The 72,089-nt window shown below is 35.8% G+C and overlaps 1 protein-coding gene across 1 annotated transcript; it reads left to right on the forward strand.

Moving 5' to 3' along the window:
* Positions 1-8,570: 8,570 nt before the first annotated feature.
* On the forward strand, positions 8,571-40,318 carry LOC143245233 (uncharacterized). Its single transcript, XM_076491351.1, has 3 exons — positions 8,571-8,669; positions 17,508-17,585; positions 33,273-40,318. The coding sequence occupies exon 3, from the start codon at positions 33,273-33,275 to the stop codon at positions 34,455-34,457; it is 1,185 nt and encodes a 394-aa protein (XP_076347466.1). The 5' UTR covers positions 8,571-8,669; positions 17,508-17,585; the 3' UTR covers positions 34,458-40,318.
* Positions 40,319-72,089: the final 31,771 nt, after the last annotated feature.

The raw sequence follows: 72,089 nt of genomic DNA on the forward strand, positions 1-72,089 counted from the left end.
ATGCCAAAAACGTTGCAATGGTTTGTTAAGACAGGGAATAACCAGTAACGATAAGATATTAGAAGCGAGAGAAAATTTTCTTTCAACCTAACATAACAATTTTTTTCTTCACTTCCTAAATAATTTTTATATATTTTCATTGTACGTGGAATTATTAAATATTAGAGTGAAAGAAAACCATATGGGTTAAAGATTTCGATTAGTCTAACTTTTTTGTTTGTTTTTGCAATATAAAATGTGATTATCTTATTACGAAAAGGTTTATGTTTGAATCATGTGTAATTCTCAGCTTTCTCAAGAAATTCTGAGGATTCATAACAGTAAAAACTTGGTTTCGACATTTCCGGTAGACTCATTGTGTAGCTTTGTACTTAACTACAAAGAAATAAATTGCAACATTAAGTTACGTTAAACGATTAAACAGCGAGACTTAAGTCAATAAATCCTCTCACTTACGTATATAATTTGCACAGAAACGCAGACTGAAGAGATAAACATCTTGTAAGTGATGTAGAAATTTAGTATAGCAGAGTCATCTATCGGGAAAGTTTAATAAAAGAAATTTAGCTAATAAATATACGGCATCTTTCAGCAGTAGTGACTTTTTCTGTTTATGAGATAAAACACCTTTATCAGGATTTTAGATTAAATTAAGTATATTAGATATTTTATTGGGGTTTTAGGTAAAAAAGATATTTCAAATATTTTATTAGTATGTTAAATAATAGGCAGTATTTTAGATATTTAATTATAATGTTGAACAGGAAGATTTTCAGATGTTTTTTGTGGATATTAGATAACAGGAAGTATGACAAACGTTAAAACTAAATTTTCTTTGAAAGGAAATAACACTCATAATTTCGACTGTTTTCTTATTCATCTTTAATGAGGTAGTGTTAAAGAATTATGGTTGTTTTCATTGTTTTGTCAGTAAACTTCTAATTACGTAATGCTAAATAAAGTATGAGGGTGACTTTCATGATTGTGCGAGTAATTACTAATCATTCAACATTAAATGGTCTTATGGTTTGTCTACATCAAAATAAAATCTTGGGAACTTCTGTTCCTGGTGGTGTTTCTTCTCTAAGTATTGAATAGACAGTTGGTTATTAATTGCAAGGAATAAAAACCAGGAATTGTTGTTTCTTATATATCTGAGCAAAGACGAAATATCACTAAAGAATAGCAGATCGGTGCACATACCTATCGTGGTCTACTCTCTAGCTATGTATATTGAGCTTCGTATATAAAAACATAAAAACATACTTATACAAATATATAAAAATATTTCTAATAAAGATTTGTTTGTCAAAATGGAGTCTACTTTGTTACTAGGCTTAGTGATTTCATGTTGTAATTAAAAAAAACACTTGTTCATTCCCAAAATATTATGTACGTAATCTCTAAAAGCCCCTAAATATATTTCAGATGTTTGTTTTCAGTAAGACTTTATATTTTTATGTTATTTTATAAACTCTAACTGTGATGGGTCTGTGATAGTCAGTTCTATCTATATAAATAAGTACTACAACTGGTTATTTGGTTATTTCTACTCACATAAAAAGCACTAATAACACTAGTCACTTCTACTTACATAAAATTTACTAACACCACTGGTCATTTTTAGTTATATAAAAATCACTAATACCACTGGTTATTTCTAGTTATATAAAAATCATTTATACCACTGGTCATTTTAGTTATATAAAATCACTAATACCACTGGTCATTTTTAGTTATATAAAAATCATTAATACCACTGGTCATTTCTACTTATATAAAAATCATTAATATCATTGGTCATTTTTAGTTATATAAAAATCACTGATACCACTGGTTATTTCTAGTTATATAAAATCATTAATACCACTGGTCATTTTTAGTTATATAAAATCATTAATACCATTGGTAATTTTTAGTTGTATAAAAATCACTGATACCACTGGTCATTTCTACTTACATAAAAAAAATAATTACCACTGGTCATTTTTAGTTATATAAAAATCATTAATACCACTGGTCATTTCTAGTTATATAAAAATCACTAATACCACTAGTCATTTGTGTAAAAAATATTAAAACGTTTTCTGTGTTTAATGTCTGAAAGACGTAAAAAGATGAGACTTTAATATTAGGAATGATGTCTTTGATCAATAGCTGTCTTTTTGAAAATGTTTCTACAATTCAGGTGATTTAACCGAATGGAAACTACAGCCTCGCTGTCAATTACAGATTAACCATCACATCACAGTGATTTAAGACTTGATTGTTTCGGTAATATGTTGTGTTCTTCAAACAATTCTAGCGTCAGAACGAAAAGAATCACCCGATAAGCATGTTGGTTGACAGTCGCGGTTTAAATTGTACACTTCACTTATTTAGAGATAAAGATATAGTCGCATGCACTATATCGGCCTCAAAACTGTCTTAAAGTAATTACATTCTGTAACCTCACGTCTACTGAGAGAATCATAAAGCAATTTTGTTATGTACAAAAAGTACTATTAGGCTGAATCATCTGTCTTCCATGTAAGAACAACTTGTTAACTCAGAAGAAAACAGATTAAAATGTGAACTGTTTAATACACTATAAACAAAATGTGAACTATCTAATACACTATAAACAAAGTGTGAACTAATACACTATAAACAAAATGTGAACTATATCATACACTATAAACAAAATGTGAACTATCTCATACACTATAAAAAAATGTGAACTATCTAATACACTGTAAGCAAAATGTGTACTATCTAATACACTATAAACAAAATGTGTACTATTTAATACACTATAAACAAAATGTGAACTAATACACTGTAAGCAAAATGTGAACTATCTAGTACACTATAAGCAAAATGTGAACTATCTAATACACTATAAACAAAATGTGAACTAATACACTATAAACAAAATGTGTACTATTTAATACACTATAAACAAATTGTGAACTATCTGATACACTGTAAGCAAAATGTGAACTATCTAATACACTATAAGCAAAATGTGAACTATCTAATACACTATAAACAAAATGTGAACTATCTAATACACTATAAACAAATTGTGTACTATTTAATACACTATAAACAAAATGTGAACTATTTAATACACTATAAACAAAATGTGAACTATCTAATACACTATAAACAAAATGTGTACTATTTAATACACTATAAACAAAATGTGAACTATCTAATACACTATAAACAAAATGTGTACTATTTAATACACTATAAACAAAATGTGAACTATCTAATACACTATAAACAAAATGTGTACTATTTAATACACTATAAACAAAATGTGAACTATCTAATACACTATAAGCAAAATGTGAACTATCTAATACACTATAAACAAAATGTGAACTATCTCATACACTATAAACAAAATGTGAACTAATACACTATAAACAAAATGTGAACTAATACACTATAAACAAAATGTGAACTATTTAATACACTATAAACAAAATGTGAACTATCTAATACACTATAAACAAAGTGTGAACTATCTAATACACTATAAACAAAATGTGAACTATCTAATACACTATAAACAAAATGTGAACTATCTGATACACTGTAAGCAAAATGTGAACTATCTAATACACTATAAACAAAATGTGAACTATCTAATACACTATAAGCAAAATGTGAACTATCTAATACACTATAAACAAAATGTGAACTATCTAATACACTATAAACAAAATGTGAACTATCTCATACACTATAAACAAAATGTGAACTATCTAATACACTATAAGCAAAATGTGAACTATCTAATACACTATAAACAAAATGTGAACTATCTAATGCACTATAAACAAAATGTGAACTATCTCATACACTATAAACAAAATGTGAACCAATACACTATAAACAAAATGTGAACTATCTAATACACTATAAACAAAGTGTGAACTATCTAATACACTATAAGCAAAATGTGAACTATCTAATACACTATAAACAAAATGTGAACTATCTCATACACTATAAACAAAATGTGAACTATCTCATACACTATAAACAAAACGTGAACTATCTAATACACTATAAGCAAAATGTGAACTATCTAATACACTATAAACAAAATGTGAACTATCTAATACACTATAAACAAAATGTGAACTATCTCATACACTATAAACAAAATGTGAACTATCTCATACACTATAAACAAAATGTGAACTATCTCATACACTATAAACAAAATGTGAACTAATACACTATAAACAAAATGTGAACTATCTAATACACTATAAACAAAATGTGAACTATCTAATACACTATAAACAAAGTGTGAACTATCTAATACACTATAAACAAAATGTGAACTATCTAATACACTATAAACAAAATGTGAACTATCTGATACACTGTAAGCAAAATGTGAACTATCTAATACACTATAAGCAAAATGTGAACTATCTAATACACTATAAACAAAATGTGAACTATCTAATACACTATAAACAAAATGTGAACTATCTCATACACTATAAACAAAATGTGAATTATCTTTTTTGTGTTTTTGTGCTTTGAAATGATTTTTTTCGTCCAAATTTCCAACTCTTAACCCTTGGGCCTCCCTGTGGCTCAGCGGTATGTCTGCGGACAGTCCAATCACTAAAAACCGGGTTTCGATACCCCTGGTGAGCAGAGCACAGATAGCCCATTGTGTAGCTTTGTGCTTAATTCAAAACAACAACAACTTAACCCTTGGTATTTTTAAATCTTTTTTTTCACATTTCTTGTCCATTGTCAGAATTATTCTGAAAACAGCACCAGCTAACTGATGAAAGAATGCGTTATAATCTTTATAAGTAAGAATACTGTATTTAATTACCTGTCCTCATTATACTGTCTCCTTTTAGAACTGAGTTGTGTAGGTGGCTTGCTTAGATGAAAAATTGTTTTTGAATTTCGCGCTACGCGAGGGCTATCTGCGCCAGCCGTCCCTAATTTAGCAGTGTAAGGCTAGGGGAAAGGTAGCTAGTCATCACCACCCACCGCCATCTTTTGGGCTAATCTTTTACCAACGAATAGTGGGAATGATCGTCACATTGTAACGTCCCCACGGCTGAAAGGGCGGGTATGACGGCTGTGATTCGAAGCCGCGACCCTCAGATTACGTGGTCGAGCGTCTTAACCACCTGGCCATGCCGGGCCGATCAAAAATTAATATTAACGTAATCATGGTTACTTTTAATCTGTGTTGATTGGTTTATAAACTGGTTAGATAACAGGTATAACTTGCCTTCTTAATATGAGGAACCAATAGGTTGGATTACATATTGCTAATATTTGTAACATGTATTGATTCATTGTTATATACGACATGTGTTGAATGGTCAGAAACATCAGGTTTTGAATGATTATTCATTGTCATCTACAACAAGTGTTGAATAGTTATTAATTATTAGTTACAGCATGTATTGAAATGTTAGTTATTATTATCCACAACAAGTGTTGAACGATTATCCATTGTTATCTACAACATATATTGAATGGTTGTTCATTGGTATCTATCGCGTGAATGTTAATTATAGTCATTTTTAGAAGTGGTAGTTTATGGCAAGCTTGTTTACATTACTATTTATGAATTATAAATTATATAGTTTGTTAATTAGTAATTGGTAATTATTCCGTTATGTAACAAAAATCTTCCTTGTTTTTCTCGTTGTTTTAATTGAGTATTATTTCATCATAATATTGAAAATGTAGCTCGAAAGATACATCTAGACGATATTATTATGAGCTTTGCCATAAAGAGTGTATAGTGGCGATTTTTAAAGTGAATTGAGTACAGTCTGTGTTGCAATAACAGAGTAGAAAGAATAATAATTTTTCATTTATTTGTTCTAAAGTAACTGAACCAACCTGTGTTCACTTTGAGAGAAAAAGATATTTATTAAAAGTTCTGGATACAACTATAATAACCAGTAGAGTAACGTTTGACTTGATTTAATATATTATTTTCAAATAAATGGGCTGTGTGTTGTTTGTTTATTGTTGAAAGTTATCTCCAAAAAATCACAGACACTTACTGTGTAGAATTCAGCTCATACATAAAACTCAACATGGCTTTACTTGTTTTACTTAATGACCTTTACACTAACGTAAATTTAGTTCTTTTTTAAACCACATACGATTGCAAAGAGCATATATACAGGTAGATTACACATACTTGACAGTTTATGGCTGTTTTAAAACTGTTTAAAATTACCTATTCTTTACAGAACTGGATTTCATTTTTGTTTGACTACTTTTAACCCGCAAATATATGTTGATAGAAATAATACTGTCTTTACAGATTTTCATTATAGTTTGTATAAACATTACGCATTTACTAACATTTAGATATTTTTTCCTCGGGAGAAAATATACTTTGATTTCACATGTATTTTACTGCACCAAAATAAATGAACGCCTAATATCGTCCTTACAAGAATTGTTTCTTTATTTTATATACACTTGTACCCACATTTATTTATTCAGATATTTTACGCAGAATCTGGTCTTCTTATTTCAACATATCTTGTACATACATAGTTTAATTACGTTTCAATACTTCACTTCTGTCAGAAAGAAACGCCCCCCGCTAGTACAGCGGTAAGTCTACGGATTTACAACGCTAAGATCAGGGGTTCGATTCCCCTCGGTGGGCTGAGCAGATAGCCCTTTGTGGCTTTGCTATACAAAAACACACACACACACAAACACACAGAAAGAAACACGTACCCCGCTAGTCCAGCGGTAAGTCTACGAATTTACAACGCTAAAATCAGGTGTTCGATTCCCCTTGATGGGCTCAGCAGATAGCCCAAGGTGGCTTTGCTAAAAGAAAAACACACACACAGAAAGAAACGACAACGCATAAAATCTTGCACGCGCTGCTTGCAGTGATGCAAAATAATTCGTGTCCTCCTATAGATCAATTGAAATGTAGTTTCTAGTGGATCGGACTTATGTTACGCACGTGCTAATAAGGCAGCGCTGTCGAGTAGATCTGGATAAAATAATTAATACTCATAAGACCAGTGGTGAGAAAGTGTATTACTCATAACATCTGTTTTCCCACATTTGTCCCCCACTGGTACAGCAGTAAATCTACGGATTTGCATCGCTAAAATCACGGGTTCGATTCCTCTAGGTGGACTCAGCAGATAGCCCTGTGTGGCTTAGCTATAAATAAACACATACACACTTCTTAACTTAGTGATCTCATTTCAGACGAGATGAGGGGTGATTCGTTTCTTGGCTTTTAAACTCGAGATATCTCGAACCTGTTACTCAGAAGTGCCGAGTTGATGATTACTTAATATTAAAGTCAATCAAGTTATTTAAGTTGTACTTCAAAAGTTTCATTACGGCCATTTCTGTACCAACGTTTTGTTTTTTTTTCTACGTATAAGATTTGCTGCACCTCTTTCATTTCCGCGATCTCATATTTATATTAAAAATATTTTGTAATTTTACTTGTTTTTACTGTTTGTTTACTTGTTTTTGAGCTTCACGCAAAGCTACACGAGGGCTATCTGCGCTAGCCGTCCCCAATTTAGCAGTAAGACATACTGGAAGGCAGCTAGTCATCACCACCCACCGTCAATTCTTGGGCTACTCTTTTACCAACGAATAGTGGAATTGACCGACACATTAATATAACGCCCTCACGGCTGAAAGGGCGAGCATGTTTGTTCGACGGGGATTCGAAACCGCGACCCTTAGATTACGAGTCGAACGCCTTAACCCACCTGGCCATGCCGGGCTTCACGTGTCGCGTGGTTTGCATATATGAAACTATATTTTGAAGGGTATTTAATTTTGAACTAGCTCTCAAACTTGAGAACAATATAAAACATGGAGGTTAAGACTTAGGTACCCTGTAAAATGCGCACGCGCACATTTTCATATATAGATTTCCTGTTTTAAGACTCAACTTGACATTATCGGTTTATCTTTCCTTTGTGTGTGTAGAGGATATTTTTTGTAAGCTCGTAATTCTGATCTCACAGACATTAACACGAAAAATTTATAACATCATGTGTCTATAAATACATACAAATTATATAATAATTACATTTTAAATCTACAAAATAATAAGTGTATACTTACATCACACGCTGACCCTACACTTTTATTTATAAAATAATTGCTCTGTTAATCAAACCATATTGCATTTAGGCGTAATTCAAACTTTAATCAGAGAAGTCGATTTCAGGAATCACATATTTAAAAAAAAAAAAACAGTTTTTGTTGTTGTTTTTCGAAGGAAGAACCTTTGACCTTTAAGTGGGTGTTTCATCAATCTTGGAGAAAAACGGGGAACTTTCTGTTCTGTGTTTCTACTGTTTCGTGACTGGGCTGACTCCATGACCTGAAGAAACCGTATCTCTTAAGCCTAGTGACATTTTGCCATATTTCACCTCTAACGTCAGCTAATTTGTCATTGGTCTTAGATATCATTATCAGAATTGGAAATCTTCGGTAGTTCACGAGGAGTGAGGTATTTGTAAAAGGAAAGTCATTAGATCCTTAAAGTTCACACGTGACACACGCGTGTGACACGGACCTCCCATAAATCACCAGATGCTACAGACAGACATACGAAGAAACGTGCAGTATTGAAAGGACTCTGGATACCAAGTGGTCCCATCGTGAGTAAGATATTGTATTCCATAACTTTAGGACACGCATGTCTCTTATAATAGTCATTAAACGTCACAGCAGGGCCCCTTCACAAAATTCCCAGTGTAATAAATTCGTTGAAAACCTTACTCTAGAGAGACCTAAGAGAGTAACCTTTTATTTCTCAGATAGTCTCGAATCTGTTAAAGATAACAACTGTAGCTCACGTTATCAAAAATAGCTTGTTTTATAATCTTCAAGATACCTGAAAACCTAATCTCTCCGCATTCCTCCATGTCGTGAGTCCCAACTTATCACATTCGATAGGACGATGGGGGAATTGAAAATTTTAATAAAGTGATAGCTGATAAAGAAAGTATGTTTATTACCTAAACATAGTTTATCATAGTCACGAGTGTTATACGTAGACAAACTGAATTCCAAACTGGAATGTTTAATGTATTCTAACTTTAATTTTTAATTCCGAACTATTGAGGCCCGGCGGATAAAACACTCGACTCGTAATCCGAGGGTCGCAGGTTCGAATCCCGGTCGCACCCAACATGCTCGCCCTTTTAGCCGTGGGGGCGTTATAATGTGACATTCAATCCAACTATTCGTTGGTAAAAGAGTAGCCCAAGAGTTGGCGGTGGGTGGTGATGACTAGCTGCCTACCCTCTTGTCTTGCACTGATAAATTAGGGACGGCTAGCGCAGATAGCCCTCGAGTAGCTTTGCATGAAATTCAAAAACAAAACAAAAATAAATCCTTTCACCGAACATTTTATTAGTGTGGTTTCCCGGTAGCGTGGCGCCATCTGTGATTTCGAACTACCGACGACAGGGAAGTAAATGACTGAGTGCTGCTTGCTGCTATTTTTATATATGCTATATAGTTATTCATTTATACTTTGTTTAATTATTATTATTATATATAATGTTTTGAGGCTTAGTAGATGTTGCACTTTTAGGATAACGGAGTTAGAGACCAATATTATTTACTGGATACTATAGCAACGATGCAAACTGGCACGAGTTCAGCTAACATCATAATCTTGGTATATAACTGTACAAAATACGAATGTCTTAACACTGAATAAATTAACTAACTGCTCGACACCATTGGAACAGGGCAAACAAACGTAAGCCTAATTTAATATTTTTGTTGTTGTTTTGAATTAAGCACAAAGCTACACAATGGGCTATCTGTGCTCTGCCCACCACGGGTATCGAAACCCAGATTTTAGCGTTGTAAGTCCGCAGACATACTGCTGAGCCACTGGGGGGCCCTAATTTAATATAAAATTTATAAAACCCAAGTAAATGATCCATATTAACATTTATTCCCAGTATACGAAACAGTTTAAAACAGAGCAATTTTGTGATTTAGATATTTTTGCTGACAAAGTTTTACACATTCGCATATGAAAAATGTAAACATAATTGTTAAAGTACACCGTAATGTATAATGAAATACTTCCTTATTTAAGCCCCTCAGCGGAATAGCGGCATTTCTGCGGACGCGTACCACTAGAAACCGAGTTTCTATACCCCTGGTGGGCACAGTACAGATAACCTGTTGTGTAGCTTCGTGTTTAATTCCAAACGACCCTTGTTTGTAATGAACTGAATCTCCACCAGTTCTAAATCTGTGATATTCTATCTAAAAAAACTTTACCTTTGATAATTGGAGTTATTAATAAGTGCTAGGTGGTTAACACTTTAGCTCAGTTCATAGAGTAGATGCTTATTACAGGAGAATTCCCTCGGTTCGATACTTATTATTGTACTGATTTGTGCAGCTGGAGGTCCCTGGTTCGCTTCCCTCTGCTGTAAAATAGTGACAGTCGAATACTATTATTTGATTCAAGTAGCTTAATAATAGCTGAGTGCGTACATTTCTTCTAGCTTATTAATTCAAACTAAGTATAACTAGTTCAGATAACTATGGTGTAGTTTTGTGCGAACTTCCGACAGAAACATAAAAATCAAATCGTTTCACCAGGAATACAGAAATGTGTACAGATAATAATCGAACACCAACTGGGAAAGAGAAATATGTTAACAGGAGTGGTCCACTACGGAAAGACACATCTACTCAACCCTAATCTTTGACTAAAATAGTATAGTTTATTATTTAACTTCATATTTGTGTGTGGGTCTGGCATGGCCTAGCGCGTAAGGCGTGCGAGTCATAATCCGAGGGTCGCGGGTTCGTGCCCGCGTCGCGCCAAACATGCTCGCCCTCCCAGCCGTGGGGGCGTTATAATGTTACAGTCAATCCCACTATTCGTTGGTAAAAGAGTGGCCCAAGAATTGGCGGTGGGTGGTGATGACTAGCTGCCTTCCCTCTAGTCTTACACTGCTAAATTAGGGACGGCTCGGTGCAGAGGACTAACAACCTACTCACTTAGATACTTGTTAAAGAATCCGCAAGCGATTGCGGCTCTATGTTCCTAGATGTAATCTAATGGTAATAACTAATATTTGTGTGTAATAAATGAAGAATTAGTTGTCGCGTCTACTTAGCTGAGATAGACGCGTTAAGAAGACGCATTATTGCACAAAAACTGAGCGCAAAGTCATCGAACAAAACGATAAATATTGTATAAAGAATTAATATAATATTTCTAAATATCTGCAAACAGACTTAGACATTTCATAGCCTTCAATGTGGAAAAGAAAATAATGTATAACAGACTAAATCATGACCGCATTTACTCCATATGACGTTTGTTTTACAAAGCCCAAAACGCCCTGAAAGGCTTACAGAGAAACACAGTAATTCAGACCTGCGAATGGCTGTGAAAGAAAAAGTTTTTCTGTTATTAGTAATAAATATTACTATCACTTACTATCACATAGTAATTAATATCACTAATAAATTAGTGATATATGTTTTGACCAGCCTGTTATTTTATTGTTTTCTCAAACAATTTTAAGCTTAAAGTAGATGTGATTACTTGTATGTTGTTACAAGTTTAAGCTTAACTTCGACTGACATCCTCTACTTCAAAGTTGTCTTTTTATTTACTTTTTTGTCTTACGGGCGTAAGAAAACTCGTCTTAAGTTGCAAAATTATTTGAATTTGTATGTTGTTAAACACAAAGCTACACAATGTACAATCTCCACCAAACGTGGGTATCGAAACGCGATTTTATGCGTTAAAAGCCACGAGACTTAACGTTGAACTGTCATAGGGAAATTACTTGAAAGCAGTTCTCATGTCAAGAGGTTTCACACTTTTAAAAGTATATTCAGAAGACTGGTTTTGTTTGTTTTCAAATTTCTCACAAAGGCTGTCTTCTCATTACTATCTCTCATTCTGAACGCGTATAGAAGAAAAAAAGATGAACAAATTCCACAAACCCACTGCTAACTTCGCTCTTATTGAATAGTGGGACCTGACCGTAACCCTAAAGCTCGTCCATGGCTCCGAAGAGTAAAACGTGTTTTGATTGCAAAAGAACGTTTTTCGTGGAACCTAGAATTCACAGTCACGCCGCACTAATCACCCGGCCACGCTCGGCGCACGAGGCCTTGAAGTTGAAGAAATGGTGCCATTACTGATTAGACGTTTTAACAAATATAGATCTGTGTGAGTCTGCTTGACAAGCTTGCAGATTAATCAGCTATATGACTCGTTTACCTTGTTAATTTATACTCACCGAGGGTTGTGTTTCTGGTCCAATATTTTTTATAGGTCTCTGAATGATTCACATAAACATTTGAGATTCAATTAACGCACAAAAAGAAACTCTTCTACATAAATACATTCGTGTGCTTCCAATAGTAACAGTCTCAAACAAACACATTTAATTTCACTCAAAAAGGCGTGAGTCACTTATACGTTCAATAGAAAGAACACATGTACTATTAAAATTCGTTATTTTGCTTTCGAATGATGGGATTTGCGTGGGAACAACACCCTCGACGTCATCATATCCTACTGATGATAAACAACATTATGTAGAATTACATATGGTTTCACCTGTCTGATAAATAATGTCATATCCTGTTCAGCTGATAAGTTTTTGTACCTATTCCATGGCTCGAGAAAACACGTTCATGCTGTGCTTAACAAATAAAACAACGACATCACTGATAGCAGAGAATTGATAATAATAATAAACAGGAACAAATATAAACTGTGAAAGCAGCGGCACGGTCTTCCTAACAGCTTTACACGTACGGTTTGTTCGGCTGGTTTTGAATTTCGCGCCAAATACATAAAAGGGTTATCTGAGTTAGCTGTCCCTAATTTATTAGCGTAAGATTATATGAAAGGCAGCTAGTCATCACCATCCACTGCCAACTGTTAGGCTAGTCTTTTACCAACGAATAGTGGGATCGATCGTCACGTTATAACGCCCCTACGTCTGAAAAGACAACCATATTTGGTGGAACAGGGATTTTAACTCGCGATTCTTAGATTATTAATCGAGTGTCCCTAACCACCTGGTCATACCAGGCTGTATAAATTCACTGCACCACTAGATTACTGAATTATTGAGCACGGATAATTTGTGTCGTGTAAATTTCAATGAAGTAACAGTATGGGCGTGAATCTAAATACGTATGCATATTTATATATACATACGAGTTAGATGTAAGATCCCTTATCAATATACCGCTGGGGCAATAGAACCTTTCAGGACAAACAACACTAAAATTCGTGTTTCTATCCATAGCGAGGGACATAACACTATTGTTTATTTTTTATGTTACAGAGACACCCAAGCAAACATTATATAATATAGATACACACTCATATTATATATATATATATCTACACGTCGTTTCCCGTTACGTTTAATTACATGACTGGATAGCATTTTTCTAAAAATTACGTTGCGCGTATTTCAACATACGTCACAGTTGTACACTTTTAGCATGCTGCGTCGTTAATAGGACACACATTTTCATATTCATTTGTTCTCAAATGTACAGATTGTCCCTGTCTCTTTCGTAGATACACAACTGATGTTACTGCAGCTGCAGTGTAAAAGTGGAAAACAGCAATGATATGTGAACCTCACCATAGCTGCTACTTCCAGTGACGTCAAGACGTTAATAATATCAGGGCTTACTTGGACAAAGGGAATACAATAACCATAAGAATAGCAGAAGTGCTACTTAAATAATTAATTATTACTTAAGTAACAACACTTTAGATATGAACTACTTTAAATCGGCTGACTGTAGTTTAAATCAGTTTGTTTAAGAACTCCTTACACATAAGAATCAAGCTAGATTTTTTATTAACATAGAACTATCTCTCTCATTATAACACCAGACTGTATATCTGTAAAAATATAATAGCAACTATTTCGTAGAGGGCCCGGCATGGCCAGGTGGGTTAAGGCGTTCGACTCGTAATTTGAGGGTCGCGGGTTCGAATCCAGGTTGCACCAAACATGCTCGTCCTTTCAGCCGTGGGGGCGTTATAATGTTACAGTCAATCCAACTATTCGTTGGTAAAAGAGCAGCCCAAGAGTTGGCGGTAGGTGGTAATGACTAGCTTTCCTCTAGTCTTGCCCTGCTAAATTAGGGACGGTTAGCGCAGATAGCCCTTGAGTTGCTTTGCCCGAAATTAAAAAAAAAAAAAACTTCGCAGAGTGTGAATGGATATTTACAAAGTTTAATAGGGATGCTTATTGGTTCTACGAGGAGATATACAAAAATTTTGCATTTTGCGGGTTTTTATGGGTCTTTTTGCATTTGTACCCGTACCTCACCTAGAGTGAATATATCTTCACCTCATATGCTATGGATGTTCAAGGAGTCCAAGTGCAAGTAATTATTCACGCCTCACAGATTTAAAAAAACAAACAAACTCTTAAACTGAGCCTGTCTGGCATTTACAATGTCACACAGTATTGCGCTGCTGTATATAATACTTATCTTACTTCAATTAATGTCTATCTTGCTACAAAGTATGTCTATCTTGCTACAAAGTATGTCTATCTTGCTACAAAGTATGTCTATCTTGCTACAAATGATGTCTATTTAGCTGCAAATCATGTTTATTTTGCTACAAAAGATGTCTATCCCATTTCATCTCACACTGAAAACATACCAAAAATATCAGTTGGTAGTGAACGCTATTGGCTTTTCAATGACAATTTGATTTTAGGCCATTCAAAGTGAGAACCTCATTGTTCTATCTTGACTCTCTTGTCTGTTAGACAAGACCGATTGTTAAAGTTTCGAATTTAAGAAAGTGTCTGCTATATACAGTATACTTCAGTGTAACGTAGAGAACTTAAAAACGTTGTTAGAACAGCAGAAACAACCGTAAAATTCCTACACATGAATAATGTAGCTTTAACAAGTTACACGTAGTGATATTTAACATTATATTTTATGTTAAATGCTGACAAGTGAAATGAAACATTGGATCGAGATTCGAAACCCAAACCTCTTGGTTAATGAGGTCAGTAGTCTACCAATAGCATAAGTATCTACCACAACATTCACTTACAATTCTTCTTACCACGATTGTGTATTTCTTGGACGGCTCACTGATAGAGCGCTAGCCTTGTTAGCCGGAAAATACCCGGTTTCTGTCCCGATCCGGTAGTTTCTTTACACTTATCGGCTTTTCTCATTTCAGTTTTAATACCAGGTTGAACACAGACTGAAGTTATTAAGTCGTGATCCGTTATGGCCTAAAGTTATTTATTACACAGGAGGTTGGTCGCGCTTCATAAGAATGGTATTCCAGGTCCTACGGTAACGTATCCTTCCGTGATCGTCTGTCGTCCCTCGTCTTTTGGTTATGACTACAGTCCATTTCATCTTCATACTTTCTGTTGTAGCAAGCTTCTGCGAAGGTCAGCAACATCAGTTTTAACAAGAGGCTCTATTACTCTTATGTAAATGAAAGTCACTGACATCTGGAAACTCGATATTTGATCCAATAAGATGGCTGTGAATTAGATTTCTTCCGCCATCTTTCCCAGTCAAACAGCCATTAGTTTCGAAGTGTGAATGCTCACGTGTTTGTACGATTTCACTAGCTTCAAATCTTTGCTTATCATCTTGTTAACGTTATCATGATATATGCCAAACTCTATTACATTGGCTTTTAGGATCAAAGAGTTTTTTTTTTTTTCATAGCCACACCCTTCCTTGGCAAATGTAGGAATTAGTCCTTATTGGCTTGAAATGTGGTTCGGAACCCTTGCTATGAATATTTTTTTGCTTCGAATGTGAATATTGAGTGGTCGGAAATTCAACGTGAAATATACAATTATACACATGTAGTTGCTAAACATGTCACGACTTGCTTTTGCGGAGCAACATCACTGCATTAACCAGCATACGTAAATCATTTCTTTGAAGTTCGGATGTATCAAATACTTCGTAAAAAACGTACTACATAGACGAACGTATTAAAATGCTGTTTAACGCTAAACAATTTGGCGGAAAATGTACGATGCACGCAGAAAACTGGAACTTAATGTTTGGTGCTTCGAAAGATATTGAATACATGTTTTCATATTTCACCCCAGTCACGGATTCTTGTGTTATTCTTTAAGGGCGTGTAAAATATAATTCGTACACGAGTCATTTTCTCTGTAACCACAATACAATAATGAAATGCACTGTAGTAGTTACAATGTTTGTTTGTTTTTTCAAACCAAGTGTCCACCAGTTTTAAAACTTGAGAAAGTTCTTATGCCTTGTCACCCTAGACATAAACTTTTTCATTATTATTTTTTCATTTTCTTTTTTTCTGTTTGCCCGTAACGATCGACTAATTAGGCCCTACACTCTACTCGTAACACAGTTCCAAAAACACACGTTCGACCAAGTAAACCCCACACTGTACTCGTAACACGGTTCGGAAAATACTGACCGATGCGTTAAGTAAAAACACTTTCCACTGCAGGTCAAAGTAATTTATATCCTGTGTTGTTTCGTGTTACACTAAAGCAAAGATCACTGAAAGTCATTTTAATTTCTGGGGAGCTTCTGCCCCATGAACATCACACATAAAAAAAAGAGTGGATATTTCTATAAGAAAACACACTAATTATTTCATGCTTAGGCCCGGCATGGCCAAGCGCGTTAAGGCGTGCGACTCTAATTTGAGGGTCGCGGGTTCGCATCCCCGTCGCGCCAAACATGCTCGCCCTTTCAGCCGTGGGGGCGTTATAATGTGACGGTCAATCCCACTATTCGTTGATAAAAGAGTAGCCCAAGAGTTGGCGGTGGGTGGTGATGACTAGCTGCCTTCCCTCTCCACTGCTAAATTAGGGACGGCTAGCACAGATAGCCCTCGAGTAACTTTGTGCGAAATTCAAAAAACAAACAAATTTCATGCTTAGGTCGAGCGGTATTCGGTATATTTGGTGAAAAGTAGAAAATAAAGATCCATTTCCTACGGAAGTAGTTCTACTAAGATCATATATGTTAGGTTTAATTTTTCTACAAGCAATAACTCCAAGGTTAGTTTTCGAATTGTATGTTAATATAATCAATTGAGCTTGTTATTTCTAAGAAAATGCTTTATTTGTTTATCCGCAGGCATACCGCTATGCTTCGTTTCTTTATTTGGTGTTAAGCACACAAAACTGAAAAATTATTTATCTGTGCTGTGCTCCGCGGAGGGATTCGACTCTGAAACATAGCGTTATAAGCTGTGCCGCCTGGAGGAACCACATTTTGATAAATGAATCAAACCACAACTTACCGAATCTCTCGAACAACAGCATAGAAACGTCTACGACCAGTACCTGAAATGCGATGCTAACCAAACTCTCTTCCTCTCTGTACCAGGAAACATCTTTTATTGGAATACTTCATTGTCCATTAGTTTTTCAGCATTTGCTTAATATACTTTCATTCTTTACCGATAGGTGGCAGGGACTGTTTATTTAGGCCGTCGAACGGCGTGCAGGTGCGAGAACAGTTCACCAAGTCAACCAGAATCACAGGTGAGACAGCACGCATCAGAGCTCGTAAGTTAAAAGAAGAATCCTTGTTTACTCGCCAGACAATCCTGGCCCCCAACCCCCGTTCCAGTCTTTAAAACTAATGGCCTCTGAGATGGCGGATTTCCATAACGTAAGTTATTTATCTTAACCTTTTACTTGTGAGCCACAATGAAATGTAACATAAAAACGCAATGCGCAGAGAATGTATAGATTGATAAAACAGCTTTCTTCATTTACCTTTTACCTGGCCCTTCGAAAGTAAACTTTATTTTCCTTCCATATGGAACGTCCTTTCTCTATGAATAATTGGTATTGGTAATGCACTGTTCGAACTGACTCTAGCCGATGAATGAAAGAAATTATGTGAGGGCGATATGTTTGTTTGTTTATTTTGAATTTGGCACAAAGCTACTCGAGGACTATCTGTGCTAGCCGTCCCTAATTTAGCAGTGTAAGACTAGAGGAAAGGCAGCTAGTCATCACCACCCACCGCCAACTCTTGGGCTACTCTTTTACCAACGAATAGTGGGATTGACCGTCACATTATACACCCCTAAGGCTGGGAGGGCTAGCATTTTTAGCGCGATGCGGGCGCGAACCTGCGACCCTCGGATTACGAGTCGGAGGGCGATATGTGTGTCTGTGTTCCAAACAGACGTTTGAGTGTATTTTGATTAGTGTATGTATATATACATGTATGCCAAACACTTCTTTCACAAACGAAGTTTTCGGTTTCATAATCATAAAGCCATGTCATCTGAGAGCAACAGAGGACCATCTACTGAGGACAGCGAAAATCAGTCATCTCTGTGATTATGGGTTGGAGCAGCGGCTCAGTTATTTATTGGTCTTTTTTTTTTGACGCCATGCTGTCCCACATCGTCACAGCTGCACGTCTGCGGGTTTACAACGCTAAAAACCGGGTTTCGATACCCGTGATGGGCAGAGCGCAGATAGGCCGTTGTGTAGCTTTGTGCTTGTCTAGAAACAAACGCACTTCGCTATGCGATAATCTAAGTCGTGTCGACTTTTTTTTCTTCTTAACTACCAAAATTCTTCAAATGTGGAAAGGTGTCTACATAGGTTTGGAGAGAAGGGCTGACTTCTATCTAATTAGCTGTGACTATATGAGTAAAGAAGTACAGTATGCTAATATAATAATAGGCAGGCAAACAACGATTTGTAACTTTATTTGTATGTCGCTACGTAAAGATTAACTCTATCGTCAACGACGGCCCCCGAACATCACTCATGTAGGTCACTGTTGACTTAAACCAGAGCTGCCTGAGAACTAGTTATAACAGTAAACTCATAATCTTTATAGTACACTTCTAAGCCCTCTGCTGTTAGAAGTGTGCTTACTGTATTGGCGTAAAAATAGTATATTGGTTACGTACACAAAGGCCATGTGAGACGGGAATTTGTTCAGACTTTGGATAACACGCCGTCATATGGAGAACTGTTCCATTAGCTAATCAAGGTAACTGACACGTTGCTTCAAAATATTATTCAAAAAATATTTTTATCTTTTAAATACTTTAGAAGTGGATCAGGGTATTATTTATTAATATTGTTATTAACTCTTTTATGTTATCTTTGAGAACTCAGATATTTATTTTTCATTTCAAACATTTTATGACTGTGTATCAACACTTAGCAGTTCCATTATTACAAACCTTCCAAGAAGTTTCACGTGGTTAATGACATTTTCTTTATTTATGTACGTGTACGCTTCAATTATTAGGTATGTGAAATTCTGTTGCATTTAAATTCATTAATTTGTAGAGAAGAATTATTTGTCATTTCTCGAGATTTTTAGGTTTAATAGCTCAATCTTTCATAGTGCCCACCCCCAAGCAGCTCAGTGTAAAGTTGAGAACTTACAACTCTAAAAGCTATAAATCCAAAGTTTGATCCAAGTGGTGATTTTCGCACAGCCAACCCATTCTGCAGGTTTGCGCTTGACAAAAAATAAATATTTATGTTACTGTGCGCCTACACGTGAAAAGCATGTGTTTTGAGGTTAATCATGTTTGTAAACAAACTATATGCAGGCCTCATTTTAGAATAAAGATTGAAGAAATTTAAATATTGTTGTGGATACGACGAGTTTAATAGACTGGCATACCATAATAGTCAACAGCCGTCTTGTCGCCATCGTAGAGGTAATGAAGTAGGAAGTTTTGTTAAAATAATAATAACTGTCTTTTTTTAGTCTAAGCAGGACTTACAACTCATAACGACATAACCTGGGTCGTGGCTTGTTTGTTTGTCTTTTTCTCCATATTTTTCTTCCAGGTTTGGTGATATACAAAACCGTAAATCTACATGACTTGCGGATGTCGAAATTTATCGTGTTAACTCACACAATAAGAGAATTAACAAAATTAGTCTATACTTGACTCAACATTTAGAAAATCTAACAATAAAAAGAAAAGACCTGAAGTAAAACATAGGTGATTAGAAAGACTGAAAAAACAGATGCTGTAGGCTTAATCAAATGAACAATAAAACAGATGTTGTAGACTTGATCAAGTTAACAATAAAACAGATACTGTAGACTTGATCAGATGAACAATAAAACAGATACTTTAGACTTGGTCAGATGGTTAATAAAACAGATACTGTAGACTTGGTCAGATGGTTAATAAAACAGATACTGTAGACTTGGTCAGATGGTTAATAAAACAGATACTGTAGACTTGATCAGATGAACAGTAAAACAGATACTGTAGACTTGATCAGATTGTTAATAAGACAGATACTGTAGACTTGGTCAGATGGTTAATAAACAAGATACTGTACACTTGGTCAGATGGTTAATAAAACAGATGCTGTAGACTTGGTCAGATTGTTAATAAAACAGATGCTGTAGACTTGATCAGATGGTTAATAAAGCAGATGCTGTAGACTTGATCAGATGGTTAATAAAGCAGATACTGTAGACTTGATCAGATGGTTAATGAAACAGATGCTGTAGACTCGATCAGATGAAGAATAGAAAAGCAGAAAACACCGTTAAGAAAATCTCCAAGTTGATTAAATTAAACGCTTTTGGTGGCCAAACTGGAATTAATTTTACAAATGAAAACGAACCTAGAAAGTGGTTCTCAATGATGTGTGTGACAGGTGTGACTGTTGAGTAAGCAACGCTACAAGGCCACTTTCGTGCACACCGAAGCCCAACAGACAAAGAAGAGAACGGAAATAGACTGTACTGGAAACATTATAAAATTGTCGAAAATTAGATCATGTTTGAGAAAGATCCATAACAGACTCAGCGGTTCAAACTGAAACGACAGACATGTTTACAGCATTTAGAAACTACAATCTCAAACTATGCACAAACTTAGAGTTTAAAACTACAATCTCAAACTATGCGCATGCGCAAACTTAGAGTTTATGACACAAACATATTACTCGTCATTTCTCTTAGTTAAGTGAGCTGAGTTGGCGTGAGGAAACAAAAAGTCCAGTAGTTTCTGGTACGTTATCAGAACGTCAAGAAAAATCCCACTGTTCGGTCTGAGAAGCGTAGCTCAGAACTTTGTGGTGAAACCTGTTTACTTCCTGCCTTATTCTAGTTGTCGGTGAGTTGTGCGGATTAGTTGCTTTTTTTCTGTATTTATCATCCAATGAGTGTTTTTTACTGGCTACCTTCCTGTAGTTATCAATCAGTGAGTGTTGTTGACTGGCTACTTTCTTGTAGTTATCCATCAGTGAGTGTTGTTAATTGGCTACTTTCTTGAAATTATCAATCAGTGAGTATTGTTTATTGGCTACTTTCTTGTAGTTACCAATCAGTGAATGTTGTTGACTGGCTGCCTCCCTGTAGTTAACACCAAGTGAGTATTGTTGATTGGCCACTTTCCTGTAGTTATCAGTCAGTGAGTGTTGTTGACTGGCTACTTTCTTGTAGTTATCCATCAGTGAGTGTTGTTGATTGGCTACTTTCTTAAAATTATCAATCAGTGAGTATTGTTTATTGGCTACTTTCCTGTAGTTACCAATCAGTGAATGTTGTTGACTGGCCACTTTCCTGTGGTTATCAGTCAGTGAGTGTTGTTGACTGGCTACCTTCCTGTAGTTACCAATCAGTGAATGTTGTTGACTGGCTGCCTCCCTGTAGTTAACACCCAGTGAATATTGTTGATTGGCCACTTTCCTGTAGTTATCAGTCAGTGAGTGTTGTTGACTGGCTACCTTCCTGTAGTTACCAATCAGTGAATGTTGTTGACTGGCTGCATCCCTGTAGTTAACACCCAGTGAGTATTGTTGATTGGCCACTTTCCTGTAGTTATCAGTCAGTGAGTGTTGTTGACTGGCTGCATCCCTGTAGTTACCAATCAGTGAATGTTGTTGACTGGCTGCATCCCTGTAGTTAACACCCAGTGAGTATTGTTGATTGGCCACTTTCCTGTAGTTATCAGTCAGTGAGTGTTGTTGACTGGCTGCATCCCTGTAGTTACCAATCAGTGAATGTTGTTGACTGGCTGCATCCCTGTAGTTAACACCCAGTGAGTATTGTTGATTGGCCACTTTCCTGTAGTTATCAGTCAGTGAGTGTTGTTGACTGGCTGCATCCCTGTAGTTACCAATCAGTGAATGTTGTTGACTGGCTGCATCCCTGTAGTTAACACCCAGTGAGTATTGTTGATTGGCCACTTTCCTGTAGTTATCAGTCAGTGAGTGTTGTTGACTGGCTGCATCCCTGTAGTTACCAATCAGTGAATGTTGTTGACTGGCTGCCTCCCTGTAGTTAACACCCAGTGAATATTGTTGATTGGCCACTTTCCTGTAGTTATCAGTCAGTGAGTGTTGTTGACTGGCTACCTTCCTGTAGTTACCAATCAGTGAATGTTGTTGACTGGCTGCATCCCTGTAGTTAACACCCAGTGAGTATTGTTGATTGGCCACTTTCCTGTAGTTATCAGTCAGTGAGTGTTGTTGACTGGCTGCATCCTGTAGTTACCAATCAGTGAATGTTGTTGACTGGCTGCATCCCTGTAGTTAACACCCAGTGAGTATTGTTGATTGGCCACTTTCCTGTAGTTATCAGTCAGTGAGTGTTGTTGACTGGCTGCATCCCTGTAGTTACCAATCAGTGAATGTTGTTGACTGGCTGCCTCCCTGTAGTTAACACCCAGTGAATATTGTTGATTGGCCACTTTCCTGTAGTTATCAGTCAGTGAGTGTTGTTGACTGGCTACCTTCCTGTAGTTACCAATCAGTGAATGTTGTTGACTGGCTGCATCCCTGTAGTTAACACCCAGTGAGTATTGTTGATTGGCCACTTTCCTGTAGTTATCAGTCAGTGAGTGTTGTTGACTGGCTGCATCCCTGTAGTTACCAATCAGTGAATGTTGTTGACTGGCTGCATCCCTGTAGTTAACACCCAGTGAGTATTGTTGATTGGCCACTTTCCTGTAGTTATCAGTCAGTGAGTGTTGTTGACTGGCTGCATCCCTGTAGTTAACACCCAGTGAGTGTGTTGAGTGGCTGTCCTGTAATGTGTCAGCGCAAAACTCAGGAGAGATATCTCGAAATTCAACAAACCAAACTCACTAATCCTGAATTCAAATTAGAGAAACGTACTGTCATGTCAACATTTGTTCTACTGAAGCATCGTCTTAGCTGTAGATATACAAGACATTCGAATCATAAACACTGAAAACCATCCAGAATTCACAGCTCACGAGATCCGAATGTTACATCTTAAATAAAATACGACATTTAAACTTACTAAAGACCCTTTGAGAACAAAGTAAGCCTTCCAAAAGCTAAGTGATAAGTCTGAGGCCTTATAATGCTAAAAACTTGGTATCTATACCATAGTTGGACAGAGTACAGCGAGCTTATTTTATAGCTTTAGGTTTATCAATAATACAAACAAAATAAAATATCGAAAATGATGGAGTAAAGTAAAATTATGAACCTTGATGTTCCACGTTTAGTTGTACTATAAAACATAAAATCAAAATATTACAGTAATAAATACATGAATGAAGTGTTATGATTAGTAAAATATGACGTCACGCTTTGGACATCGAGCTACTGTCCAAGAAACGTTTACCTCGATCTTTTCATTTTATGACCTCACTAATGATGAAACTGTATTTCATTCTAGTGTCGTATTTGATTAGCACAGTGCTTTATAATTAATTCCTGAACAGAGTTACACTGATTATAGGTTAGTTTGGTAACAAGCAAAATCCTGGAGGTTTCTACAACTGCAATTAATCCTTACTACCAAAGACTGCTACATAAGAGTCTTGAAGTCCTCTATAAGTTTGGTCAATCCTTACTGCCAAAGACTGTTACATCAGAGTCTTGAAGTTCTCTATAAGTGTTGTCAATCCTTACTGCCAAAGACTGTTACATCAGAGTCTTGAAGTTCTCTATAAGTGTAGTCAATCCTTACTGCCAAAGACTGTTACATCAGAGTCTTGAAGTTCTCTATAAGTGTAGTCAATCCTTACTGCCAAAGCCTGTTACATCAGAGTCTTGAAGTTCTCTATAAGTGTAGTCAATCCTTACTGCCAAAGACTGTTACATCAGAGTCTTGAAGTCCTCTATAAGTGCAGTCAATCCTTACTACCAAAGACTGTTACATCAGAGTCTTGAAGTCCTCTATAAGTGTAGTCAATCCTTACTGCCAAAGACTGTTACATCAGTGTCTTGAAGTCCTCTATAAGTGTAGTCAATCCTTACTGCCAAAGACTGTTACATCAGAGTCTTGAAGTCCTCTATAAGTGTAGTCAATCCTTACTGCCAAAGACTGTTACATCAGAGTTTTGAAGTCCTCTATAAGTGCAGTCAATCCTTACTGCCAAAGACTGCTACCTCATAGTTCTAGAGTTCTCTACGTGTACAGTGAATGCTTACTGTCAAAGACTGTTACTTCAGGTGCTCTAAAGTGCAGTCAACTCTTACTGCCAAATAAGTCACCCCAGAGTCTGGAGTTCTATGCGACTACACTCAATTTTTGCTGCCAAAGACTGTCAGCTGAAGCAGATGTTGGTCCTATCTCTTCATCCCTAACGCACTGACAGAAAACGGATGACATCTTTCAGTTGCTAAGTCGGTTACTGTCTGCAATTATTGGTGAGTAGAGCTTGTCAGTCATCTTTCTTGGTCTTTGGAAGAAACCAGGTAATATCTGGGTCATGATTGCTAGACATTATTACAGACTTTGGCTGATAATGCCAACATATCACTATAGTATGGTATAAATTACCATACGAATATATCACAACATATCAAACAAAATAGTTGTTTTGTAGCTAAAACATGAGAGAAATATAAAAAACAAATTATTGGCCTTTTGATTCTAGAGCCAAGTGAAGTTTTCAAAAATAAATAAATAAATGTCCAATGCTCCCAATCTTTGTCCAGAAATAGAAAATAATTAGTGAAACTATTATTTTTCCTGTTGATTTGTTTGTTTGTTTTGAATTTCGCGCGAAGCTACACGAGGGCTATCTGCACTAGCTGCATCTAATTTTGCAGTGTAAGACTAGAGGAAAGGCAGCTAGTCATCACAACCCACCGTCAATTCTTGGGCTATTCTTTTACCAAAGAATAGTGGTTGGGTTTGACCGTCACTTTATAACGCCCCCATGGCTGAAAAGGCGAGCATGTTTGGTGTGATGGGGATTCGAACCCGCGACCCTCAGATTACGAGTCGAGTGCCTTAACCACCTGGCCAGGTCGATTCTTTATTGCTGATGTTAACGTAAAGAGGAATGTTCAATGTACGAGATTCGTCAAAGTTAGAATTGTGCAGTCGACTTTGAAAAGACTTCTAAAATAATGTTTTCGTCATTATTTGTCAAACGCAGTAACAAATGCTTAGTTGAGCGCTTGCAACACGAACACCTAGTGACCATGATGTACACTAATCTCAGTGCTAACAACATGAAACAATGAATCAAATCAGCACCTGTTTAGCTGAGGTGATTAACTACTTGGTTTCAATTTTATTTCCAAAAACATGCCACTTGGTTAGTTACTCTTATCCCCAGTGCTCATTTTATATAGATGAGCTTAGAACGAGAGTATTACCAAATGTTAATGATCTTGTCTAGTTATATCGATCAAACTAACACTTTCGAATTACATTTAATCTACTTGATAACGCGTACAACATTAACGATGTTCTTACCTGTAGAACATTTCCTGTATGGGCTATTTCCGTACCTCTACAGGTCTAGTTAAGCAATGCTGACTACAAAGTAAATGTCTTTGATTGATGTAACACTTAAAAAAAATACGTGAAATTCTTCCATAGAATTCTTGAGCTTAAAAAAAAAAAGAGTGAAAATTATGTTACAGCTCCGACAGTAGGTGTTTCCATTCACACGCTGCAACCACAGTAGGTGTTTCCATTCACACGCTGCAACGACAGTAGGTGTTTCCATTCACACGCTGCAACGACAGTAGGTGTTTCCATTCACACGCTGCAAAATCAAAACGATTTGACGCCACTCCCACTGTGTGTGATTTTATGGTGCGGTGAGGCTGTATTGACACTCAGCATGGTTACTGATTTACCTGAGAAGCATCACTGAGTTTCCCTGAACCAAATGTAATGAGAATTAGTTTAATTTTTAGTAAAGTGCAAAGTTACATAACGGGTTATCTGTGCTGTTTACACCCCGAGTATTGAAACCCGGTTTTTAGCGTCGTTAGCCTACAAACTTAACTTGAATTTAACTTGATATATTTATTGAAGTTGAAAGTTATAAACATTAAGAACATTTCTTTTATTCGATTAGCGAGTCCGAGCTTTTGATTTGTTTTATAAACCAGAATGTTTTGAATTTCCTTTTTCAGAATATCTTATTAAACCAACTGATAAAGTGCACTGTCTGAAATGCAAAAATAAACTTGATGTTCTTGAGGGTAATTACTATTTATTAAAGGAAAAACTGACTTGCAAAAACTAGGCTTAGCTGTGGTTGGGAGAATTCAATAGTTTCTAAAGACCTCAATTAAAACGTGTTTAAAAACAAGTTATAATCTCAAGGTGATTAGCGAAACGGAATGTGTGAAAAAATAGAATCATTATATCTCTAATAGCATTCTATTTTATGTTTCCTCGGGTATTGTTTTTTCTTATATTTTTCCTCGAGAAAAACTGAACTCGCATCATTAACTGGTGCATCTTAATTATTTCGATGGATTTCAAGGTAACCGTGCAATCAAGGTCATCAGTGTAGGAACCTGTTGCACAAGCTTACAGTTATAAAGCTTTGAAAAATTGAAAACAAATTGTGTTCAATAAATGTAATTAAAATAATAAATATTATTCGTATGTATAACCAGGGCCTCTTTTTACTGATGGAGCTACTATAACCGGATTTGGTAGTTACAAACTAAAGCAGTTCGTGTAGTGTGAAAAACATAAGCCAGGTTTTCGTACTTTGTTAATACCTTTTATGGAAAAGATCTAATATATTTTGAAGAACATTACTCCCTCTAGCGTTTTAAGATATGCTGTACACACAAACTATGGTGACAGTTTTTTTTTTAATCGGCACTCAGAAAAACCAGAAAATGTTAAAGTAACTTCATTCAGTAACATCCAACCAGGAGCTGGATAACACATCATTTAGTAGTCATATCCAATCAGAAGCTGTGTAACACATCATCCGATAGTAATATCCAATCAGAAGTCGCATGACTTCTCTGTTTTACCAGATTTTGTGAGTATTTAACTTAAGTATCAGTAATCATCAAACGCACTACATGTGAATTGGAAAAAAAAAAACAGGTTGAAAATGTTAATAATTCTGTAACATTCTGCTACGAATTATTCGTTTAATTCAATAAAAAATGTTTACAAAAGTCTATTGTGTTCTTATTTGTGGTATTCAGAAGAACGGATACACCCATTCACAAAGTACATGAGATGCACGTATCTATATTACACGAAGTTGGTTTTAAGACCAACATAACAGATCTGACGAAACCGATCCATGTATGTCAGTTACATTCAAGTAAAACATCACGTGTTCGGCATGTTACTAACAATGTGTTTTTCTTGTAACAATTCATACTGACATCTTTAGAACACATCGGTTCCAGTTCACCAAGACAGCGGAATCATACACAGTTCACAACACACACGTAGCACAGTGTAAAACTTAGTGGTCAATACTTCTTGACCATAAAATGTGCTATTTCGTAACCCTCTTCCCACATTATTAGTCCGATGTGAAAGTGACCTGAAAAGTTAAAAGTAAGGATTTGGAAAACGTGTGATTGTATTTGTGTATTGGTCATACGAAAATACTTTTGTTTGTTTGATTTTTTAACACAAATGTACACCATAAACTACCTGCGATGTGTCCACCACAGGTATCAAATCCTGTTTTTTAGACTTACCACTGAGCCACTGAATAGTATCAAAATGAGTAAGAAAAGACAGATTCAAAACAATTGTAATTAAATGCAAATCTTTTGAATCCATGGACTTAAACAAAATATATATAATAAAATAGTTCATAAGTAAATATATATATATATATATATTTCTCCCTTTTTTAATATTTTGTTATTTCTAAAGCAAAACATATTATGACAGATTCGAAATAAAACATTGTGTGGCCCTCTCACTGTCCTTCAAACGTACCTTTAAAAACGTCCTAGGAAAGATTATGGAATAATAGTTAATAATTTTATCTATCTTATAATCAAAGATGTAATGATAAGATATCTCAACTTTAGACTTAACCCTCCTTCGAAACGACACAGCAGTATGTCTGCGGATATACAAAGCTAGAAGCCGAGTTTCGATATCCGTGGTGGTAAGAGCACATGAGGACCATTGTGTGGCTTTGTGCTGAATCACAAACTTTATTCACAAAGCTTTTATTGTGTAATTATTCATTAATTTCCAGGCCCGGCATAACCAGATGGTTAAGGCGTTCGACTCGTAATCTTAGGATCGCGGGTTCGAATCCCCGTCACACCAAACATGCTCGCCCTTTCAGCCGTAGGGGCGTTGTAATGTTACGATTAATCTCACTATTCGTTGGTAAAAGAGAAGCCCAAGAGTTGGCTGGGGGTGGTGATAACTAACTGCCTTCCCTCTAGTCTTGCACTGCAAAATTAGGGACGGCTAGTGCAGATAGCCCTCGTCTAGCCCCGGTCGCACCAAACATGCTCGCCCTCCCAGCCGTGGGGGTATTATAATGTGACGGTCAATCCCACTATTCGTTGGCAGTTGGCGGTGGGCCATGATGACTAACTGCCTTTCCTCTAGTCTTAAACTGCTAAATTAGGGACGGCTAGTGCAGATAGCCCTCGAGTAGCTTTGCGCGAAATTCAAAACAAACCCTCGTCAAGCTTTGTGCGAAATTCAAACCAACCAATCATTAATTTTTCAAAAGAAGATCCAGTTTATTTTTGTGATTTTTGAACGACTACAGTCATGAAAAGAAAAACGACAAGTTTAAACTAAGTTCAACGTTACAATTATTGTATTTGCTGCTGTATGTATTCCTGTTCCCAATATGTCGTGAATGATCAATTCACGTTCTCAAATATTGTATAGTGAATCCTCGTGACGTGACGTAGCAAATTTCCCGGACATCACATAATATCCTATTTCTTTTGTGTTGCAAACAATGAATATATTACGCTTGTATATCATACTTTTTTAACTTGTATAATAAATATTCTTACCGACCCTCTTCGTTAATTTCATGATTTGGTGTTCGTAAATCACGTGCATCATCAGCATAGGATGCCAACAAATATAAGTAATTTTCGAGGAGCAGTGAGGTTATTAGGTTAACTGTTTTATGTTCGAAAGGGTCAATAAAATGGTTATTTTTAAATAAATAATTCATACAATCTTGGGTAGCTGGGTATTAAGACTTGTTTGTTTGTTTTTTAATTTTCGCGCAAAGCTACACGAGAGATATTTACGCTAGTTTTCCCTGGTTTGGTAGTACAAGACTAGATGTAAAGCAGCTAGTCATCACCACCCATTGCGCTTCATTATAATGCTCTCGCATATAAAAGGACGAGCATGTTTGATGCGACAAGGATTCGAACCGGGACTGTGGGATTAGAAGTCGAGTGCCTTGTCTGTATGGCCATGCCGGGTTTAGTAATGATTCTACTGTTTAAATATAACAACACTGGCATGCTTTGTCATTATTGTTTTAGGCCCGGTATGGCCAAATGATTAGGGAGCTCGATTCCTAATCTGGAGGTCGCGGGTTCGAATCCTCATCGCACCAAACATGCTAGCCCTTTCAACCGTAGTTCAAAAGTAGCCCGAGAGTTAGCAGTGGGTGATGACGACTAGCTGCCTTCCCTCTAGTCTTAAACTGCTAAATTAGGGAAGGCTAGCGCAGATAGCCCTCGTGTAGCTTTGCGCGAAATTCAAACCAAACCAAAAATACATTTTTTTTTCGCGAATGAAAGCCATGCTATAGACAAGGTGGCTAGAAATAAACCTGTGGTAGACGAAAAACAAAGTTGTCAGCGAAACCATCAACAGTATAGCTATTGTATTAGTTCTGTGTTAAACATTCAGGTGTTATTGTGCACCTTACGTAACGTATGCTGCAGCAGAACTGATGTTAGATCGTTAAAACCCCTGTAACGTATTCAATAGAAACTCCACGATAAAGGTTTATTTTGGTGAATTTGGTCATTCTGGTCCGGCATGGCCAGGAGGTTAGGACGCGCGACTCGTAATCTGCGGGTCCCGAGTTGAAATCCCCGTCCCACCAAATACGCCCACATTTTCAGCCGTTGGGAGCGACGTTATGAAGTGACGGTCAATCTCACTATTGTTTGGTAAAAGAAGAGTCTGAGAGTTGGCGGTGGGTGTTACAACTAGCTGCCTTCCCACTAGTCTTTCACTACTAAGTTAGAGACAGCTAGCGCAAAAAGTCCTCGTTTAACTGTGCAAAAAATTCATAACAAACCAGTTGGTTATCCTACATCCATGACGAATATTAAGAGCCCAACATATTTAACGGCAAATATAAATGTCATGCATGTTAAAGAACAATACGTTTTAGTTAGTTCGTGTATGCTTGCTCAGTCTTCTGGTAACCCAATATTCATACCACCTTAATTCCATAACAGTAATTTTACGTTCATACGAGTGTTAAACGAAACGACGATTAACGTGCTGTTTTTCTTTCTTACAAGAGTTTAAAACTACGACGTTCATAAAATTAAAGACAATTGTCTTAGTAGCTAAGTAAACAAACACGTAAGGAGACACATTAAATTAATTCTTCACATATTTGTGGCTAATAAATAACACAATATAAATTCCAGTGGACGTCTAAAATGGACAATTAGGCCTAAAGTTTATATACGTTTTGAAACAGAAGCATTAGTTTACACGAGATATAATCTACAGCAATTAACTATAATACTTATGTCACAAGTTATTCACTTTCGATGCTCGTTAGCTAACACATGGCACGAAATGATTACAAGTTTCATATTGATATACAAATGATATAGATACAAAAAGAACATGACGACATTTGCTTTTGAAATACTCCTTGTCACCATAATTAGGGCCCGGCATGGCCAAGCACGTTGGGACGTTCGATTCGTAATCCGAGGGTCGCGGGTTCAAATCCCGGTCGCACCAAACATGCTCGCCCTTTCAGCCGTGGGGGCGTTATAATGTGACGGTCAATCCAACTATTCGTTGATAAAGGAGTAGCCCAAGAGTTGGCAGTGAGTGGTGATGACTAACTGCCTTCCCTCTAGTCTTACACTGCTAAATTAGGGACGGCTAGCACAGATAGCCCTTGAGTAGCTCTGCACGAAATTCAAAAAAACAAAATAAACAAACAAATCCTCGGAGGTTTTGTCACATTATGTGTCACATGTACGTTGTTCCCAGCGTACACTTTAACTGTTGTTTCCATCGGGTTACGCAATAAGCAGAAATTCACTGGCATCAAAACCTAACCGAGTCTGTTCGTTTTTCATAAGTCAATTTATCTGCGTTGATCTGTTGGTTAAATGTTGTTAGTTAAGTTGGAATATCAGATATTTGTTTTTAAAAACGATCTGGACAGTAGATAGATCACTTTTTTTGTTTGGAAACTAAAATATACAGTTATTTCACTGTCTGTTATGGTTGTGACAAATCCAATCGTTTGTCTCTGCATGATATTACTACTTACAGGTTTCGTATTGATATAGGGCGTCCTGGCATAACCATGTGGTTAAGGCACTCGACTGGTAATCCGAAAGTGGCGGGTTCGAATCTCCGTCGCATCAAACATGCTCGCTCTTTTAGCGGTGGGGACGTTATAATATGACGATCAATCCCACTATTCATTGGTAAAAGAGTAGCCCAAGAGTTGGCGGTGGGTGGTGATGACTAGCTGCGTTCCCTCTAGTCTTACACTGCTAAATTAGGGACGGTAGCGCAGATAGCCCTCGAGTAGCTTTGTGCGAAATTCAAAACAAACAAACAAAGTTATCATAATTATCATAATTCACTATTTTATTATATATATGTTATATAAGTGTTATATGTTATATATGTTTTCAACTATCTCAATACAAGCGCCTAAAAACCGACAATTAGGCTTAATGTTTGTGTATGATTCGTGCGCGAAGAACGAGTTTACCAGCTATAAGATTTCTGTTTTGTTTTTTTATAATTTCGCGTAAAGCTACTCAAGGGCTATCTGCGCTAACCGTCCTTAATTTAGCAATATAACACTAGAGGAAAAGCAACTAGTCATCACTACTCACCGCCAGCTTTTGGACTACTCTTTTACCAACGAATAGTGAGATTGATCGTACATTATAACGCCCCCATCCTTTCAGCCGTGGGAGCGTTAAATTTTTATGGTCAATCCCATTATTCGTTGGTAAAAGAGTAGCTTAAGAGATTATGGTAGGTGGTGATGACTAGCTGCCTTCCCTCTAGATTTACACAGCTAAATTAGGTACGGCTAGCGCAGATAGTCCTCGTGTAGCTTTGCGCGAAATTCAAAAACAAAGAAAAAATCGTCTGTTATGAAATTTCATATCAATTTTCATGAAATTTCTTGATTTATTTACCTGACATATATTCTGCTTCTTATGCTAAGCTGTTTCAACGTAAATGTTTAATATTTTCGATCAATTTTCTTATGTAGTGGAAAGTGACACTCAAGTTTGGTAGTTGTTGTTTTTCTAGATGTTGTTCTAACCTGTTAATATAGAATACTGTATCTTGTTTACCACATGGTTGTTCTGTAAGTTATTTCTTCTGTTTCTGTTGTCCACAGGGACAACTAATTTTTAAAATTATAGGCTCCCAAAGGTATCACTGATCCGTCAGATGTCGAATTAAGTACTAAGAAAAGTGATGTATGTGTTTCGTTTCGGAACTCAGTAAATGTTTGTTTTTTATGTGTGTATCTTTGATTTTGAACTCAACTAGTTTGCTTTGTGTTGATTTAGATAACACAGTATCTTTGTTTCTGAATTTAATCGATGTTTGTTTTCTGTGTGTTGTTTAAAGCAACACGATGTCTTATTTCTTAACACAGTTGATATTTTCTTTCTTTGTGTTGATTTAGTTTAGAACGAGATCTTTGTTTCTGAAGTTATGAGGTATGTCTTCTCTGTGTTGCTTTAGCAAGTACAGAATGTTTGTGTTTTAACTTACCAGAAATCTGTTTTATTTTCCAGATGTGGAATGACATTGAAAGTATGTTGCTAGTCGATCCACAACAACCTGTTGAGAACTTCAAAACGATCCAACCCAGAGTGAGTGCAATGACCTTCCATAATCCAACAGGAACTGAAATAGCGCCTACGATCCAAAAGGAGCAGATGCAACGACAGCCAGAAATCAACACTTCTTCGCTACTACAGGAACTACACCCTCAACAACAACTAAAGCAACAGTCACAAAGTAACCTCGATGACCTAATGTTAGAACTGGAGCTTGTAATCAGTCCTGTTGGAACAAGTCTTCATACAGAAGAAAGTAAGTTCACCACTTCAGCAGATGCTGCTCCAAAACAGAACTTCTCTCAATTCTGTCGCCCTTCTGTGGATACTTCTACTGATGTTTCTGAGATACTTTGCCAACAATTGGGTCATCTCCCTTCTCCATCTGAGACTTCAAATGGGACAACAACTACGTATCCTTTAGGAGTTTGTCCAGCTAGCACCGTAACGCCCCCTTACGGCAGTCTCTCACTGGGACAGTACAGTTACAATACGACTCTTCTTTCGGGCCAGATGTCTCCACCGGCATCTCCAGAAAGAGCAGCTTTTCAGCTCCAAAAGATGGCATCCACAGTAATAGATGTTTTCACTCCAGTCCCTCAGGCAGTTTCATCTTCACTAATACAACCCCAACACCCTCTTTTGCAATCTCTTATATCGCCGGCACCCCGCTCTGCTTCCCATAAACAACACCAACTTCAACATCATATCAGAATAGTGACACCACCATCTTCTCCTAGCTTGGCTGACCTTCTAAACGGGACCGACAAGACTAGAAATGGATATGTGCCAACAATGAGTGCTATCCAATTGCCCAACTCAACTCCCACAAAGAACAAGAAAGGGCGTCGTAGTCTAGGGCGAAAAAAGATCATTAGCCATTCGTGTTCCTATTCAGGTTGTACTAAGACATATACAAAAAGCTCACATTTGAAGGCCCATCTCCGGACACACACCGGTGAAAAACCTTATCAGTGTACGTGGAAAGGCTGTGGCTGGAAGTTCGCACGTTCCGACGAACTGACCAGGCACTACAGGAAGCACACGGGCGACAGACCATTTCAATGCCGTCTATGTGAGCGTGCCTTTTCTAGATCCGACCATCTGTCGCTCCACATGAAGAGACACACCACTGTATGAGGAGGTAAAGGAAAACTGAATGAAATGTGGAAAATCGAGTAGCTTCGATTTTTCAGTCTAACCATGACAGACAGAGTTCCTCGGGGAAATCGCCTGATTTTGTTTTAATATGTGCTAATTTTTATATCAAACTATTGCCAAATTCACGTGGGATCAACTTTTCTTTTAAAAGCCGTCTATTGATATATGAGAAAAATCCAGACAAAATGTACATTACGAAGTGCTTCTGCTTCGAAAATAATTAATGAATATTAATATATTTATATTCAATGTTTGTAACTGATAATAACAGGAGATTCGAAAGTAAAATAAAACATTTATTTACTTAAGAATTAGCAATAAACTTCCTACTTAAGTAAATTTCATTCAATTATAATTGTATAAGCGCTATATAAATTTGAACATATTTAATAGGAAGTTGGCCATATCTATAAGCTTTGAAACCTGATCTAGAATGTTCGGTAGAAATTTTATCAAAATTTAAATAAGTCGTGATTTTTTTTACGTCAACAGCTATTCTTCACACTGTCCCTCCTACCCCTCAGAAGCATAGCGGTATGCCTAAGGACTTATAACTCTAGAAATCTGGTTTACATACCGGTGATTGGCAGAGCACAGATAACTCATTCTGCAGCTTTGTGCTTGGCCCGGCATGACAAGGTGGGATAAGGCGTTCGATTCGTAATCTGAGGGTCATAGCCTCGGATCCCCCCTCGCACCAAACATGCTAGTCATTTCAGTCGTGGGGCGGTATAACGTGACGATCAATCCCACTATTCCTCGGTACAATAGCAGCCCAAGAGTTGGCGGTGGGTGGTGATGACTAACTGCCTTCCCACTAGTCTTGCACTGCTAAATTAGGGACAGCTAGCACAGATAGCCCTTGAGTAGCTCTGCACGAAATTAAAAAAACAAACAAGCTTTGTACTTAACTACAAACAAACAAATTTTCCCTGCAATCGTCTACTGCACATTACAATACATAAGAAAGTAAATGCCATGTAATCAACTCCTCCTGTCTACCCTGAAAGAAGCGGTAGTCAAACTTACTCTTGTTGTCGTTTATTCGATTGTTTCCTCATCAAAACCCAAAATTAGCTATCGAATATGGCTTGCAATATTATCTGCAACCAAAGGTGTAGTGCGATTAAAACGCGTAGATGCGATACCTGTATTGTTTTACTGCAACGCTATATTGTCACTGGTCTTAATGAATCTCACCTCACGCGGATAACCGCGTTCTGTCCCTACATTTAGCATTACGCCACTGTTTACAACTCTTGTAAAACTCACAGTAAGTTACGCTTTCTCTTAAACGTTTTCATTTCTTTTACTCTTCACTGATTTTACTGATTATTTCTCATGTTGTGACTACGATGTTGTTCTCGGTAAACGTGATAACAACAAGTGATTGCTAAACCGTCCAGTAGACTTGGTAATTTTTGCCAAGGCGTTTTACATCCTAAGTTTTGCTATTATTTGTCCCCCTGCTGGTACAGCGGTAAGTCTACGGATTTACAACGCTAAAATCAGGGGTTTGATTCCCCTCGGTGGAGTCAGCAGATACTCTCATGTGGTTTTGCTATAAGAAAACACCTGTGCCTACACCCTGCTGTTCTTTACCTGTATTCTAGTCTCTCAAAGTGAATTTTTATCTTCTGGGTATTGTTCGACTTATCCATGATTAATTGCTAAGCAGGAAACATTTCATTGTTGGTAGTGGTGTCAGCTTTGAGCATGTAGTGTATATATAGCTTGTAAACACATTCACGATTGCTTAGAAGTAATTTATTTCGTCTAAAGCTCTCTTATAGCGTAAACACACAGCATCGTGTCTCTTCAACGTCTAATAGCATAAGCTTGACTACTCTGTACTGTTTTCCTATTCGGTTCCTGCACAGCATAGCACGGATAGAAAACAACAACAAGGTGTTTGTGTTATACTCTGCCAATGCTACGAGGAGGGTGATGCAGATAAAACAAATCTTGACATGAGAACTTCTGAACATGAAAACATAGAAACACAAATAATAAATCTTATATAAGATATCCTGGTTGTCTCTTTAAGTTCTGGACATTACCTCTTAACCACAACACAACTGTTCCTTTAGTTTTATCACGAAAGCGACTGAAAAGAAAACGTGATATTTACTATTTTTAAGATATTTTATTTGGAGTGAGAGATATCATGAAGCCATTGTAGTAGACACGACGTAGAAAAAGTGATACATTTTCACTTGCATCCCTCACCTGGTTAAACTTGACGTACATATAGATAGATACAGATAATACATATTAATTTACAATGCTAGGAAACTTATACCTCGATTATCCTGTTCCCGGTTAGTTCGTGACGTCACTTTTAGATTCATGCCGAACAACCTTGACCAAAAAAACGTCTGATAAACTACTGGTCAAGCAAGATATGGCTTAAATGATACATGGTTCTTTGCAACAGACGGTGTCTACAAAACCTAGTGAGTCCGTTCCTGTTAAAATTTTGAATGAAAGACTTACAGCTAAGCCTCGTTTGTGACCTCGAAGTTGCTGAATCGACCACGCAGTTATAATCGTTAAATACATTTTGCGTTCTCTATAAACGCTGGAAAAGGAACATATATATGTAAATCTATAAACAGTTCCTATATATATATATATAAGGACCATATTATTAGTGGTTGTCTTATCTATTAGAAGGAGCTCGTGGCTGTAAGAGTTTGTTTGTTTTGTTTTTGAATTTCGCGCAAAGCTACACGAGAGTTTCTGCGCTAGCCTTCCCTAGTTTAGCAGTGTAAGACTAGAGGGAAGGCAGCTAGTCCTCACCACCCATCCGCCAACTCTTGGGCTACTCTTTTACCAACGAATAGTGGGATTGACCGTCACATTATAACGCCCCCACGGCTGAAAGGGCGAGCATGTCTGGTGCGACGGGGATTCGAACCCGCCACCCTCAGATTGCGAGTCGAACGTCTTAACCCACCTGGCCATGCCGGGCTGTTTCAATTACTTAAACTTATTATATTATGTAACATTTCTTAGTATCTGTTTAAACATTTCCAATTCGCATAAAACCGTAAATGCCAATCATGCGAAATTGAAAGATACATTTCAACATCTTCAATCTAGTTGTTTCCAAAACAGTTTTTGTTTATGTACTTTCAAAGTATGAATAACGTCTTAACTAATGTTTCTGTCGTATCCCAGCCGACACGATGAGTCATGGTATTGAGCGAAGGCCTCGTTCGCACTTGACATAGTGTGGTTGATATAATGCTCCTATGTTCTCAGAATTCATTATTATTTCAGACTTAAGCTGTTGCTATGTGGTAAATATGTAAATGTACAAAGTTTGATTATTCTTGAGACAAGCGTTTTATAAGTTGTCGTATTAAGATAAAATCAGCTGAAGCGGTAAAACGTTATACAAATTAAAATTAGGTTTTGATGCAGGTTTAAATATTTAATTACCAATAAAAAATGTTCTTAAATAGTATTTGCTATACCTTTAGATAAAAATTCGTTTTATTGTAAATTAGTATCATTTGTCGTTCAGGGATGTTTAGACTCTTCAGAGTAAAGTTACTTTCAGAAAGTGGAAGTATGTATACACGTTAAACAAGTATACTCCTGTATACTCCAAAGAAACAACGATTTACTTCAGTACAAAAAACAAATCATAAAAAGTTCAGTTAGATTATTTCAGCTCCCCAGTGTCACAGCTGTATGTCTGCGGACTTACAGCGCTGGAAACGGGGTTTCGATACCCATGGTGGGCAGAGCACAGATAATCAATCCATTGTGTAGCTTTGTGGTTACCTACAAGTAATGGTAACATATACTTTCAGAGAAACTACGAGTCAAAATGTTATATCCATTGGTGGTTTTACGTCTTTGTATCTTTATTACAAAACCAAACCAGGTTAGAATGTGCTACCCTCAGTTACAGGTATATGCAGTAGGACTTTAACATAAGTATGATATGATATGTCATATAATTAACACGGTTGTTCAACACTGTTTTGGGCCCGGCATGGCGAGGTGGTTAAGGCACTCGACTCGTAATCCGAGGGTCGTGGGTTCGAATCCCCGTCACGCCAAACATGCTCACCCTTTCAGCCATGGGGGCGTTATAACGTGACGTTCAATCCCACTATTCGTTGGTAAAATAGTAGCCCAAGAGTTGGCGGTGGGTGGTGATGACTAGCTGCCTTCCCTCTAGTCTTACACTGCTAAATTAGGGACGGCTAGCACAGATAGCCCTCGAGTAGCTTTGCGCGAAATTCAAAAACAAACAACACTGTTTTGAGATGACTTTGATTTCATATTTCGTACAGTTAGGACGGATAACGCAGTGGAAATTTAAAATGGGTGTAATTAGATATTTCGTACATATAACAAGGACGTGCTTCGGCGTTCAAGAAATAGGTATGATTTGGCACTTCGAACAGTCTTATGGGAATTTTCACCCTCTCTCCCTAAAAAATCCTTGGTGTTCATTTCTTAAGTTTTAAGCATAAGCCAGACGATTGTTTAAAAATTAGGTTTACTCTTGAATTTTCGCGAATTATGAATTATAGAAACACGAGGATAAAAATAACTATGTTACTTAGAGCAGCACAGTAATTTAGATAATTTCAGGATTTTTATACGTATATAAACGCTTCCTACCAAATATTTGTGATTACAGTGTAGCCATGTTATGTGCCACAACTTCCATAAGAATAATTAAATCACTTTGTTTGTAATTGTTTAGTTAAATATGTATCACTTTGTATGAAATGTTTATTTGGTGAATTGGTTCTTTTACTTTGTCCTGATTGGTTGTGGGTATGAATGGTAGAATCCATCCAAGAAATGCGCAATGCGTAGCGTAGACTAATATTGTTCATCGTTCGTAACTCACGAATGGAAAGCTATCGAGCATTTTAATTTCCTCTTACAGTTATTTGAGATGTTCATGAAATTCGAATTAAATATTGTTTCTTCTGAATCCAGTGTAAATGTTGTGATAAAATGCTACGGTGTTAGTGGGAGAATTATAATAAGGCGGGGTGTGATTACTCTTAGTTGGTAAATAAATGTTGCCAGCTTAATATTTCCACGCTGAATGCCCGGACTTGTTTTTTATTTCATCATTTAGATGCAATGGCATCGATTTGCTTTCCTGTTATTTTCTGACCAATCAGAACTCGTACTTTTAAGTGCTTTAACTCCACCCCTTTCCTGGGGTTTCGGCATTGGTCGTTCACAAGCCTGCTATTAAAAACTTGGAAATGTGTGGAAACTTCTCCAGTGTTACGTAAATACTATGTTCGATCTACATTTTTTCTTTTAAATTAAAAGAAATAAACAAGAATATCTAAGCTGTTAACACAAGATAACATGTGTTTATGTTTTTAGTTGCCACAAAAAGAAATATGCTGAAAGATATTTTACAGAAGCATATTGAACGACGAGCAATTGTTTATTGCTTACGCGCTTACTAAACACTCAAGAGACCAAACTACCTACTTAGAGCTGTAGTAAACTGTATCTCCTCGCGTCATCTAGCTTCCTCCCAGCGGCATGTCTTCGCACTTACAAAGCTAAAACCGGGTTTCGATAATCGAAGTGGGCAGAGCACTGATAGCCCATTGTGTAGCTTTGTGCTCAATTACAAACAAACAATTAGCTTCTGGTTTACATCCGTTACGATCTACTATAAAATATTAGGAAAAAGCGACTACAATTGTTTTGTATGTGTTTATATATAAAATATATACCATGCATTTTCTATCTGTAAACAGTGTATATATATAATTCCAAACACGTGCACCCCTTTGTGACGTGATGTAAAAAACAAAATATATATATATATATATATATGAAAAATGAAGAGTTAATAAACTAAGGTATATATTCTGAGACTGTTACTCGTCCTGTGAGTTATTTACTTTTAACCGAGCTGGACCTCAATTCATTAAACTTCGCATGGCAATTGAAGGTAAAATCAAAATTTCGGTTATATTTTGGCTATGACCAGACAAAATCATTCTTATTCAAATATAACGTCAACCAGAGATCCTTCGGTTCGTTTTTTGTGCAAATGGAGAATATGATGTCATATCACGAGACCTTAACTGAAATACAAAAATATGGGCATTTGATTTTGTTTGTTTGTTTGTTTTGGAATTTCGCACAAAGCTACTCGAGGGCTATCTGTGCTAGCCGTCCCTAATTTAGCAGTGTAAGACTAGAGGGAAGGCAGCTAGTCATCACCACCCACCGCCAACTCTTGGGCTACTCTTTTACCAACGAAAAGTGGGATTGACCGTAACATTATAACGCCCCCACGGCTGGGAGGGCGAGCATGTTTGGCGCGACGCGGGCGCGAACCCGCGACCCTCAGATTACGAGTCACACGCCTTAACGCGCTTGGCCATGCCGGGCCAGGGCATTTGATATAAGTGACGTTATATTATTATAGATTTATTTCACGTCAATAAGTTCATGGGACCCACAAGCAACAAAGGCAGCTTTTACATTGATGTTATATACTCAAATTCAAAATGTTGACGAGCGATTGAGGTATGTTCTGTTCATCTTAAATATCCTGGGTCTTTTGATGGGATGTGTCGCATATAGACTTAAGGGAGCTGAAGTCCATGGGGATGGGGGGTATTATCATCCAGTAAGCTGAAGTCATGGCCATTTGCATATGACAGTGTAAAATTTTGTAGGATCTGATTCTTATACTTATCACACACAAGAGTGGTGGGGGAGGACAAAAGAAAAAGCTCCCTCTACTGGATTCCATATAATTCTGTTTTCTCAGATAATTTTTCAACAGTCAATAAAACGTAACATCGTGTATATAAAAACGTGTTTGCGAGTATTTTAAAATAAAAGTGTTTACGTCTGCTCTAATGGTATTCTTAGTGTATAGTTACCTAATATAATACTCTCGAACCGATTGTCCATGCATTAATTGTGCCATTACAAACCCTTGTTATACTATTCTTTTACATACCTCGTTTCTTTATGAAAATGTTGGTACATGTGGTTTCAAGCTCGCCCCCAACTGTGTATACAGGTGTTATCTGAATGTTAGCTAAAAAGCAAAATACGATTGCTTCACATGTCCGTAGTCCACCGGAAGCGTTCTTGGTCCATTGAAAATGTTTTTGGACACAAGTGCAGATAAACTGCTTTATGTATTGCTGCGAGTGGACAGTATCTCGGTACGAACAGGCTGTCTTTATGAAAATTTCTGCTAACAGTCTATGCACTGATATAGCGTGGCGCATACCCAATTCAGTTTCAGAGCACGTACTCGACGATTACGGCGATAGATAGCGGTCGTCTGCCAGTGTCGTTTATCGTGGTCTGTTTTACTCAAGTACATAAACCAAATCATTGTTTCGGAGGCAGTGCCACATCGTGCTAACAACACCTTGAAACACCCGTAGCCAATTTCAACCAACCTGCTGTAACTGGTCGTATTCAATTTCTATTAAGCCTTTCCACGTGACTAAAATTTCAAAATACGTTTTTTTTTGTTTTGTTTTAGAAGTCAAAGTATTATTCGTGGACAACTGGAGCGCTTTAAACTGTTTGATTAATTTCAAAGTGAAATGAGTCATGCCTGTTGTGAGATCACCACACACATATATCATAAGCTGAATTTCCACTTCAGTGCCTTATTAATCTGATGAATGATTACTAAGTTTCACTTTTTCACAGTTATAACAACACCAGTTCTGATCGCCTTTAATCACTCAGTGCAGCGTAAAGCGATATTTGTAAGGTTGGAAGCAGTTGACGACAACTGGACAAAAATTATTCTTAGAAACATATCAGCAGTAACTGACAGGGGTTCCTTGAAAACTCTCTGTTCTACAAAGGTAAGCGGAGCCTCGACAAATACCAATCGAAATCAAACCTGAGTTACTTTTCCAATTTTACATTTATCTCGAGATAAATGTTTTAAAACATTGTCATATGTGGGTTCTTGAATGTAAACGATACAAATAATTAATCCATTTATTAACCCATCGTATCTTTCGTTGGGATTCTTGATCAAGACCTTAAGATCAGAACTTAATTAATACCGGATTCCAGCACCGTTTGGACTGAATATATGATTACAAAATTAACGTAGCGATGAAGCGGTTCAAGAAACGATAAAAACCGAAGTTTAATTGGAATGAAACCAGTAGTAAAGTAGGAATAGAATAGGCTTTGTTGGAAGACTACGATTCCAGATCAATACGAAGGGTATAAAAATGGTTTCAGTTTAATGTTCTTCAACAGCGAAAAACGAGATCTGTGTCAGGTCGTCCATATCACTTCGTGTAATGGGTCACTTTTTATGATGCCGACGAAAGAGGTCCAGAATATTATGACATTCTTGTCTCGTCGGACGTACGTGTCTTGAGAAAGCGCGCCAGAATTGGCGATGGGTTCATACTACTGTATCTTATGCAAGCTAGACAGATAAGCCGAGATACGAACTCCTTCTAGTTGTACGTGTGTGTGTGTTGAAAATAACCTTAGAACTACCGAATAGAACGCACTCTTTTCTGTTCGTGTTGTTGTTGTTGTTTTTTTACCCCCGATGACTGTTTTTGTCTCGTTGCAAGGGATAGATGTTGGCCTAGAAACATTGTGATTACAGCAAAATGAACATGTTTTAGAGGGAGCCCATGACGCTTAAGATTTGTGTTTTTACGCTCCTAGAAGAACAAACTATTCACCAAAGAATGACCTATATTAATCAAAGCTTACGTTTAAAGATATGGAAAAGGCAATCACGTGACTGTGATTTTTATCTGTACCGGCTTTTTGAAACAGACTCAATTTGACTCTTTAGAAGACTAACTTGTAGACCAAGTCGAAAGGAAGCTTCCACCATGGCCACCAGAAGCGACTGACTATAACAGTTCCCACGGCCACTAAAGCTATAAACAAAGATATGTGAATATCAAAGTATCCATAATGTGTCGGGAGATGATGACGTATTTGTTATTTTCCTTTAATAAAACGACTGAGCGAAACGAGGCTATATGCTTGGCCGACTTCACTTAATTGGATGCCTGTTTTTACATGTATGTATAACCTCACATTGACTAATAGTGCTAACGGCGGTATTTCTTCCATTTTATTCACACGTCCAGAAGCCTTCCACTCACTCTCTCTTCTGTGTGTTTTTATATCTAGGTTTTTAGCACTTAAAGCAATCAATTACAAAAACATAGCCGTAGTTACACAATCTATCGTATTACTAATCCATTCTGTATAATCCACAATAGAGAATGTTATCTCTGGCAATCCACTGGTGTTTCTTGTATTATATACAATCTATTATACATATAATACTTCTAAATCTGGTAACGTATTAAGATATTCCTCAATTACAATCTACTATATAATACTTTTACTGTTGATAATATATTAATTTAATACGATTTACGGTGCCAAACTTTTACACCTGATAATATACCCCATTACACTTACATTACCCTCTTATAAAAAAAATTTGTAATTATTTTAAATTTCTGCTAAGGCTTCTAAAGTTTCGTGGTCGTCCAGTTTCTTACTCTTTAATCGGCCATGAATTTTGGTCACTTGTATGCTTCATTACTTAACATCTTTAAAATATCTAAATCAAATTTTATTATAAAAATCACAGTAGTGGAGTATACTATCAGAAGTAAACTATTAACATTAAACGGTAATGGAAGATAAATGGAGTATATTATCAAAAGTTAACTATTAATTGAAGAGGGTAACGGATAATAAATGGAGTATATTATCAAAAGTAAACTATTAACATTAGAAAATAACGGAAGTAAAAGGGGTATGTTATCAGAACTATTACAACTAGAGGATAACGGACGATAAATGGAGTATATTACTAGAAGTAAACTATTAACACAACTGGGTAACAAAAGATGAGTGGTGTATACTTTCAGAAAAAAAACAACTATTAACACAACTGGGTAACGAAAGATAAGTGGGGTATACTATCAGAAGCAAACTATTAACACTAGTGTATAACAGAAGATAAGTGGAGTAAACTATTAACTCTAGCTGATAACGGAATATAACTGAAGAGCCCTATCAGAAGTAAATTATTATCATTAGTGGGTAACGGAAGATAAGTGGAGTATACTATCAGAAATAAAGAATTAATAGTAGAGAGTAACGGAAGATAAATGGAGTGTATTATCAGAAGTAAACTATAAATAGTAGAAGGTCATGAAAGATAAATGGAGTATATTATCAGAAGCATACTATTAGTAGCAGAGGATAACGGAAGATGAATGGAGTATACTATCAGAAGTAAACTATTAAAACTAGTGAGTAACGTAAGATAAGTGGAGTATACTATCAAAAGTAAACTATTAACAGTAGAGGGTAACAAAAGATAAATGGAGTATATTATCAAAAGTAAACTATCACTAGTAGAGGGTAACTGAAGATAAATGGAGTACACAATTAGAAATGAACTAATAATATAAGAGGTAACAGAGGATATATGGAATATATTATCAGTAATAAACTATTAACAGTAGAGGGTACCGGAAGATAAATATAGTATGTTATCAGAAGTACATTATTAGCAGCAGTCAGTAACAGAAAATAAGGTGAGCATACTACGAGAAATGAACTATTAATAGTAGAGAGTAACGAGAGATAAGTGAAGTATATTATTAGAAGCAAACTATTAACACTAGTGGGTAACGAGAGATAAGTGGAGTATATTATTAGAAGCAAACTATTAACACTAGTGGGTAACGAGAGATAAGTGGAGTATATTATCAGATGTAAACTATTAACACTAGTGGGTAACGAGAGATAAGTGGAGTATATTATCAGAAGTAACCTATTAATAGTAGAGGGTAACGAAAGATAAATGGAGTATATTATTAGAAGCAAAATATTAACACTAGTGGGTAACGAGAGATAAGTGGAGTATATTATCAGAAGTAACCTATTAATAGTAGAGGGTAACGAAAGATAAATGGAGTATATTATTAGAAGCAAACTATTAACACTAGTGGGTAACGAGAGATAAGTGGAGTATATTATCAGATGTAAACTATTAACACTAGTGGGTAACGAGAGATAAATGTAGTATAATATTAGAAATAGAGCGTAGCGAAAGATAAATAGTGTATTATCAGAAGTAAACTATTAGTGGGTAGCGGAAAACAAATGGCGTATGTTATCAAAAGCCAATGCTTGACGTAGTAGATTGTAAAGTAAGAGGAAAAGATGTATATGTTGGTGTGAATACACTATATCACATTGTAATAAATACACTATATCACATTGTAATAAATACACTATATCACATTGTAATAAATACAATATATCACATTGTAATAAATACACTATATCACATTGTAATAAATACACTATATCACATTGTAATAAATACAATATATCACATTGTAATAAATACAATATATCACATTGTAATAAATACACTATATCACATTGTAATAAATACAATATATCACATTGTAATAAATACAATATATCACATTGTAATAAATACAATATATCACATTGTAATAAATACACTATATCACATTGTAATAAATACAATATATCACATTGTAATAAATACAATATATCACATTGTAATAAATACAATACAACACATTGTAATAAATATAATATATCACATTGTAATAAATACAATATATCACATTGTAATAAATATAATATATCACATTGTAATAAATACAATATATCACATTGTAATAAATACACTATATCACATTGTAATAAATACAATATATCACATTGTAATAAATACACTATATCACATTGTAATAAATACAATATATCACATTGTAATAAATACAATATATCACATTGTAATAAATATAATATATCACATTGTAATAAATACAATATATCACATTGTAATAAATACAATATATCACATTGTAATAAATACACTATATCACATTGTAATAAATACAATATATCACATTGTAATAAATACACTATATCACATTGTAATAAATACACTATATCACATTGTAATAAATACAATATATCACATTGTAATAAATACACTATATCACATTGTAATAAATACACTATATCACATTGTAATAAATACAATATATCACATTGTAATAAATACACTATATCACATTGTAATAAATACAATATATCACATTGTAATAAATACAATATATCACATTGTAATAAATACACTATATCACATTGTAATAAATACAATATATCACATTGTAATAAATACAATATATCACATTGTAATAAATACAATATATCACATTGTAATAAATACACTATATCACATTGTAATAAATACAATATATCACATTGTAATAAATATAATATATCACATTGTAATAAATACAATATATCACATTGTAATAAATATAATATATCACATTGTAATAAATACACTATATCACATTGTAATAAATACAATATATCACATTGTAATAAATACACTATATCACATTGTAATAAATACAATATATCACATTGTAATAAATACAATATATCACATTGTAATAAATACACTATATCACATTGTAATAAATACAATATATCACATTGTAATAAATACAATATATCACATTGTAATAAATACACTATATCACATTGTAATAAATACAATATATCACATTGTAATAAATACAATATATCACATTGTAATCAATACACTATATCACATTGTAATAAATACAATATATCACATTGTAATAAATACAATATATCACATTGTAATAAATATAATATATCACATTGTAATAAATACAATATATCACATTGTAATAAATATAATATATCACATTGTAATAAATATAATATATCACATTGTAATAAATACAATATATCACATTGTAATAGATATAATATATCACATTGTAATAAATACACTATATCACATTGTAATAAATACAATATATCACATTGTAATAAATACACTATATCACATTGTAATAAATACACTATATCACATTGTAATAAATACACTATATCACATTGTAATAAATACAATATATCACATTGTAATAAATACACTATATCACATTGTAATAAATACAATATATCACATTGTAATAAATACACTATATCACATTGTAATAAATACACTATATCACATTGTAATAAATACAATATATCACATTGTAATAAATACACTATATCACATTGTAATAAATACACTATAACACATTGTAATAAATACAATATATCACATTGTAATAAATACAATGAAGTATATGAATGGTATTGTAACTTGTAATGGAAAAGTGATATATTATGTTATGAGAAAACGATGAATCGTAGATAGTAACGGAAGTACAACTGAGTATTTTATCCTTAAATGAAAAATATATGTATATGTATATATTATAAAACCGATATGGACATTAAAATAAAATACATATTTTTCTAAACATTATTATCATTATAATCTGCCGAAAACTTGTAAAAGATTTAATATGATCTGACGAAAACTTGTAACAGATTTAATATGATCTGCCGAAAACTTGTAAAAGATTTAATATGATCTGCCAAAAACTTGTAAAAGATTTAAATTTAAATATCTATGATACTATAATGCCCCAATAAAAGTTACCCGTCGTGTAAATATATCTGTTTTATAGCAGAAAATAATATATAATCACTGACCTAAAAAACTGGGAATGAGATTTTGTTATTAGTATTTAATAGTAGAAAATTGCCTGGTTCAGCTGAGAAACTGACATATAGCTCTTGGTAGTGTGTTGTGAATACAAAATACGTCGTACATTCGTTTCTGTAAGTTCGTTCGTTCGTTGAACTGTGGTTACAATTTGCATCAAAGGAACTACTTTGTGCGGCTTTGAAAACGAGATCTGTTTTCAAACTGTGCTTAGATTACTATAACTGTTTAAGTGAGTTACGTTTTTCTAAATCTCCAGGCTTTTTCGGTTTATGTGCGTGAAATTAGAGCAAATTCGAGAAGAAATGAAAAACGTTTCATTAAAAACATACATCAGTTGCGGAAGGTGTAAGGTTACCAAAATATCTTATCCTGATATGACATAAAACGTGGAAAATATAATGAGCCGAGAACGTTTCATGTTTCTGTGTTGTTGTTTTTTATTTATTTTGTTGTTCGTTTTTGGTTTTTCTATTGCTAGTTTTATTCTTGTTTTCTTGTTGTCGGTTTTTTTTTGTTGGTGGTTGACATTGGTTTTTGTTTAGGATTTTTTTGTTTTTGTTTTTAATTTTTTGTTGTTGTCGGTTTTTTTGTTGGTGGTTGACATTGGTTTTTGTTTAGGATTTGTTTTTTTAATTTTTTGTTGTTGTTTGTTTTTGTTCTTGTTTTCCTGTTGTTAGTTTTTGTTTTGTTATTGTTTGTTTTTGTTCTTGTTTTCCTGTTGTTGGTTTTTGTTTTGTTATTGTTTGTTTTTGTTGTTGTTTTCTTGTTGTTGCTTTTTGTTTTGTTGTTGTTTGTTTTTTGTTTTGTTTTACATAGGAGATGCATAAGACCTTTTTTTTCTAATTCTCTCGTGAACTTCATGGGACAAACCGAGGCCTGTTGTACAGAAATATTGAATCATATTAGAGATCGACTTAATTAAAAATATTGTGAATGCTATATAACTTACTATATGGCATGTTAGTAAACTAGGGACTACCGTAGAACGTCAGACTGCCATATGCAATGAATTTCAGTAGTGCTTTGAAAAACTCTGTAAGACAATAAACACAGTTGACGTTTTACTACTAAGTAAGTAAAATAGTCTTCTTAAATATTGTTAAACTTTGAAGGGAGATTAATAAAGGAAATTATTACTAAATAAATACCTAATTTTACTTATTTCAATTCAATTTCAATGCTTATAAACACATAATCTCCCCCTGACCCAAGTGCCTTTTGTAATAAAAAAATATCTATAATATGAAGAAACAATCGAGATATGTATTCCATAATGGATCATGAATATCTGCAATCTTCAAATAGCTTCCTTGCTTTATAATAATATGCTAAACAATGTTAAATTTTATAGAGCAGAGAGACCGACTTTTGGCTCCCGAAGAAAAACAACATATCAAAAAAAATTCTTGGTCATAAAACTCATTTAAAGCGTGAAATTATGAGCATATTTTCACAGTGCATAATATCATGCATGACAATATATCATCGTGATATATGTTTACTTGGAAACATCAGTTATCAACAAGTGCAAAGATATCACTAAATGTTTGTTTTAGAATTTCACGCAAAGCTACACGAGGGCTATCTGCGCTAGCTGTCCCTAATTTAGCAATGTAAGACTAGAGGGAAGGCAGCTAGTCATCACCACTCACCGCCAACTCTTGGGCTACTCTTTTACCAAAAAATAGTGGGATTGACCGTAATATTATAACGCCTCCACGACTGAAAGAGCGAGCATATTTGGTGTGACAAGGATTCGAACCCGCGATTCTCAGAATACGAGTCGAACGCCTTCACTAAATATTAACTAAGGGAAGAGATCCCGTTATTCACAAGCTCAAAGACGTTATCTAATATTAAGTAGGGTAAGAGATCCTTCTTTCAACAAGCTCAAAGACGTTATCTGATATTAACTTGGGGAAGAGATCCTTCTTTCAACAAGCTCAAAGACGTTATCTGATATTAACTTGGGGAAGAGATCCTTCTTTCAACAAGCTCAAAGACGTTATCTGATATTAACTTGGGGAAGAGATCCTTCTTTCAACAAGCTCAAAGACGTTATCTGATATTAACTTGGGGAAGAGATCCCGTTATTCACAAGCTCAAAGACGTTATCTGATATTAACGTGGGGAAGAGATCCTGTTATTAACAAGCACATTCTTTTCCCACACATCCACGTGTGTCAATTTCTCCATCCTGAAAACCATCCCAGTAGCTCTTTTCAATAATTCAATGTCCGGACACAGCACCTCAAAGGTAGCCTAACCAGTGACCTATATGAAGAAATCATAACCTCTGTAGATTTGTATTCAATAGCTCTGTATATATAACCTAAAATTCTATTTGTCCTACCACTAAGAACAACTCAACTGACTTAAAACTGATCAACTATTACATCAAAATCCTTATCTTTCGTGACATTGTTAAGGTTATTCCCATACAAATTACAGTTATAGTTCAAATTATGATAACAGACTTTGATTATTTTGCACTTACTATAATTAAAACCCAATTAGAATTTATTTGTCCAATTCACTAAATGATTTAAATCCTTTTGTGAATCAACAGCATCCTCTTTACAGCTAGAAACATCCATGACCTTAATGTCATCATTTGTAAATGTAATAAACTTATTGACCATTTCTTCATCTATGTCACTCATGTAAATAAAAAAGACTAAGGGTCCTAAAACTGGGCCCTGAGATACCCCACTTGTGACATTAATCCAGTTTGACTAAACTCCATTTTTAACAACCACTTGTTTTCTTCCATTCAGACACTTATAATAATTTCACTAACGTATTCTAAACACCTATAATGATAGTTTTTATAAGACTTTCATGTGACACTTTGTCAAATAATTTCTGAAAATCCACACTATTACCTTCATCTACATAAGTAGTAACCTTTTCAAAGAATGTCAAAAGATTTCTAAGACAAGATGTTCCCTTTGTAAAACCATGTTTAATGTCCAATAAAATTCTAAACTTTGTTAAACGACTTTGCAAAGTTTCTTTTATCAAACTTTCCAAATCTTTTCCCACAACTGATGTATGACTACTAGGTCTATAATTACTGGAACAATTTTTTATCATCTTCCTCGACAAGAGAAGTAACATTAGCTAACATCCAATCTCCTTGTACCTGCCGACTATTCAAGGACTTTTAAAAAGCAGTATCTATCCTTAACCTGCTTTAAAACCCTTGGGTAAATATTACCTGGCCCAGGAGCCTTATCATTCTTTAGACTTCCCAGTTTTTTTTATTTAACAAGCTCAAACTTAATGCATTGATATTTATTGACCTTGTTGCCATCTATCGTCTGTTCAAATTGAGAAATATATTTAAATATTTATATGTAAAAATTGACGGAAAAGAAAATTTTAATTTCCCAGACCCAACTTGGCCAGGTGGGATAAGGCGTTCGATTTCTAAACTGAGGGCCGCGGGTTCGAATCCCGGTGGCACCAAACATGCTCGCCCTTTCAGCCGTGGTGGCGTTATAATGTAACGGTCAATCCCATTATTCGTAGGTAAAAGAGTAGCCCAGAAGTTAGCGGTGGGTGGTGATGACTAGCTGCCTTCCCTCTAGTCTTACACTGCTAAATTAATGACTGCTAGAGCAGATAGCCCTTGAGTAACTTTGTGCGAAATTCAAAAACAAACTGTCTCCGGATTTACAACGCTAAAATCAGGGGTTCGATTCCCCTCGGTGGGCTGAGCAGATAGCCTTTGTGGCTTTGCTAAAAGAAAAACAAACAAAACAAAAACAAACAAACAATTAATTTCCCAGGTAACACATAATCATCAGATACCAGTTTTCCTTTATCATCCTTATAGTCCTATCCCATCCTAAAATTTTGTTTACCTTTAATTTATTTAGAGAAATCCTTAACGTTATTTTTTTTTTCACAAACGTTTCTCATACGTTTCAAACGTTTCCTTTTTTTAATATCCTAATTTCCTGTTTCATCAACTTTCATGACTTTCTATCATCTTTTAAATCTTCCATCACAGCAGTCAGTTGAAATTTTTTAAATTCATGACGTTTGTCATCGAACATATTTTTTTGCTAGCAGCAATCGTTTTCTTTATATAAAAGATATGAACATTGTGCCCTGAATATTTAAAAAAAATTATCTTTAAACATTTTAAACATCTGATCAGTGTCTTCAAATAATTCAGCTACCCAATTTACAACAGATAATTCTTGTTGTATCCCTTCACAATTTGCTTATTTTAAAAAATTTTAACCAAAATATCATTATTCCTTATCTTCATATGCAGCGAAACATTAGCACCAGGCAGGACAGCGGTAAGTCTTTGGATTTAACATGTTAAAATTAGAGGTTCGATCCCCCCCTCGGTAGACGCAGCAGCGAATCCGATGTGCCTTTGCTTTAAGAATACACATGCAAAATATTAAGCATAATACAGCAATGATTACTTGAACCCAGATGTTCCTCAAATGGATTTAACCTTGCTAGAATGATTAATTGCACTCAGATGTTCCTCAAATGGATTTAACCTCCTTGCTAGAATGAATAATTGCACCCAGATGTTCCTCAAATGGATTTGACCTCCTTGCTAATAACCTTAGTATTCTTAACCTCACCATGATGTAACTTACGTTTTACATAACAAGACACTCCCATCCCCCCTCCTTAATACTGAACCTACGTTAGATAACCTGTAACCCTGTATCTACGTTAAATAACCTGTAACCCTGTACCCACGTTAAATAACCTGTAACCCTATATCCACGTTAAATAACCTGCAACCCTGTATCCACGTTAAATAACCTGTAACCCTGTATCCACGTTAAATAACTGTAACCCTGTACCCACGTTAAATAACCTGTAACCCTGTACCCACGTTAAATAGCCTGTAACCCTGTACCCACGTTAAATAACCTGTAACCCTGTATCCACGTTAAATAACCTGTAACCCTGTACCCACGTTAAATAACCTGTAACCCTGTACCCACGTTAAATAACCTGTAACCCTGTATCCACGTTAAATAACCTGGAACCCTGTATCTACGTTAAATAACCTGTAACCCTGTACCCACGTTAAATAGCCTATAACCCTGTACCCACGTTAAATAACCTGTAACCCTATATCCACGTTAAATAACCTGTAACCCTGTATCTACGTTAAATAACCTGTAACCCTGTACCCACGTTAAATAGCCTGTAACCCTGTATCCACGTTAAAGAGCCTGTAACCCTGTACCCACGTTAAATAACCTGTAACCCTGTATCTACGTTAAATAACCTGTAACCCTGTACCCACGTTAAATAACCTGTAACCCTGTACCCACGTTAAATAACCTGTAACCCTGTGTCCACGTTAAATAGCCTGTAACCCTGTACCCACGTTAAATAACCTGTAACCCTGTATTGCAAAGAAATTTCTGTCATCAAAATCATCTACATGGTTAACCATGTTTCAGTTATTCTCATTGTATCAAAATGCTTCACTCCTACCAATGCTCTAAAGTCATCTATATTATTTCTTATACCTCCATGGTTCAATTGTTTAGTAGTGTCAAAAAACTAGTATTTATTTGATATTTACGTAATACTAACATTACAATGCATTTAGCCTGGTTTATAAATTATCTATGAACTGAACTTAAACTAATGGATTTAATCTTAAATAAACAATATAATTCTTAAAACACGAAGAAACAATTAACTAGTGTTTGCACTGTATTTGTTTAATAGTACAATACATATAACCTATTTTACCTGTAAGATATTGTTTGTTTGTAGTTAAGTGCAAAGTTACACAATTGATTATCTGTGCTCTGCCCACAACGAGTATCAAAACCCCGTTTCTTGCAATGCAAGTTCGCAGACATACTACTGTATCACTGAAAAGCCACCTATAATATGAGTTACATCTAAGCCTTGAAGTACCATTACATATCCTAAGCCTAATCTAACGTTGTAGTTCAGATTACAGCAATAAGCTCTTATTTTAAGCTCTAAACATACTAATTTTATTTATCAATCTTAGTAAATCTAGCTACTTTTTTGTTATTCAACCCAAATCACTACAAATGTTAATATTAATACTAAACAATATTCAAAACCTATAACAAACAAGACAACAGCTTATCATTTCAACGTCTTGGTATGAGGACGTAGCGCCATCTATGTATATCATTAACGTTTTAACTTTTTCTGAGTTTTAGCCGTTTGACAATCAAAATTATCTTCCTTTCAAACATTATAAATACTATTTATTATGCAGACAAGAAAACAAGCTTTCTGTTTAGGTTTAGTCCATCGAATTTAACCATTTTGTTCTCGTAGTTCCATTTATAAAAATGATATAGAATATAACATTTAACACAAGTTAGTCCTGACCTAGAAAATATTTTTATCCACCATCTTCTTGCTTTAGTAATAAGTAAATTGTTAACAGTTCTCTCGGTATCTACATGATTGTATTTCACTTCACCTCCACAACGGATTACAACATCGAGAAAGAACTAGTAAGTGACAAAAAGCTGAGATACAAAGAAACGGTTACAATCATTGTAAAACAAAACGAAGATAAAGTGTGGTTTCGACAAAAGTCACTTGTATGAAAAGTTGACTACATGATTATTTTTAGTTTGTAGTGATTTTCTCTTTGCTTCCATGTTTGATGATCGAGTTTCTCGTGCAGTAAAACAGAAGCTGTTAAGGTTGGTTTTTGAATAACTTGATTGTGCACGTTGCTTAAATTACAGTGCAATCGCCTTTAATGATCGCACGACTGTTCTAAAAATATTGTATATTTCAGAACAGTTTAGATAAGTAATGTTCTACGTTGTTGTTTTTTAATGCACCTGCAAGCAGATAAAATAGGCCATACACGGTGATGACGAAACGAACTTTTAGGCCTAACTTCTTTGTGCCTCAGAGGAAAGTAATTTTTGTCATTCTAACAGATCTATTCTTCTTACACCAACTCTTATTTCTTGGAATACGGTAGCAACACATGTCGAAGCATAGAGCCTTAACTATCAAGAACGAATAAACAGAAGTTTTGGTTTTGTTGTTACGTAACACTGACTCTAACTTTTCATAATGATCTTGTTTGTTGTTTCTGTTTGTTTGTGGTAGTAACACTATGATATCATTAATTTCTCACAATAGCGTATCTTGCGAACTGTATCATAATACTCTATATAGTTTATAAGAAGTAGTTTACTTCGTTTATCATTAAGGATCACCTTGAATAAGTTAAACTATAAAACAAATAGAAATATAGAAAGCTAAGAACATTGACGACTGCGAGAAGTTTGTTGTAAACAATATTTTAATATAGGGATAAGACAGTTCAAGTATCTAAATATTTAACAACTAAAGCTTTGCCTTCACAGAGTAAATCACTGAGTAAGTCTCTTCTTATTAACCTGAAGACGACCTAGGAAGGTGGAAACGTTGTTCTCTCCTCATCAGCCGTTCTGAGATACACATTTAGAGACACATTATCTTCAAGCAAAGACAATTCCAATTAGACCATCTTTACACGCCATTATTTTAGTTGAATCAATGACTAGGACTGGGCAATGTCTGAATAACTCATAAATCAGTTATTTTCCTTCAATTTTAGCAAATTCTAATCCCTGAATTCACGGTAATTAAGATGATATAATTCATTACATTTCTACCTTGCACGATCAAACTTTGCCTGGCACACACACACACACACACTGCTTTTATAAATATTTTTCAAATCTCTCGTTGAATATCCCATATTCAGCGTTTAAGCCTGTTTTGTCAGTCTAAACACAATAGCAAGATGCCTATTTTAATTTTCAAATTACTACCTTGTCCCATAATGTAATTTTTCAAAGATATGCTACTTAGGGCTATAAAACCTCATAAGATGTATGGAGGTCTGGGACCACTTTAGAAATTGTGGGGTTAACACGTAATTACTCAAATTAATCAATTAATATTTAAATCACAAAACTACCAGGTAAATTTTCGAAGTTCAAAAAGTAATAATTTACAAAATAACACTATCGTAAAACCACATGACAGAATAAAAGAATATGTGTTTTTCTTATACTAAACCACATCACGCTATCTGGTGAGAGGAATCAAACCACTGATTTAAGCGTTGTAAGTCCGTAGACTTACCACTCTACTAGCGGGGGCCGATAAGAATAAACACAAAGTGTTAGTTAAATAACTATTTCGAGAAATCTGTAAAGTTTCGCTGGTCCAGCTGTTATGTGATAACTATGAATTGAATCTCCACTTTAATAAAACAGCGAATTCTCCCTCGATGTCACGACGTACTTCGACTCGGACAGCTCAAAAGGTGTTTTCACATCTGTTCAGGTCCCCCAATGGGTCAAGTGTATGTCTAAAATTAGGGACAAGACTTCAAACATGAAAAGAAATTAAGACTAAACTACATTCCATTGGATGTAAGTAGTGAAGTAACAAAATACCGAATTTTACCGAATCTCACTTCACAGGCCGAGCGATTACGTAAAAGACGTCTATGTAGAATCAAGCCTACAATTTCTTCTTTCTACTTACGTTATGAAATACTGTAAGTTCCAATTTTATCTCCAGTTTTGTCATATATCGTAACGACTACTAAAAATTTGAAAGATATAATTTTCATGTACATTACAGGATAAGCGTGGTTCTGCTGTTCCCTTGTCCGTTACAGTTTACTGCTAGAGAGTATAAACAATTAGTGTTGCTTGTTCAAATTTCGCGCAAAGCTACACGAGAACAATCTGCGTTAGCCGTCCCTAATTTAGCAGTGTAAGACTGGAGGGAAGGCAGCTAGTCATCACTACCCACCGCCAACTCTTGGGCTATTCTTTTACCGACGAATAGTGGGATTGGCCGTCACATTATAACGACCCCACGTTGCTGAAAGAGCGAGCATGTTTCGTGTGACGGAGATTCGAACTCACGACACTCGAATTACGATTCGAGCACCTTAACCACCTGCCCATGCCGGGCCATTGATGTTGTTAGAAATTAACATAGTGCTAAATAGAACTTAGTTTAATATATATAAAAGTCAAAAGAAAAAGGAGTCCAGTAAATAGTAATAGTAATAGTAATAGTAATGTTATCATTAATATTCCCTTGCGTACTTGAAAGTTAAGCCTTGTAATCGAGTGGCAAGTAGTTTGATAAACACTGATAATCATAATAATTAAAAAAACGCATACAAAACACCCACTTATTAAAACCCTTTATTTATTTATTTTTTGAATTTCGCGCAAAGCTGCATGAGGGCTGTCTGCGCTAGCAATCTCTAATTTTGCAGTGTAAGACAACACCGAAAGCAACTAGTCGTCACCACCCACCGCCAAATGTGGGCTACTCTTTTACCAACGAATTGTGTAATTGATTGTAACATTATAACGCTGAAAGGGCGAGCATGTTCAGGGTGACGGGGATTTGAACGCCCCTAACCACCAGGCTATTCCAGGCCTATTAAGATCGCATAAAAATTGCTTAAGTCGCTTAAACTCGGTGGCACAGCGGTATTTCTATAGACTTTCAACGTTATAAGCCGGGTTTTGAGACCAGTGGCTGTCAGATCACAGATAGCCCATTGTGTTGTTTTGTGCTTAATTTCAAACAAACTAGGAAACTAAAATTTGATATGTTTCTTTTTCTATGTAACACATCTGCATGTTGCGTGTATTAAATATTATTATTAAACATTAAAGGAATACATAAAATGAGAAACATACGATGCTTTCAAAGAGCCAATCTTATGGTACGACGAAGCATATAGAGGTTACGCTAAATTTTGTTATTTTGAATTAAGCACAAAGCTCTACAATGGGCTGTCTGTGCTCTGCCCACTACGGGTATCGAAATCCGGATTTTAGCATTGTAAGTCCACAGACATACCGCTGAGCCACTCGGGGGCTACACTAAATGAAACGTGAAGGTAAAGGTTCGAGGATTCCACAGTGACTCCGTTAAATCAAAGATTGGATTAGAAATTTCACGCATCACACAATACCAATATTAAACATACGTATAGGTAGAAATTTGACGCACCATAGAGTAACTACACTAGAAATACGTATAGGTAGAAATTTGACGCACCATACAGTAACTTTGCTAAAAAGTTTGACCATAGTATATGCCAACACTTTAAACCACCAACATCAAGAAATGGACTGATACTTCAGAAATGTGCTATGTGAGAACCGGAAACCTGGAGAGTTATAACGGCTGAATCGAATGTGCTCCAACGATCAGTAAGGGCACTGGTTCAATTTTATCTACCTTCACTTTCGGTCTGTGCCAGTAGTAATGTTAGTGTTAGAACAGCAACATTCAAAAATTAGTACCTACGTAATATGTCACATATATCCTCTACCTAAAACAGGTAGCCTAAAGCTACGCACCGGACACGAGAAGGTTTGTAATTATACCTTGAAAGTCCGTGTAATTTTACAGGTCAGGTTCTCTCCTGAGGGTTTCTCAGAAGGTATTGTTGCATGATTAAGAAGCCTTTCTAAGGTGAAAAATTTGATATTCATTTGTTTTCTGTGTTAGTTTTCACTTTGTAATAAAATCCTTAAATATTTCAAATTGTTTTCGTATTTGGTTTTGGTTTCGGTTTCTGTACGTGAGATGAGTTTCTTCTGTTGGTATTTGATGTTTCCGTTCATTGTTTTTCCTCTTCTTGTCTCACTCTGTGAAAACTTTGCTTAAAACAAGTGTCAATTTATTTAAATAAACCTTGGTGCCATTTATATTTCTATTCCTTTCACAATTGATTTTTCTTTTCCGTTTTGATACGTACTGTGGTACTTTTCTCTGTTATACAAAGCACCATACGACGAATTGTGTCGCGAAAATAATTCAACAAAGTTTAATATTTCTGTGTCTTGTTTTGTTTGTGTTTAAATTTCGCGTAAAGCTACACGAGGGCTATCTGCGCTAGCCGTCCCTGATTTAGCGGTGTAAGACTAGAGGGAAGACAGCTGGTGATCATCACCCACTGCTAACTTTTGGCTACTCTTTTACCAACGAATAGTGAGATTGACCGTCACATTATAACGCCTCCAACGGCTGAAAGGGCGAGCATGTTTGGTGCGACGGGGATTCGAACCCGCAACATTCGGATTACGAGTCGATCAACTTAACCACCTGGTCATACCGGGCCTATTTGTGTGTCGCCTCGGACCTATTAAAACTGCACTAGACCAAAGGAAATACATTTCAACATGCAAGTAATATCGTGATAGCAAGACATGTGCTCAACAGGCGTTTCAACCCATTCAGAACTAAGTAGTAATAAACTTATTATCATAACTTCTAGACTCCATGCATCTTCGTAGGATTTACTTTTTGACTAACAAATCTCTGTCCTCCAGTAAAGTTGATAAGTTTCAGTTAAACCTGCTGCATCATATCCTATTCATCTTATTACTGAGCAGGCTTTTTAGGGTTATTTGGCAGCAAAAATGTGAAGTCTAGTTTGGGTAATAATAATGAATCAATTTACCTCTTCAACAACGTTTTTACAAGCTATCTTCACTCGTAAGCCTAACATAGTCATCCCATGAATAATGTCCGAAAATTTAATACAGAAAGTGAATCATTATTTCTGTCTTTATAGAAGGCTTTAATGACTAAAATGTGTAGTAGGACGTGTATAAAAATATTCAGACAAATAAAAGAAACTAACCCAACTCCATTTATTCAGATCATTAATCAAATAAACCCTTACGAAGATGGATTGTCTGAGGAGCACATTAGACATATAATGATTAATGAGTTATAAAAGGCAATAGTGTAGCAGAAACTACATGAAACATTCAAGGTGTTTATGGTGCAGAGTGTCTCAGTGAAAGGAAATGTTGAAGGTGGTTTCAGAAGTTCAGACCAGGTGACTACAGCTTAAGTGATGAACCACGTTCAGGTCGTCCTGTTGAGTTTAGTGATGACTTGCTGCTGGCTGAACTTGATGAAGATTGTTCTGTAACAGTTGAAGAACTAACACAAAAGCTTTGTACAACCCATTCAACAGTTCACCGTTGTCTGCAACAACTTGAAAGGGTGTCAAACTTGGAAAATGGATCCCTCATGATTTGACAGAAGCCAACCTTATAACAAGAACGGAGATTTGTACTTTTCTGCTCTCTCGTGAACGTAACTTACCTTTTTTGGACAGGATAGTGACTGGAGATGAAAAATGTATATTTTATAAAAATGTTAAGCACTGCAGACAATGGCTCAGTGCAGATAAACTGGCTAAAGCACAGCCAAAAATGAAATTCCATCCTAGGAAAGTCTTGTTAAGTGTTTGGTGGGATATTTTTGGTGTGATCCACTTTGAGTTGCTGCCACTCGATATAACGCATACGTCAGACCTTTATTGTCAACAGTTAGAGCGCTTGAATGTTGCACTGAAAGAAAAGAGGCCTGCTTTGATCAACCATAAAGGTATTGTGTTACACCAGGATAATGTACGGCCCCATACAGCAAGGATCACATCTACAAAGATTGAAGGGCTTGACTGGGAAAAACTTCCACATCCTTCTTATTCTCCAAACCTTGTCCCATCTGATTATCATCTATTGTGAAGTCTTGATGGAAGATAGCTTGGAACACATGAAGATGTCAAAATTACCCTCTCTACATTTTTCCCTCCAAACCCCAAGAATTTTATAGAAGTGACATTCAGAAGCTTGTGATTCGTTGGCAGGAAGTAGTTAGTAATAATGTAACATACATTATTAATTAGATAAGATTAAAAGCACTTGAAATCCTTTCTCTTTTTTGAACCTGAAATCGAACATTATTTAAGAGATGACCTGATAAAGCACCTCCATACTTAAGGTACACTTATCTTATAAATAAAGTTACTTACAAAATTACTCATTAACCGGTTGATATAAGTCATTGAAATATTCATTACCTGAATTATAGACGCACTAACTTTCACTGTCTAACTTACACAGAATTGAACAACTGACTCATTACTATCTTCTTATCTGTTTACTACACCAGGCTCTTAGATGTTGCGTCATAATGATGTAAAGAGAAGCTCCCTCTAGCAAACAAACATCTAAATTAAAATAATAAAAATACTTCTTATTTGAGAAATCATCCTCAACAGACATAGTCTTTATTATCTGTCTACTGTAAAACCAGCTTCCGGTAGCTAATGTTTAAATTATTTAGTAATTCATAAAAATGAATTAACTAATGAATTAATTCATGAATTAATTAATTTTGTCACCTGAAAAAAAATCAGGTGACAAAATATAACTTACCTCCCAAATAAAGAATCTCTCCAGTTTTCATCTGTTCCAACACATTTTATTAACATGATGTTTCTTTAATAAAAATAAAATGGAAAAAGTTGGTTCTTATTCGAAGTTAGTCATTGGTATGTATCAGCACGTTTGTCATCAACTCCAATCATTTCATTTCTCATAACGAGAACACACTGTGTAACGCAAATTAGTTTCGTTTGTCATATGAATTTAATTTGGCCTGCCAAGTCTATTCAACCATACAACCCACACTCTCAACGTTTCTAACAATAAGATAGCAATCTCTAGTTTCAAACCAGACTCGTTAACAACACCGAACGGCAGATGTTTGACGCTAGAGAAAAGCTTTTTGAAATTACTGAAGGATAAAATTTAAGACTTATTGCTAACATTTATTATAACAAAAACGGTTGTATGTTAGGTGAACCATCAGACCTACCCAGATGCAGCAAAATGAAGCCGGTTTGTTTGCTTTTTTTTTTTTTTTGCTGTTAAGCACAAAGCCACACTACAGGTTATCTGTGCTCTGCCAGGTGCAAGTGTCGAAACTCGATTTTTTAGCATTATAACAAGTTCTCAGACTTACGCCTGAGCCACCAGGGGAGAAGGTAAGAAAACGATAACAGAGAAGTGTGGAGGAAGATCTATCAGTTTAAACGTTTCTAACTGCTGCTGATAGGCAGTTGCTAAGCCTAGAAGACTGCTGATGCACAGTTGCTTTATAGTTGCTTATTTTTAGTTATTACTACTATTTTAAACATCTGTATTGGTGATTAATGTTATGGTTAAAAGGTGAATGTTTTATTTTACATTTGATTTTTACTATAGATGGCGTTTCAGAACTTCATCACAAATCACCATATTTCTGCCCTTTCCTTTACCGGAGACCACTAACACATATAGGGATAATGCTAAAAAGCATTAACACGTATGGGAATTATATTAGAGACCATTAACACATATGGGGATGATTATAAAGACCAGTAACACATATCTGAATGATGCTAGAGACCAGTAACACATATCGGAATGATGCTAGAGAGCAGTAACATGTATTGGGATGATGCTAGAGATCAGTAACATGTATTGGGATGATGCTAGAGACTAGTAACATGTATTGGGATGATGCAAGAGACAAGTAACATGTATTGGGATGATGCTAGAGCCGGAGTCACGTGAAAAAATATGAAAATAAACCATGCTGACCAGGTTCGTAAATTGTCTTAAAAATGGAATCGGTAACTAAATAGGCATGTGACCACCTGGGAACGTGCCGAACCTTTTGTTTTCTAACCCGTGCATTTGAAAGTTGTATATCTAATACATCAGCCAGCTTTTAGAAGGGTGCGTGAGAAGATGAAGACAGTGAAAAATTGGCCCGACATGGCCAGGTGGTTAAGGCACCTAATCCGAGGGTCGAGGGTTCTAATCCTCGTCGCATCAAACATGCTCGCCCTTTCAGCCGTAGAGGCGTCATAAAGTTACAGTCAATCCCTCTGTTCGTTGGCAAAAGAGTAGCCCAAAAGTTGGTGGTGATGACTAGCTGCCTTCCCTTTAGTCGCCCCCCAGTGGCTCAGCGGTATGTTTGCGGACTTACAACGCTAAAAACCGGGATTCGATACCCGTAGTGGGCAGAGCACAGATAGCCCATTGTGTAGCTTTGTGCTTAATTCAAAACAACAACAATCCCTCTAGTCGTACATAGCTAAATTAGGGACGGCTAGTGCAGATAGCCTTCGTGTCGAAATTCAAAACAAACAAACGTCGAAAAATTCAGATTGAGGAAAGATGCACGAGAAGAGAACATTGATATGACATTCCAGGAAATATCAAGATCATAATTCAAAACCAGATCACTGGGATTCGTTTTCAAGATCACTTCTGTTTCCAAGATCACTTCTGTTCCCAAGTTCACTTCTGTTTCCAAGATCACTTCTGTTTCCAAGATCACTTCTGTTCCCAAGATCACTGGGATTCTGTTCCCAAGATCACTTGTGTCTTTATATCATTTTAAAATATTTTTTGTCTACCAGTTATGTAATGTGTGTATATAAATTTGTTTGTAGTTAAACACGAAGCTACAGAATGGGCTATCTGTGCTCTGCCCACCACAGGTATCAAAACCAGGTTTGTAGCGTTGTAAGTACGCAGATATACTGCTGTGCTACTGGGGGGGTGTATGTGTATAAAATTGTGTTTGTGTGCAGACACGATATGGACATTTTATACGAATGAACGTTAAAATAATTACAAAAAAAAAGAGTTCTTAAATGAGATCCAAGTGGAAACAATAAAAGAGGGATGAACAAGAGAAAGTTTTCAATTAGTTTATTTGGGTATCACAAAGAGAAGGTCAGGATACACAAGTCTGGATAAAAAAAACTGGTTAGAACAGTAACTATGGCTGAGATGATTGCTATAAAAAATAGAATTGTTGATGTAAGCTCATGACATGAATGTTTACACCATCAGTCCTTTATTTCAGACTTTTGAATTCCTTCACACAAAAATATCTTGGACATAGTAGTTTGTAGATAACAGTTTCCGTGTGTATATTCTCGGATTGAAACAAGAAAACCATGAGGGAACTACTTTTTAGTCATATGATTTATTCTCGTGTCGAGAGCCTAAACAAAATATAATTAGCTTTTTTAGATTTCCGTGTGTCGATTTTATAAATAACTACATATTACAGTTGTTATCTATCAAAATCTATCTCGGATGTGTCTCTAATTTATTACGTTACGTATTGTGATTTCAAACAGCCGGTAATTTTAATTCAACTTAGAAGATGACTAGATTTCTATATCTATCAAATTCGTGATATCTGCCAGAAAGGTTGATACACACTATTTTCTTTCTTAATACAAACGGCCCGGCATGGCCAAGCGTGTTACGTGTTCGACTCGTAATTCGAGGGTCGCAGGTTCGCATCCCCGTCGCACCAAACATGCTCCCCCTTTCAGCAATGGGGCGTTGTAATGTAACAGTCAATCCCACTATTCGTTGGTAAAAGAGTAGCCCAAGAGTTGGTGGTGGGTGGTGATGACTAGCTGCCTTTTCTCTGGTCTTACACTGCTAAATTAAGGACGGCTAGCGCAGATAGCCCTCGAATAGCTTGGCGGGAAATTCAAAAAAAATATTCTTAATGCAAATATATTTTAATATACAAACAACAATATAATTTATAATAACGGTTTTTACAAATGATGGTTTATATGCAAAGTTTTAAAAACTTACAGACAATGCAGAGTCTGATATTCAACGATCCAGATCCACAACAAGCAAATGAATTCCTTCTTGTTACTGTTTCACCTCGCTTAAGCTAGCTAGCCTGGCTGGCTTCACTTTGCTGACTTCTTACCGATGAATAGTATTCAATATACTCATAGAAATACTAACGTCCGAAGTTAGTTCACTGAAGTTGAAGGGCTGTAATATTTGAAATCTATAAATATTCCTTATCAGATTCTATAGTTTTCCAATAAATAAACAATAATCACAATTATAGCTTCTGAAGCTCATGGTGTACTGACTGTAGCTGACCAATAATAATAACTATCTCTCGGCTATTTGCTTTTATACGAATCACCCAAGATTCTCGAACGTTCAACAATGTTCCAAAACATGTAAACCACATACTGTTCATTCTTGCTTTCGAAAATTTCCTACATTGAACATTTCAGGTTCTAGACAGAGGTTGAAGAGAATATTTATATTCAGTTTATCAAATCTTGTTTCTGTAACAGATATGATTCATCTGAAGAGGTGCAGAACATGCAGAACATAAGAATATTTACAGAGATTTAAAATAGATAAGAACACAAATTATATATTATTTTACCCACTGGTTCCACCTTATTATTATTTCCAGTAAATGTTAATTAAAAATGGAATAGTTTAATAGTGACTTAAGAAGATTCTCTTTATATTTGTATACTTTACACCTTTTACACAATCCCATGTTTAGAAAAGACACAAGAAATGTAGTCGTACTGCTGGCTTATAGTAATTATATATTCTTGAACGTACGTTAATAGATATAAAAACAATGGTAACAATAATCAGCTATTTATATGAATACGCTTGGCATCAGATGGATGTAATTCATTCATTAAGTTTGTTTGTTTTGAATTTCGCCCAAAGCTACTCGAGGGCTATCTGCGCTAGCCGTCTCTAATTTAGTAGTGTAAGACTAGAGGGAAGACAGCTAGTAATAACGGTAACTCAGTCGCTACCAAATGTGTTTTATTTTTATCATAACGTTTGTCTTTTGACATTATTTCCAGTTTATCGTTATTCTATAAAACATTTATTCTTTGTTAATGTTAATTTTGCATGATTTTAATTTAGTTTAATATGTATTCATTCTAAGTATCCTAGGAGAAATCTTGTAAATTCTAATGTAAGAATAAGAGATTTGAAGTGTAACATTACATTTCAACTAAGCTATATAAATAATTATGAATGACATATTAAAGCATCGATTCCTGTAAAGCGTTATTTAGGGTGGCTGGTTTTGAATTTATTGGAAAGCTACACGAGGGCTATCTGTGCTAGCCGTCCATAATTTAAAAGTTTGAGACTAGAGGGAAGGCAGCCAGTCGTCACCACCTATCGCCAACTCTTGGGCTACACTTTTACTAACGAATAGTGGGATTGTCCGTCACATGGTAACGCTAGAATGGCTGAAAGGGCAAGCATGTTTGGTGTGACGGGGATTCGAACCCGCGACCCTCAGATTACTAGTCGAGTGCCTTAACCACCTGGCCATGCCCCGCCTGTTGGTAATGACCTACTACATTTTCGTGTATTCAATACCATTAAATCTTATTAATTATAGCTTTAATTTGAAAGAAAAAATATTACAATCTATGAAGACTATTTTCTATTGATAGTTTGGTAGATGGGTTTGAGACTAGCCTAAATTTTTTATTTTGACTGAAATGCGTAATAAATGTTTGGGTTTGTGACTGAAAATAACTAGTTGAAGAAACAATAAATTCCACTTATTATATATTTAAGCCCACTCATGTACTGGTTCATGATTCTTAATTGGTTGCTCATTCCTTGCTCCTGTAAGTTATTTTATCATTAATCGTCAACTTGTGATATAAAACTTAACTCGGTAATTAACACAGATACATTAATATACCGATCTAGCAAGTAGTATGGAATGTCGTAAATCACAAATGCATAGCAATTAGGATACACTGTTTCATCAATTGGACACCCACGCTGTTGGCGATATTTCCGGCCGTAATCCCTCAGGATGTTCGACCAGCTTAGAATATTCATGTTAATATTAAATCCACATACCAAGCTAACAATGAAAAGTAGTTATCACAACCAAAAACCTAAAAAGATAGGAATGAAAGAAATGTAAATATAATATATGTAATATAAAATATATTTTCTTTGTAAATGTTCAACCAACAAATACATGATCGCACCGGCAAAACTGTAACAAATAACGTAAGATTATTTATAACTCTTAAGCAAAGGTTTGAATGTTACTTCAAAGTTATTTTGTTTTGTTACAGCTGTGCTGGAGCAATATATAGACATATAATAAGTAATTTATCCAATGATACTATGAAATTAACATTGAAGAAAAGACAAAATAAAACTTGCTTACAAAATACATAAAAACTAGTTGTTTATATCACAGATATTTAGCAATTTCATGTCTCTTGAAAAGGTGATTTATATTCATAGCCTACTTTGGCTTTGAGCTTTTTAATAAACAGGGCCTGGCATGGCCTAGCGCGTTAAGGCGTGCGCTTCGTAATTTGAGGGTCGCGGGTTCGCGCCCGAGTCGCGCCAAAACATGCTCGCCCTCCCAGCCGTGGGGGCGTTATAATGACCGGTCAATCCCACTTTTCGTTGGTAAAAGAGTAGCCCAAGGGTTGGCGGTGGGTGGTGATGACTAGCTGCCTTCCCTCTAGTCTTACACTGCTAAATTAGAGACGGCTAGCACAGATAGCCCTCGAGTTGCTTTGTGCGAAATTCCAAAACAATTTTTAATAAACTTTACCGACGGTATTCTTGAATACTATACATGCTGTAATGTAACCACTTTCAAAACAAACTAATCAGAGTCTTTTCGTCGAAGTCTGGTTTTTCGATATGTTGTCGAATAAAATCAACAACATTGAATTAATAATATATCTAAGGTATACGCATATACTGATCAAGCATTTCGCTTTCAAAGCTTTAAGTAAGAAATCTATTTCTTGTTCCGTGAGTGGAACTGACTGATAGAATGATGACTCGATATGGGTTCAAGTTTACGCCGCGTGCTGTTCCAAACTTTTCCCATTCGTCCAGTATTTAAGGCTCTTCGCCTGGGCTATTTTTCTGCCGGACGTAATAGCTTCACGAGGGTATAGGTACACTTAATTAATTCAGATTGTTGTCTGAAAAACGAAAAAGGTGGATGATTGGACTGACCTTGGAATGGGCGCTTATGTATAATCAAATACGCAAGTATTGTTCTACATAGAAACGTATGTTTAATGATGTGTGGCTTCCTGTACACGGCGATTCTCAGGTATTATGCCGGTATTCAAACGATGTGAGGAAACAAATAGTAGTTCGGTTATTATCCGTAAAGAATTTAACGTTTTTATTTTTACGGTCCTTCAGTTTTAGTTGTATAAATTGTAGGCCTTGTAAATAACAACTTGCATATTACGTATGGCACCGACTTCCAATTGTAGTAAAGCATGCAATGTAATTATTAAGCTTCTATTTTATGCAAATATCTGTTTAAAAAATTAGTAACATATCACGTGCACTCAGAAACGTGTTGTTTTTCTTCAAAGTGAGTTTGGGGAATAAAAAAAAACAGCTCACTACTAAATGAGAGTGCTGATGCAAGTGTCGTAACACTCTTCAAATTCATTAAGTTATGATATTTGTGTTACGTTACGACAGATTTAGAGTCGTTTCATTGCCAAAAACTAAATAAACAATATCTGTATACAGATGGCCTGTGTGCGTTGAGAGTAAAAACACAGTAGGAGAGAACGCGTGTGTGTGTTTTCTTACAGCAAAGCCGGGCCCGGCATGGCCAAGTGTGTTAAGGCCCGAGGGTCGCGGGTTCGAATCCCGGTCGCACCAAACATGCTCGCCATTTCAGCCGTGGGGGCGTTATAACGTGACGGTCAATCCCACTATTTGTTGGTAAAAGAGTAGCCCAAGAGTTGACGGTGGGTGGTGATGACTAGCTGCCTTCCCTCTAGTCTTACACTACTAAATTAGGGACGGCTGGCGCAGATAGCTCTCGAGTAGCTTTGCGCGAAATTCAAACAAGCAAACTTATAGCAAAGCCATATCGAGCTATCTGCTGAGTCCATCGAGGGGAATCGAGCCCGTGATCTTAGCGTTGTAAATCCGCTGTACTAACAGGGGGGTGCCTGCCGGAAAGAACGCAAGACGTGGAAAAACAACGAAATAATGAAAGCAAGTGTTCCAAGTTGGTAAAACACAAGTCTGTGGAAAAAATAAAATTATATATTTGAAACGTTTCGAGAAAAAAGGCTTAAACAAGGCGAGTGATTCAAGACCAAAGTCTTTCAAATTATCCATCTACTTTCGATATATTTTGACAAATAAGAATTAATTCCTTATTGTCGCATACCAGAAGAGTTTTCGTGGACCATGGGCATCTTTTTGTGCTTGTTTCGGAATCTCCTCATATCAACTGGGCCTACTTCAACTGTTAAAGGAAAGGGGGGGGTGCATTTTCTACCCAATGAAGTGCACGTTCTATGCTAGTCGGGCTGACCCGAAAAGATTCTCTGACTGATAACGAGACAGAGTCACTTGAAATTCCCTTCAGAGCTTTAGTTTTAGTGCACAAAACGTAGAATTAAGCCTATTTTACCTCTTATCTTACCACTTTAGTATTTTCTAAGTCACGCAAGGTGATCTTGGCGAGCCGTTATCTGAACTAACTGAATCTCCGCAATCACGAAATGTGTTATTACGCTATAATTTTGTTTACATTCGGTTAAATTATCTAGTATTTCAGGCCTTGGTTGTAAGATAGGTGGTCTCAACCTCAGGTAATCCATATTATGTGCCCGTGGCTTCTATTATATTTTCTCTTTAGTCGAGAAAAAAAAAAAAAATCCTTGAGTATGTAGGTCAAACGGTATAGGCGAAACCCTTTTATCGTTTATGTTTTGTTTCACCGAATATTTAAATACCAAATTAGTTATTTCATTAATAGATTCTCGTGCATGTGTGGCTTGGGTAATTGAATAGAAAATAATATTTATTAATATTAATTTCTAGTCAGAGCTTCTGACTTAGAATGAAACTAAAAATCAACTGATAATGAGATTACCTAAGTAAACATTCCTTTCTTATGATCTTATTATAACAATTAGATTTCATTAACATGTTGGGTACCCTCATTTTTTACAATAATTTCGGCCCAAAATGTTCGCATCATAAAAAAATGTAGACAAAAAAAGGACGCAAAAGTATTCTGGTAGAGGGCGTAAATATCGTCGCATTCAGTTTTTGGTTTTCAGTTGACTTTGTTCAGTCTTTGTTACATTAAATATTTATATATGTATGTATAATTCGTCAGTTTTGATTATTTTTCAAATTACTTGATCTGGTACTTTGTAATGTTGAATATCTGTATATTTAATTTTTCTGAAATAAACTCTTGTTTGTATTTTTCTAAAATTACAATTTAACAATCTCAGCAAATCGCAAATATTTTATACACTTTGTTTCCTTTGAAAAAAAAATAGTTGTTTCCATCGACTTCTCTAAGATGACCCAAAGTCACGTGTCAGTTGGTTTTGATGGCTTTCAGACATTCTTTACAAAACACGCAAAATGTGAAACAAACGTCAAACGGTTTGATAATAAATATTACTACGTATTTCAAACCACACAACGTTCATAGTTTCAGGGAAAAAATGCATCAAACGTTTGTGAATGAAAACAATAAATAACAAACTCTACTAAAAATGCCAGGAAGTGAATCCGTAGGTCCGTGGTTTGTATTTCATTGCCACAAAAATCGTGTTCTGTTCTTTAGGGCTTTAGAAGCCAAAATCTCACTCGTCGATTAGCGACGGCTATTATTTATCTCCCCTCCATGTTGTTTATTAATTTATTTACCACTAGAGGGCCATTTACCTTACGCATTTTGTGATTGTTTTGATTTTTTTCAAAGAATTTTGTTGAAAAAAACCAAAACAAAGACTTTTGGTACGATGTCAGTTCAGCTAATAGAAATCCTATTGAAAAGCGCTGACACAAAAATTATAAATTTGAATACGGTGCATTTGTCTTTGGACTTCAAATGTATTGAAAAGAAGAATCTTTAAGGAAAAAAAAACAAAAGAAAGAGTATTTATTAAAATAAGATCATAAGTTTGTTTGTTTTTTGAATTTCGCACAAAACTACTCGAGGGATATCTGTGCTAGCCGTCCCTAATTTAGCAGTGTAAGACTAGAGGGAAGGCAGCTAGTCATCACCACCCATCGTCAACTCTCGGGCTACTCTTTTACCAACGAATAGTGGGATTGTCCGTCACAGTTTTAACGCCCCCACGGCTAAAAGGGCGAGCATGTTTGGCGCGACCGGAATGCGAACCATAGTGTTCTACTCACTATGGGTAGAGAAACACTGTTTCTAGCAGTGGGAGTCTGCAGACATACCGTTGTGCCACTGGTGGGCCGTAAGTTTAATTCAAGATGTTGTAACTTCAATAAAAGTTTAAGTAATAGTACAAGTTTAATACGTGTGCAATGTTTTTATACACTGATATATGAGGTCTGTTAAAAAAAATACGCGGACTCTTTGAATTGCGCGGCTCAAGTTGGTTCCAGGGGAATCCGCTTGGTGTCGCTAGGTTTGCACAGATCAGCTGATTACGACGCCATTTCCCGATTGCAGATATCTTCATCTGTGTATTAGCTACGCGGTTTTAAGTGAAGTGCGATTTTTTCGTTTGGCGGATTTCAGAATGAATGGCCTGAAGGAGCAACGACTTGCTGTGAAATTTTGTATTAAACTTGGAAAATCTGCGACTGGAACCTTTGTTATGCTTAACACGGCTTACGGTGATGTTGCTATGAATCGTACGGCATGTTTCAAGTGGCATGAACGTTTTATGGATGGTCGACAGTCCATTGAAGATGATGAGCGTCCTGGACGTCCTTCCACGTCAACTGACGACCCACACGTCGACAAAATCAACACCCTGGTGCGGGCAAATCGATGTCTGACTGTCAAGGAGCTTGCTAAAGAGTGTGAGATATCAGTTGGATCTTGTTACGAGATTTTGACCGAAAAATTGAAGATGCACTGCGTTGCTGCGAAATTTGTGCCTCAGAACTCGTGAGTTTTTGGCCAAACACTCGATCACTGTTCTTCCCCACCCCCACCCCCCTACTCACCTGACCTTGCTCCTTGCGATTTGTTCTTGTTCTCCAAACTCAAAAGACCCTTGAAAGGAAGAAGATTTGAGACGATTCCCGAGATTAAGGCAAATACGACGAAGGAGCTGGAGGGCATTACAAAAGAAGCGTACCAGGACTGTTTCAACAAGTGGAAACACCGTTGGGATAAGTGTGTGCGTTGGGGAGGAGAGTACTTTGAAGGGGTCCCAGACCTTT

Source organism: Tachypleus tridentatus, chromosome 2 (genome assembly GCF_004210375.1).
Source record: "Tachypleus tridentatus isolate NWPU-2018 chromosome 2, ASM421037v1, whole genome shotgun sequence".
Classification (NCBI taxonomy): Eukaryota; Metazoa; Arthropoda; class Merostomata; order Xiphosura; family Limulidae; genus Tachypleus; species Tachypleus tridentatus.

Coding starts and splice junctions, on each gene's coding strand:
- LOC143245233 (XM_076491351.1), top strand. CDS start 33,273: ATGTGGAATGACATTGAAAGTATGTTGCTAGTCGATCCACAACAACCT.